Genomic DNA, 72,089 nt, shown 5'->3' on the forward strand with positions numbered 1-72,089 from the left:
AGAGCCGCTGAATGTTTTCATACGTTTTCCTCCCAGTAGTTGTGACCTTCTCCTTTGCCCCAATTCACTCTGAGGAGGTACCAAGGACGGCTCGTCACAATAGAGGCCTTTCAGTTTAAAATGAATACGTTCGAATTTACGGATTTCAAAGAGACACCGACTGTTAACATCAGCGTATCAGAGTCTGGCAAGAGCTTAAAATGCCAAGAGACAGTCTTGAGAAAAAAGGGGAACACTGAATAACACTGAATAAGGTCATTGCCTCTCCTGTGACTTTCCCAAGCTGCCAAAAACTGAAATACTCAGAGGTTTATTCAACAATATGTATGTTTCTTTTCTTCTCTATCACAAGGTTCCACTGCTGTTTTAATTTTTTTTCCACTTTAAAAGGTCAAGAGGTGTTTAAGAGGTGATTTAAGAGGCTGTATTGGCATATATTGGCATATATTTCTTGTGCGTTCATTACCTCAGAATGAATATCCTCAGAGGAAATGAGTCACTTCCATTGAGCCCGACTTCTACAATAGCCCAGAGCAGACAAACCAGATGGTTAGCTTTGTTTCCTGTTTCTAGCAGCCTCAGTAAAAGGGGTAAGAAGAGAGGTATTCAGTTGGTCACTCCTTGATACCATGAAATCCTACACACTGCACCTTTAAAGCTACAGCAGACAATATTTAAAACAGCAGGTCATTAAATGAAAAGTGCGAGATAATCACCCCTGACTACGCAGTTCTAATCATTTCTACAAAGGTGTTGTTAGCTTGTTTCGGTTTAGTGCTCTGGTTTTACGGACCTGTAATCCATGGAGGCGTGAGATGAGATACTGGCTCGAAGCTGCTCAGTGGATCTTCTGCATTGCAGGACCAATAAATCACAGACGCTAAAGAACTTCTGGTCCAGCACACGGATAACTTGACACGATGACACCTGCAGCTGTTCCACATTTTTCAAAATGTAATTGGAACAACATTTTTATCGAGAAACAAGTGATTTAATGTGGGTTGTTATGTTTTCAAAGAATTCATGAACCATTTTACAGCCGCGTCTTTCGTAAAGTTAGCTAGAAAAGAGGACCGACTGACTAATTTATTTTCTCTCAGTCTGACCGCTTCATCTGTTGGTACACCAGACAGCAGCGACCTGCTCTGCACCAACCAGCAGACAAAGTTAGCAACGAGTTAGTGATCACAGTGGAACATTTAGCAAATAGGAGGCACAAGTTCAAACAAAGCCTCAGGATGAGTCAATATTGGACGTTTATTTTCTCACGCCCTGACAAATTTAAGTCCAACAGATAAGTCTACACGAATGCTAACATCTGCAGGGTATGTAAACAGGTAGTGTTAAAAGATGTATAAGAATGTTTGTGTTGTATTTAGTGTCAGATTATCATATATCATCCTTTTCTAAACCCTTACAATGTCATACTCAAAGCTCCAGGGTAAACGCTTTGCTAACAAGGAACCTCTGTGGTCTCATTGATCCCGTTCGTGACCCCGCTGCTCCAGGGGTTTGAGCCTGTAACCATGAGGTCACAAGCTAGCTGCTAATAGATCTGAAGTCATCACCGGCAAAGGCCCCCGACAGGAAAAATTAACAGCCAGATGAACACATCTCACACTGTTAGTGAAGCTCAGAGGGAGAAAAGCCTGTTTCCTTTCACATTTCTCACAAACTCACGTCAACAGAGAGATAAGAGAACAGCGTGCAGTCCACCTCAGATCCGTCATCACCGCTCTCCGTCTACAGCTGTGCTCTTATTTTCCCTCACTCTCTCCATTTCCCCTTTCTTTGAATCAAATATATACTCCAGACAGCCAGGGATCCTCGCTCCGACTCAAACCTACAAATCTATTATGAAAAGGGTTATTTTTCTCTCTCAGGAAACAGGAATGATGCCTGGCTTGTTTTGCTTGTGCTTGCATGTGTGTCCTACGAAACCAGCTCGTATCGGGTGAATCGTTTATGCACATTTCTATCACAGTGCTACTGTATGACATTCCATCCAGATTTATAAAATGGGCCATAGTTTTTTTTTTATTTTAACAGTCACCAGGTCTTCTCTTCTCACCATCGTGTCCTGATAATCTTGTGCTACAGCAACACGATGGACTGAGTTCCACTGCTCACACTGCTAAAAAATAGAGGCACAAGCCGAGGAAAGAAGGTGGTATAGGATGAGCGAGGAGGGAGGGAGGGAGAGAAGAGGAGAGGAGAGGAGAGGAGAGGAGGGTGAGCGCTGTCGTGTTTTTCAAGCCAGCGAATGTCGCTTTCCTTCGGCAGTGACACATACACGGTCTCTTCCTCTTCTCCTCGCCGCGGTGTCCTCATTACGGTTAATACGAGGCTGGTGGCAGGGGGCCGTGGCGCTGCCTGCGGATCTCGAGGGAGTAATGATGGGGGCCAGTGGCCAAGGGCCCCAGGAGGGAGGTTTGTTGGTGGTGATTCCCTGCTACTTATGTAGAGGCCACCGAGGTCAACTTCACCCACACACACACACACACACACACACACACTCTCTCTCACACTCAGACAGCTGCAGCTCGCTCAATTCTCTGTTTGCCCTTGGGAGAAAAATGGGAAGAGAGAAGCAAACAGCGGGGAGTGTTTGCCCAGGCGCACACCACACCCCATCCATCTCCAAGCTCCCTCGCTCTCTCTCTCTCCCCCCACTCGCTGAGAAGACACAATCATTTCTCCCTCTCCTCTCCCTCTCCTCTCCCTCTCCTCTCCCTCCTTCAGTCCCTCCTCTCCATCCCCTCGGGTGTATTGGTCCGGTCTCGGTTCAGCGCAGATATAATCCTTTAACGCCTCTAAATGATCCAGAGGTTGAGTGCTCCTCCTGGATGCCGATGGGACCTGCTGGGCTCACACCTGCTGGAGCAGGTTAAGATAAATGCCAACGGCCAGTCGGGCATCTGGCCCCGCATTAATATTTAACAGGCCGACTCTCATCTCCTCCTCGCTGAAGGTGTGAAGGTGCCAAACCCCAAAGACATATCACAGCTTAATATGGATTTGTGCAAACCGGGGAAATGGAAGAGCGGTGATAGCATAGCGAGATTCAGACTGCATGTTAAGTTTGTGTCTGCCTGCCCATACGTACTCAGGTGAACTTTATTTCAGGAGGACTGGGAGAGAGTAAACCCTCACTCATGACTCAGTGATTAGTCAAGCATTAGGTGGTTTTAACGCCGCATTGCCTCTGAATCTAAGATCGATTCTACTCATCGTCGGCGTCTGTGTTTCTGAAAAGACACTCGGGTTTCGTATCATCAACTCGACAACACAAGCAGGAGAGAATGCTCAACTCCTTCATCTGCGTCATCTGGGCTTCAAAACCACAGTCTCGGGTATAATCCTTTGTGTTGAGGTTAAGTGAATGACAGTCGGTCTCTCGAGAAGTACAAAACAGTTGCTAAGTGAGTATGAGCTGAATGTGGAGCTCGTTAAAAATCCAATCTGACAGTTTCAACTTAACTCGGGTCAGCTTGTCTCTCTGAATCACCTCATAGCTGGATGTACGTAATTGCCAAGGAAGAGTTCGACCTTTCTAATGAGGTTAAATGATTCACATATTTGCTGTAGCAGATGCCTGAGAAACAGCTGTAACGAGGATCAGGTGCTGTTGACCTGTAAACCTCACGCTTGTTAAGTTATGAAGGAGGCTTAACCACAGGAAGGAACTTGCTCCTTCTCATCTGTGACTTTGCAGACACATTATTGTACGACCAAAGAGAGAGAAAATGGTTTGATTCACTGAAATTTGTCAGACCACGCTGACATTTCTACAATATGTGTTACATCACGTTCACATTATACGTTTATGACCCATGACTACGAGCAGAAGCCGGAGGGGAGCCACAGGAGAGAAAGCTGCCAAGCCAATGACCACTGTTCAAGACTGTGTTTCAACATCTGTAAGTATGGATGATTTTAAGGAGAACTTGAGATTTTTTCCTGCCATGTTTGTGGCGACCAAAACAGGCACATTGAGTCCAAACATGATCTTTAACTGGACCTTAAGAGCAGCGCTGTCACAATATAAAACTGAACATAAACCAACAACATTGGGACATAAACACTTCATGATGGAATCACCAGTCGATCAGATAGAAACTGCTTAAAAAGTTTATTGATTTCACCCCGAAATAAAGTTTAAACCAACTTTTTACTACTACAACTTACTACCATGTGAGCGTAGTTTCATGACACCAGTTTCTTTTCCCGGCTCGACCCAGAGAGCGGTGATGTGATGCTGTCAGCTCATCCGACCAGAGCGCTTCCTTCCACACGTCCCTCCTCAACGTTATATCATCCTCACCCGACAGTCGGCACCTGCTCCTTTTCCTGTCACCGGATCAGATGTGGAGAAGCTTGTCATAAATCTCAAGTGTGAGCAAGTGTCAAGTGCAACAACAACATTTGCATTTTAGGGTAAAAGGGTGGATGTGAGTCCTACAACCACCATCACAGGTTTTTACAGTTTTCTGTATCATGACGTATCTTTCTTTGTGTACAGCATTAACATCGTTATAGATAAAACCTGAGAAATAATCAACCTGGCCGTACAATAATCTCAATTAAAGTGAAACTCTTGCCAAAAAGCAACATTGGCTTTATTTTGTGAATCTATATGAGTCAAACCTTCGTGTGAAAGCATCATTATGACAAAAGAGGCACTTTTAAGATTTACTGTAGTTTTGTTTTCAGGCAAGCTCATTTTCAATCGGAGTGTTACGGGCCCTCTTACGCTAGCATCAAAATCTCTATTTTTAAAACAGTAAGAAGTCTCGACACAATATGAAACTTTGCTGGTAGCATCACCAGGGTCTCTACACATGAACACCAGCACTGAGAACATGGCTTGTGTACACAGAGTATACTAAGAAGACAGTTTTTGGATGATTCATATTAGCCGTAGCATCTCCGGCACGCCGCCGTCATGGCAAACAAAAAGTGTCGATCCCCGAGTGCGACAGGAAGTAGAGTTATGGTGGACCTCCTACCTGTTTGGTCGCACTCGGCGAGAGTTTCACTTTAAGTGTCATTTTCTTTTTACGAAGAAGTCTGAACTTTTGAAGTAGCTATAGTCCTGTATCTTTACTCCTCGGGGTAGCTTTGCTGTAGTTCAACTTCTTCCAGTGTGGAGTAATTGGTAGCTTGCAAGCTACGTTTTCAAAGTAGCTTCCACAACACTGATTATGACTCATGGTAACACAACCTCCTTTGTACAGATTTGGGGGAACACAGACACCAGCAATAACAACATTGATCAGAGGCAGCTGAGCCTCCCACGGCTTCCTAAACTTCAGGTCAATGGAGATCTTTCAAACGCGTCTCTTTGATAACATGCACAAGTAAACAGTGAAGGTGGTCACCTTAAAATCCCCGCAGACTCATCATCAAACTGTAAGGACGAGCTGACAGGTCTCAGACTTCAGAGTTGTTCTGGTGGTTTTGATCCGACCTGGCTGAGTTGGAAAATGTTGGCTGCATATTCAACTTTCTGCGAGTCAAAACTTCCCTGATTGTATTTGGGTCAGTTTGAGTAGCAATTAGCCACAGCTGGAGCATTTGTTTATTGTCGACTGGCAGTTGATGGAAACTGCCTGGTCTGTCTGAACTTCCTTTTATTTTTGCAAAACAGAAACTTCCAGACATTCCTGCGACCACTTCACTCTCTTGCACACAAGCTAAAGAGAAAGCAAGCGACAATAATCCAACGATCTGCCTGCACGGGTTATATACAAAGAGGTGAGGTGAGTCGGCAAGCTCCAGTTCACCGTAGAGCCGCACTGCTCCAGGGATCTGACCGACTTTAAACTTCGTCAGCGCCACGATCAAGCTGACATTTGTGGTTTTGAGATAATTGTCTTGACAAATGTTGGCTGTATCGCCATCATACAGTAGACAGTGTGTCTGCCTCCGGATGAACTGTAATCACTGTGTAGTTCCTCTGACTTTTCATCTAGTGGGTCAGATTTTAAATTTGTTCCATTACTTGGACTTGCGATTAAATACCTGCTAAACTTATGACGATGCTTCCTGCGTCAGCTGCTCGTATATCAAAACACACCAAACTAAGATGGCGGTCACAGTTAAAGCTGCTACAAGAGCTTTTATTTGTTGGTGTTTCTGGCGCCACCTGTGGACAAACGCAGAACAACAACCACCGACTCGTGTCTAAAAATCTTAATATCTTGTTTTGAGAGTGAATTAAAGTATTTTTTATACTATTTTTAAATGCAATGAGGTAACACATCTATCCGAGGCAATGTTAGATTAATAACTGCATATAAGATGATGATGGTGAAACAAAGCAAACCAGCAGACTACAGAGCAGCTTCTTTCCTCAGGCTGTGAGAATCCTTAATTCATCCTCAGCACTCGTCCATGAAAATAGCTTCATTTTATGGCTTATCAGACCAAAAAAATAAGTTGGAATCCAACCCAGTGACAGACACCAAGAATAATTATAATAATAAATGTGTAGAAAACAGCCTGTCCCTCTCGCTGACGGTCTTGTTTGATTATTTAGCTCATATAGAGCAGGGATGCCTCTAACTTTTATTTTGAAAGGCCAAAACTGAATGTTGGATGACGGGGCCAAAAGCGAGCACCTGTGCTGCGTTTGTATTGTTGAGGTGTAACAAAGGTTCACTAGCCAGAAGCCCAGAGAGGAAAGTGAGGACATGGTGATGCATTTTCTGAGTCTGATCTAAAGTATTTTCTCTGACAGGTAAACCTTTGGCGGGTCAACTCAACCCACGTTGGGCAGCCCTGATACGAAACCCTGAACATCGTATGTTAGCATCGTGACTGTGTTGAGCTAGCAGAGCTGTAGACCCATATTCTTGTGTTTACACTGGTGTCACACTGAGAAACAACACATACAGTAAATAAAAGGTTAATTGGATGAGGAGCTGTTCGACGTCAGGTCAGAGCCTATTTATAGACTCAGCTGACAGGTCAGTTTACTCAAGCTATAAATCTGTTGCTCCATTTACAGGTGCCGGTGTAGATTTTTATATTTTGAGGTTTACACTGAGCTACTTAAAATTCTGCAGGTCAGACTGATTTCAACATAAGCCGGGGCCCCGGGATGTTAAACAGATAACAGGAGTGTTTTCATTTTATTCTTTGGTGAGGTGTGTTGTCAAGTTTATAGATCCTTAAATAAATGAAATCAGAAGTGCATCAGCAAGGCTTTTCTGTTTGTTACGAGAGGATTTCCAGGGGACGACTCTGTGGGTTTACTTCCAGACTCAAAGACAAATGTTGTGATTTGTCTCACATCCAGGTTGTTCGGGTCGGACTCTCCTCAGCGGAGGTGCTGAGTGAAACGTTGTGTCATAAAACTGACAGAAGTCTGATAACGACATGCAGCTTTAAAGTATTTACACATGTGCCTCCTCACCAGTCACAGACAATCAGCTGTCGATGTGATAACAGCTAATCTTCTGATGCGTCTCGCTTCAGTGAGTCGCGAGCAGCGTGCTAGCTGCTATCATGTGACATCACCGGGATAGATTAAGGTAGTTCACGTGGCAGCAGGGTAAAGCAGTGTGAGTCAGATTAGACATCATCCCGTCTCGCTACAGGGATCAGAAACATGAAAAACGTAGCGACACAACATCAGATCAACCCCAAAACGCTTTACCCTCCATTTCCTGTTGTTCTCACACAGAGCGTCATCTAAACCTGGAGCTCAGAAAATGAGGTGTATTAAGAGAAACAGGGTTTTTTTTTTTCTAAGCTGCACAGCGGCCATCAAAACAGATTTGTATCATTTTCAGAGCTGCTCAGAGTTTAAGATCAGTCTTCTGTGTACACATTTCACTTTCTAATACAGACAGCTTTCCTTATGCACATCTAGGCCGGGACCAAGGAGGAACTACTGGTTTTTTTTGTCTGTCTTCTCAAAGCAATCGTTTCTTTCACCCCAGTTGAGCTGATAGCAGAAACCCCGGGGGTGCCTTTTAGCAGCGCATCACAGTTTTCCTCCTCTGCCTTTTTTGCCTGTCGGTGGCCTTTCATGCAACAGCAATATCAGCTCATCCCGGGGTAATGGGGAACGGCCTCAGAGGCAGCCCCAGATTGAGATCACTTTGAATTATTAATGTTCATTCTCGGCGAAGGGGGCAGGCGGGGCGGGACTCCCACTCGTCAACACAGCCGAGTGTTCAGACTGTCACCGAGCCAGTGTCAACAGTCGGAGTCAAGCTGCGCTCTCCCACACAGAAACACACACATGCACACAAATTAGGCACATGCATGGATGACCTTCCGTACCTAAATACAGACTGTGACGAATGCAAGAGCGTCGAGAGGCCTGCACACACACACACACACACACACACACACACACACACACACACACACACACACACACGTACCATTTTGCTGTCGTTCTCAGCCGGAGGTGGGGCTGTGTGGGCTCCCATCTGTGCACACAGCTCCATTTCCTCAGAGCTGCTACCGATCCACTGACACTTTGGAGGACAATTTGAACCGCGGGAGGAGGAAATGGTCTCCGTAGTGGGTTTATGTGCTTCCATGTAAAGGCTTCCTGTCGTATTAATCAGAAAGTGGAGGAACGGTGATTTAGAGCGAACGCTCGTCTGGTTTTACAGCCTCTGTTGTTCTAAACGATGAGAAAGTTACAGCGTTTATCTCCTTCAAGTTTAAATCTGTCAGTGTGCAGCTGACACTTTATATATATGTGTGTGTATATCTATATATAAATATATATAGGAGCACTTTTTCTCCACTCTCAGTGTCGCTCTGCTTATGTCACCTTGTTTCTCATCACCTTCAACTTTTTTATTCATTTCAATCCTTTAAATTAAGTGACAGCAGTGGTTGAAGGTAAATCTACTCAAGTGCTGTACTGAAGTTTTCAGGTCGTTGTGCTATTTTTTCAATTCAATGCTGCTTTACATCACTACATTTACTATTTCTGAAGCAAATATTATAGAGTTCTAAGGCATTTTCAAAGGGCAATGATTTCCTTGTAAATTTAAAAAAAAAAAAAAAAATTCAACATATTACACCTTTAAAATTTAAATCTGTGAGTGCAGAGCAGACTTTCCCTCCGCTCTCAGTGTCTCTCTTTATGTAACCTTCACCTTCAAGCTCTTTTAAACATATTTCTTCTCCCCTCCTATTGTGGACATATGGCCTATTCCAGGTACGTAACTATTAGTAACTGCTCTGGCGTGGCTTCAAATCCCAGAGCATGAATATATTGGACTAAATAGCATGTGTGCAGTCACTGAAATAAAAAATTGTTGGAGATTCATGACTAATTCAGGCCCTAAACAGGAGAATTTACTCGAGCTGGAACACCATGTGGCTCCATATTTCTGCACATGATTTGTTTTGAATTATGCTGCACGTCCACGGGAAAATATTGGACAACACACTGGGAGCTGTGGATATTTGATAGCGGCAGAGGTGCACAGGCAGCTGACATTGTGTGTGTGTGTGTGTGTGTGTGTGTGTGTGTGTGTGTGTGTGTGTGTGTGTGTGTGTCATTGTATGCACGGGGGGGCAGGGGGGGGAGGAGTGGACCGACTCCAACGGGAGGATGAAGGTGCGGTCAGTGAGAGTTGAGCAGTTGCCCAGTCAGGATGTGTCCCGGTGGAGGAGGTCAATTCTCTTTTCTTTTCCTTTTTGTCTGTCTTTCAGTGTGATTGCACAAACAGATGGGAGCTGACATCCTAATATCAACAGGAAAACACTCTCGGTTTAGTCTCTGCAGGGATATGACATCAACAGGCAACAGGAAAAGTCCCGCTTCATCTCTGTGGGGACACTCGGCAGTCGGTGTGCCGCAGGCCAGAGGAATGTAAATGAGGCTTGTCGCTTACCTGCACGGATGTGGAAACACAATAGACCTGAGCCCTGAATTATTCTTGTGTACACGCTGGACCTACATCGTGTGTGTAAATGTGTTCGAGGTTTGTTTTTCTCTTTTATGATCAGTTGTTGGGAAGCTGATTGCGTGTAATGAATGACTTTTTGGCTCATTTCCTGCATTCTTTAGCTCACGTCACTCCACATTGTTTCCCTCTGCGTGTGTCATGTAAGTACATATTTTCCGTCCTCCTATGTGTGTGTTGTTTTTTTTTTCTTTTTAAATCTGTACTGAACATCAAAATATTTCCAAATAAAGTCAGCAACTCCACGATACCATTCTGTGAAAAATCTATTTTTCATTTCCGTTCTGACTTGATGTACCACAGCCGGCTGCGGCGGCTCTGCTTTGGTGTGTCTGTCGGTTTGGACAGGCTGTAAAAAAAAAAAAAAAAGATGGCGGGTCGTAATGCAGCCACAGAGAGAGGCATGGAACCGCTTTCAAAATGAAATGTGAGCCTGAGAAATGTCTGAAAACTGAGCTCTGTGCAGCATGCACGCTAAAACAAACATTAAAGGATAAGTCTGGTTATATTATATATTATCTTGAGACTAAAAACAACATTAAATGTATCTCACTGATCACTGTTGTCTGTTTGCAGACTGATACATCTCAGACGTCATCAGTGAGCCTCCATGTTTTACTGGGAAACACGTTCCTTCATTAACACGAACACACACAGAGGAGTTTATTTTGAAATACTCGTTAGCACACAAATGTGCCACTGAACGTAGCCCCCATCAAACGCACGATTCATCCTCGTTGTAGTGACACGAGGTGCCCAGCTGTTTCAGGAGCTTATTTTCAAAACAGGAACAAATGGCCGTTTTTGGCTGACTTACACAAACATGGTGGGAAGGTTTCTGATTTCAGCTTTCAGAGGCAAATGTTGTACTTTTTCACACGACTATATTTAAAGATACCGATGTCCCTAAACTAAGATTTTCCACACAAAACATGCCATCTGCTTTTCAAATATACCTCTGATGCATTAGCGTAGATTTCAAACAAACGTGGTTCAAACTGGACGATCAACACATCAGTAAAATATCACATTCACAAAGATTTTGCCGATTTTGTAGAAGGAATCCAAAACTCAGATTTGTTTTTCCCCATAAGTGAATGAACCAGCTGTTCTCAGTGGACGATGAAATATTGTGTTACTTGTGTTTGTGTTGTTTGTCCGAACCTTGGTTACCATGGTAACAGCATGTCTCTTTACCGTAATAACTGACATTTAGTGTAGCTGACCGTGAAAAGGCACATCGGCACATTGAAATAAAATGTGAAAAAATTGGGTATTCGTGCTCTAACATGAACTACCAAAACATCTTTCTTGTCACGTCCTTTAAAGCATCCAGTGTGTCAGATTTAGTGGCATCTAGTGGTGAGGTTGCAGATCAGCAACCAACTGAATACCCCTCGCCTTGACTTCCCCTATGTTGGCTGCTCAAAACCAGAAAGGTTTTCTCTCGAGCCAGTATCTGGATTGTCCATTCAGGGCTACTGTTGAAACACGACAGCACAACATCCACTGGAGAGCAAACCCATCCACTGCACTTCGTTTAAACAAAAAACAAATATCTGTCACAACCCTGTGTATAAAAGTTGTATTCCAACACAACAGAAATGCTAAATTTCTGGTTTTCAAGCGATAGTACACTTTCATACATTTTCACCAATAGTTGCCTCATAATCCTGCACACTCAACCTTTAATATACCTGCTTCTAACATCACATCCCAGCTGATGGAGGTCCTGTGGGGACTAAAACACAAAAACAAAAGAAAAAGCTTTTGAGTTCTACTAAAGTGACACATACATATGACATAAGACATCATCAGTCCAGTAATTTCCCAAGCGGGTCAATCTAGCAGGCTGTTCTGCGGCGCCGGCTTGTTCTCTCCACAGTACCACCCGGTGCAAGCCTGGACCCTGCTCCTTAATGATGGCTGCACACAGACGTCATAACTCCCTGTCCTCCCTGTTTGAGCCCTGCTATTGTCTCCGAGCAGCATGCTGCATGTGTATCATGTATGACAGTATGTTCTCCCACAGCAGCTCTCTTGTCACTGCGTACAGATGACGACGTGCGAACCTGCTCCAGAAGTGATGCATGCTTCGACTGGCGCGTCCTGAGGATGTCAGCCGAGGCGGAGGGAGAGCGCTGCAGCTACTGCTGACTCTCCCGGGACGGCTTTAATGTATCCACCTGCCAGGCGGCAATATGCCATACACTCAGCAGTCACTCAATCACTCGCCCCGACTCGCCAGATGGCATCACCTGTGATAAGGCTGATGCACTGCCGGGCACTGAGGAAAGTTTGGAGCTTTGGGCTGATCTGTAAACAAACCTAAAGCACCGATTTCATGTAGAAATGAAGATCTCGCCGCGCCTTTTGTTCATATTTTATCGGCACCGTTTGCAAGCCAGCAGCCTGTGTCGGTTTCGAGTCAAGCCAAAGCCACGACACCACTGTAAGAATCGCCGTCGGTCTGCGGCTCCTGAACGCAGCCTCGCAGAACAGACATCCATTGTCGTGCTGTGGGCGGTAATGAATTAAAACGCTGCGTTCTCTCCTGCAGGTTAATTGTGCTGATTTGAGTGAATGGGGGCGAGCGGGTTTTTGGCGGCAGCACGCGAGCTCGCAACACTTTTTTTTATTACGACTATATTTTCCGGCACATTAATTCTGTGGATTTTTTCTTTTTTACAGTATGAAGTGAGAGCAGAGAGAGGATACAGTATACAGGCCTGTGTGAAAGTCATTTGCTAATGAGAGCTCGTAAATAACCTGGATGGCAAGGGCCAAAGTGATTTTGGCTGCGGATACATTTACACAGCTCGGTGGCTGGAAATTTTTTCTTTTTTTTTTCCCCGCATGGATTCATTTAGATCCTATGACTTCCACTGCTGCCTGTGTGTTTAGATTATTAGTTTTTAGAGGGTAAATTTCATCGTGTCCGGTGGCAGTAACTCAGAAGCTGAATGAGTAAGTGGTCCCAGAGCAGTTGGGTTCTACCTGAGCGAGCGGAGCAGCTTTACAGTATAAATGTGTGATTTATTTCAGCAGGAGAAAAACACGTGTTACATTGTGGAAACATTAAAGTGCAGTCGGAGCGAGCATGAAGGAGCTCCGTCTCCCTCCGTGTAGCTTACAAACACTTATTTCCAAGGGACATCTCTGAAGGGCACACTGCACTGATGTTCTCCCCGCTATCTGTCATGTCGTAGCATACTCATCGGCTATGAAAAGAAGCTGTGAAAACAAACAGCAGCTTACACGGTGTCACATCTGACAGTGATCTAGCAGCCCCCGCGGAGTATCCGCAAATCCATTTCTTTCCCAGAGAGAAAAGGGTGATTTTTTTTTTCAGACACCCGGAATCAAAACAAATCCCGGCAATGCTAAAGACACCTCGCAAATCCAACGTCAGGACCATTACAGCTGTTCAGTTTTCTAATCTCATGCAGGAGACTTCTTTTCTGCTGGGCCGGGGCCAAGCACATATTTGTAGATGTACCAATGTGAGCCCTGGGTCATTTAGTATTCATGCTTGAGATGATTTTCCTTTAGCACCCCTGCTGGAAGCGCTCAAACACTTTCCGCTCAGCGAGACCGTTCCCTGTGAACGCTGAGGGCCACACCTGCACGGGCCGTGTTGTGTTTGGCATCGAGGACGCTTTGAAAGTGGCAATCACCGCAAAGGTAATCCCCCCGAGAGGTAATTAAATTCACACATACGCAGCAGTCGTGGTGAGACGCTGCCCGAGCCACTGAAAACTATCCAAGACAGAACAGAACAGAACAGAACAGAACAAATGGTTTGGACAACGACTCTCAGCTCACACTCGTGAGCGTCCTTCATGTCTGACTCTTGTAAACATGCACATTTAATCCAGTTCTGTTTTACTCGTTCCAAGGCTACTGACAGTGTGCCGCAGCTGGTTACGTCTGGACACTTCATGTAGTTTAGAGGGAGCGTGCAAAACACACGGTGAGTTCAACATCACAGCGAACTGTTCCTGTCCTCTGGATGCAAAAGTGACAAATCCAGCAGCATGAAATCTTTAGAAGGTATTACTTAACTTCAGTGGTCTTTTGAGGGGAAGTCAGACAGAAACCAGTTGGAAGTTTCCTGTAAATGTACAAAATAAATCACCAGCTACTCATCAATTGTTGGAAAGTAGCAGAATATTATCATTTCATAATAATGGGGGTGTTACTGTGGTACTTTGGAGGTCATTTCAAAGAAATACCAAGAAAAGTCCAGACCTGTAATATGAAGAGTTTCCCTTTGTGACTGTATCCCTGAAGTTTTAGTTTAAATCCAGACTGCAGTGAAGGTTGTAAAGAGTTTTATTAGATTGAACTTTGTGAATCCAGTGAAAACCACCGTGTCTGTATTTGGACGCAGAGAGCTTTGACACACGGTGCAACAGCATCACCTGATATCAGCAACACTAATAAGCTCACATACTGAGAGAAACGAGAGTTGGATTCCTTGTATGTGTTCAGATGTTTGGCCATAAAAGTTGATTCTGATGGAAACACAAAGAGGCTACGAATGCATCGATTCAGGATCCAACTGAATCTGAATGATGGTCACATCTCCTCTTCTGTTCCTGAGGTCTGGAGTCGAGAAATAACCAGAAAAGTGTTTTTTTGTTTGTTTTTTCTGCAAAACATCACGAGGTCAGAGTGAAGCTGAACTTTGACTTGTTTGGATATCAAATGTCAGCTCTTCATTATTTCATACTTTTTAAATTTGTATGTTGAATTTCATAATTAGCCTGATAATTAGCATGAGAGTTCTTGAGTAATGGGCAAAAACGTGTTTGGTTGAAGTCACAGTGACCTTCGACCGGCAAATTCTAATCACATCATCGCTGAGTCAAAGTGGAAATTTGTGCCAAATATTAAGAATTAAGAATGAGACAGATGTGAGCTCACAGTGACCCTGACCTCTTCAACTTTGACCACCGAAAGCTAATCAATTTCTGTGAGTCCAAAGCAGATTGATGGTCGAAAGGAGACATTCAGGGACTGACAGCTTGAAAACACAACGCCTCCGGCTGAAACCATGGCTGGTGTGGAGGCATGAAGTTACAAACTATTTTTACAGAGAACATTAAAAGTTAATGAACGTGCTGTTGCGTGGATGGATTGTGTGTAATTGCGGCACATTTCTGTATACGGCTGTGTTTTCGTCTCATTTTGTCACATTTGGATCGTCGAGGTAACGATAACGTCTCAATCATCCGCAGGTCGACTTCTTAGCAGTATTCTTTTTTAAGCGCCGCTAATTTGTGCGAATGTTTTCTTCTGTTCAGCTGTGATGTGTCTGCTGGCAGGTGTTTGCTTAATTTGCAGCGTGTGGAGCTGTCAGAGCCACCAGGAAGCGGAGATACACGCAGAAACACTGAAAATGATTAATGTCAATACAGCAAACGTGTGCAAGCGACAAAACCACCGAGACCGAACCTTGTTCATCCTGTTATGTTTCAAGGTCACGATTTTGAGATCGAGCAACTTAAGCGAAGCCTGAAGAAATACATCATGTCTCGCTCACAGATAACGTACGCGGTGAACTGGGCGTATGACCTTGTGAAGGGGACGTACATGTAAGCGTGGGATAATTCATACGAGCACCCGGGGACGTCGCACGCACGGAAAGACATTTACCTGCAACTGCGTGGCATGCGCGCTCACCACGAGGCTCTCGAGGAGACGTTTCTGTAATCAGGAAGGAGTCGTAAAATTCCCAAATTAATAGGACACACCTGGTTGAGTCACGCGTCACCGCTGACGGGCTGTTGGCGCCTTCAAGTGACAGAGAATCGAGGTCTCTGTGGGATACGCCTCTGCACGTGCTGCAATAACCCGGCAAAGCGGCAGCTTATTATCTGCGCCCAGATAGTGTTTCTCCCCACTGGTTGGCCCCAGTGACCACGGCTGTTTGTCTGTCACCCTCACTGCCTGCCTCATATCTCGCCTGTTCAGCCGCCTCCATGATACGACTCCCTCTCTCTCTCCCTCCTCGCTGTCGGTCTATGCTGTTGCGCATCTTTGAAGAGAGGAAACGCTCTCTGTCCCAGCGAGCTATATCACACTTTAAGTGGCATTTTAGCACGATACTTGATCAGCCAAATATCAGTATGAGCTTTTCATCTCATCCATAATTCACCTGCGGGGGAGTCAGCTAAGAATAGCCAGCTTTCTGTGCTTATGGCAGGATGAGCGAGAGACGCAGAGAGACAGCGAGGAGAGAGGTGACATGACGTGGATGTGAAACCGGTGCAGCAGTGTATTTTGGTGCTTTATGGTCGTCTGCGTATCCCATTATTCCGATTCATCATACAAAAGGCAGCCAGCAGGTCATGTTCCCCTTACTAAATAGAAAAAAAAAGAGTGTGTTCTAAATGGAGTCCATCTCCACCCTCTTTCCTGTCTCATTGTGTCATTTCTTGGCTTCATCGCACAGGAAACAAACAATTAGACAGATATAGATGAGTCAAATTCAGTTTTTCGGCTCATGACATTGTTCTGTCCTTCCCCTCTTGCGGCACAGTCAGCCAAAATTCATATCTCGTACACACACTCTTATGCAGGATGTGACTTTTTTTTTTTTTTTACTCCGAAGTATACACAGGCATTGTTTGTGCACCTAAAACAGTCCACTTCATCAGCAGCCAAGTCTGCATACATGAGGGCACATGCCGGCTGTAACGATGAGACGGGCAGAGACAGCTCCGTCCCCGAGGGCTGATCTGCTTTTGTCCACTCAGACGGTTCCTTTCCAGGGTGACGATACAGACGTATCTCACCATTAATCTGTTTGGACGAGATGTCAGTCAGAGCATGACACACCACGGCTTGACAAAAGCTCTTAGACTCGCCAGTGGGAGCGAAATCAACTCCCAAATGCCTCTTGCCTTTTTTCTTTTTTTTTTCCGTTCCAACCACGGGGCGCAGCGACCTTTTCTGGAGCCACACACACTATTCTTAGAGCCGGCGAGGAGGCTGACATTTGACCTGAATAAAAATGCATATCTGGTCGCACTGCTGCAGTGTTGGCTGAGGAGTCACTCCGACTATAGAACGCTCCTCTCATCATCTTGCGATGTCTGAATCAGCACAGAAAGGCCATCGACTGACCACACTCCTCTCCCAGTGCAATTCTCACATTCCACCAGCTGAGCAGTGAAAGTGTCAGATTGTTCCCGATGCAAATAGGATGGAAAGAGGAAGAAAAGCCTGTGAATGGGCCTGCCTCTCTTCACCGATGGAAAACAAATGATAAAAACGCAGAGGAAGTTAGTCAGGGAGGGCTGAGAGTTACCCAGTCAGTGTTTAATTCATGCATACCAGGGACATAATGTGACAGTAATGCAATTTGTTCTGGGCCAACAGCCCAGTCGCACTTATCTAACAGTTACAGGCTTGATTTGTCTTTTTACCCCTCCTCTCAGGCCAGCGTGCATTAAAGAGGCCTTTTTACGCTCCTCGCCAGGTTGGAGGACGGTGCCCTTATTAGATGTGACTGCATGATAATGAAACGGCGTAATGCAATGTCAGAGTAGTTGACACGACACAAAAGGCTAAGGCTGGCGAAATTCCTAATCAGCTCAAAATGTCACAGGGCTCACCTTGGGTCTGAATCACAGCCCGCAGGCAGATTAGTTCTCCACGTCGATGTCAACCTCAAGGATGCCTCCCCTCTTTGGTCTGTCTCACAGAGTCGCTCTGACTCTCGACTTACTCCTCTCTTTTCTCCTTGACATTCATGTGAGCTGAGAAGACAGAGTACGAGACATTTAAGAGGTGGAACAGGTGCCAAGCAGCCTAAATTCTCTCTCATTGGTCTTAGCTGAAAAGAACCCTTGAATTTTAAATCCCACTGGTATCCTTCACTCTCGAGCGACGTGACCATTCGCTAAGTTAGCTTGCGGTTTCTGTGCCTGTTCAAAATGTTAGATTTAACTCTTGAAATTCTTCTCTTGATTTTACATTGTAGAAAAAGGCATGGTTCTTCTTTCTAGCCATCGATCTGCTGTCTGAAATGACATATATAATTAGCCTATTATATTAGTAAGTTAAACGTTAGCGCCAAGGATAACAAGCATCCTGCTAGCACTGAACATTTGGGTTCTGGTTTACTGACAGGACCGGTCAGAAGTCGCCCCCGTTGCGAAAGCCATCGTGGGGGCTGGGAGTAATATGGCACTGCTAGCTGAAACTACGGCTAACTCCCTGAGCAAAGAGTTAGCATCCTCACTAGCTAATGAGCCTTTATGACCAATGTTCTCATATTGCACAGCCAGTTTTAATGTTACACCTATAATAAAGAATGGCCAACATATGGTCAGACTTACTTTTAAACCTGTTTAGCTGCCAATCTTGTACTATTTTCTGTATTTTCACTACAGAATACTAACCGTATGTATTTGTATGCTTAACTTAATCCAGTAAAAAGCAGTGAGCTGTTAGCATTAGCTACTCTTACCTTTGGAAATAAACTGTGGTCATGCTACAGTCTGAACAAATCATTTTTTTTTTCATGTAACCCTACAAATGTACATGTTGATGTGCTACAACATATAAACAAACTAATAAATCTGCATGTTATATTGTTGATCTTGTGTTTGTTTTTTGTTTTGGAAAGGCTAAAAAGAGGAGATGATTCTCCAGTCTTACTAAAGGCCCGTGGTGCACTCTGTTACAGCAATAAAAATGCTGCACGCTAGTCACCCTAAGATGGACAATCACTGTGTGAGTGAGGGGTTGTGCAAGTTTTCAAATATTTACATTTACATTTAGTTTATTCATGATTTAAATCTGTGCACATGTATATAGTAGCATGAACAGTTTACACATCAATATCAATTTGGGCATTATGAGTTTTCAACCAAGCTAACGCTAACAAATAGAAACCAGATACAGTAGCTTATTACTGAATCCTTGTAAAAAAAAAAAACTTCTCTCTGTTGAATAGTGGAAAATGCTCCCAGAGGAAATATACAGCAGTAAAAAAAAAAAAATGCAAGCAATTTGCAATAGTTCAACATGGCTTCTGCTCCAGATGTGTATCTTCTCGCCAAATCGTCTCCCCCAGGGGATGAACTGAGCGTAGAAACACTCCGTCCCCCACTTCTGCTATGAAAACTCCTGTGGAGAAAAATACTTTTATCAAGTGCTATTATGAGATCTTTGGGATGATCATGCTAAAGTAATAACCAGACAATTCACCACAAACACTGTAGAAACCAATTCACCTCAGGCGGCTCTAATGTAATAGAAGATCAAGTTATCACAGCGCTCGAGCGTGATCTGTTTATGTTATTTCACCCTCAGACCCAATTCATGTCCACAGTCTTGATGCTGCGCTACGCCGCACCTCATTAAGTACCAAATCTGGACTTGGCCATTCGCAGGGCTGCATGTCTGTGCCCAGTCTGCTTAGACTGAAGCAGAACAAAAGCCAGCAGCTTACTTTTTTGCAAGGCTACAGCAGCGTCTTCACCGGCCCACTGGTCGCCGCAGAGGTAATTTCAGGGTAAAAGTTAGGACGACATATTTTCTGATAGAGAAAACAGCACAAGGCACTCTTTTGAGAAAGCTGGAAGGTTATATTTGTCACAGGAGCAGTAGTCATGTAGAGAGAAGAAATATGAAATGTAAAAAAAATATTCCTAATAAAACAGGAGCTACGGTCCAAGCTAACTTCTTCTCTGTTCCTTTAATCACCGCAGAAAACATCGCCTGTTTAAAGATTGCTCTATTAATCCTGTCATTAATTTAAAAAAGCACGCTACACAGTAATGTGAGCACACAAAGATTTTCAAAAGCTGTGTAGTAACTCTTTCAGAAATGAGGCCAGATTAATTAGACCACCCAGGAAGTTTAATTGTGTCTTGTTCTCTTGATTAATGTGTAAAATGTCTAACGTTCTATCTCCTGCGCTCAAAGGAAACACTGACCACTCAAGTATTTCTAGAAACTCAAGGAACACTAACTCCTACACACAAGTCATCAACCAACACACGGCTTATGACGATTATGGACTTACGGCAGTAGGTGGAAATACTGAAACCATCATTGAGGCAGTTTTCATACTTTCCCCCCTCACATCCCCTCCTCCTGGTCAGAAACTGACTCGCCTCAACTACCCAGGAAACCACAGTTTACTCAGACATGGTCATTAATATCAACATCAAATAAACACTGATCATTCCCTATTCTAACAACTTAGATATGAAAAGAAAGAAAGAAAGAAAGAAAGAAAGAAAGAAAGAAAGAAAGAAAGAAAGAAAGACAGAAAGAAAGAAAGACAGAAAGAAAGACAGAAAGAAAGACAGAAAGAAAAAGCAATTATTCCCTGAACAACAACAACTCAGATAAAATACAATGATTCAGGGTTTATAAAGCAGATTATATTCCTCCGATCATTAACCCACTCAATCAGAAACAGAAGCTTTTCTAAACAACTGAGAGATTTCTTCAGTTTCCACCGAGCACAGTAATACTTTGGATGCATCACGCACTAAAAACTCAATAAAGACTTGAATCAGATGCCAACTAGCAAAAATCACCTGGACGGACGGATCACCAGCCGAATTATATTCACACACACGTTCTAAAAGCTGATTTAGACTCTGTTGAAAAGTTCACCTGTCGTCTCTTTTCTTTAACATAGAGACAATGCTTCTTTTCACATTAATCTATAATTTAAAAAAACCTTCTCTCTTGTGATGCAGAGTATAAGTGTTTTTTTTTTTTTTTCTTTTTAACTTTTTATAAATAATATGGCTTCTTCTTTCACACCAACTGCATGAATGAAATGCACAAATGGATTATCAAACAGGGCCGAATGGGTCTGTTTTTACATTCCTTGTTGGAAAGTCAATGAAACGAATACAAAGAGATGCATAATGACAACAATGAGACACAAATGACTTCAAAGAGATGTATAACGACAACAACTACACACAAAACAATAACCGAGAGACACAAAACAACAACAAAGAGACATAAAATGACTTCAAAGAGACACGAAATGACTTCAAAGAGATTCATAATGACAACAAGGAGATTCATAATGACAACAAAAAGACAAAAAATGACAACAAAGAGATGCAAAATGTCTTCAAAGAGATTCATAACGACAACAAAGACGCAAAACAACAACAAAGAGACATAAAATGACATCAAAGAGATTAATAATGACTTCAAAGAGATTCATAACAACAACAAAGAGACACAAAATGACATCTAAACGGATACAAAGAGTGTAAATGTAAATAGAAACAAAGAAATGTAAAACAACTACAAAGACAATTTGCTACTTATAAATATTTAAATCGATGAGAACATTTATGGGGAGATTCACTAGAAGAGAAGAGGGAGAGAGCATAAGTTTTGCTTATGATATGACGTCTTTCATTTAGGCTTTAATGGCAAAAAGATGTAAATAATGTCCGATGTAACATCAGAGAAACAGGATACGCTTGTTGTCCTGCATATTATTACATGCTGGCTCCACATAACGATGGAGTATGAGCCTCTTTCTGTAAATGTCCTGTGCTGACTGAACGGAGCCGTATGTAAAAGCGGAACAGTCACCTCTGTGTGCATTTGCAAAAGCCCTCACTTAAACAGCTCGATGAAGCCAGCAATGTTCAGCATTTTATGTTACATTAACGCAGCAATCTCTGCCCACCTGAGCAGAATAATTCAATTATATTAAATTGAATTAAATACTACCCATACAGGCAACATTCATCCATCAGAAAGCCTGTGTTTACAGCAGACATATACAGAGAAAATTGAATTAATAGTGGAAAAAAAAAATAGTCAGATTGTATTGGCATGTTTCCTCTGGTACTGAGACAGAATTTTAAAAATGCTAATTTTTTGAGGCCGGTGCTGAGAGAGTCAGTCCCAAAAGCGTGGCGGAGGCAGAGCTGACAGAGAGGCTGGGATGTAATTGCAGCTCGACACTCGGGAGCCGTGCAGTCAGGAGCAGAGTCTTAATTCCAGAAGCACTGGCCTTGCAGCAGCTTCCTCCCTGATTGATACCGTTATTGGACCGGTCTGGTTAGCCGGTGGAAACGACCATAAATTCCAGGCCCATTTTATCGTTAAGCTTAGTAGCCCGGGAAATAAAATTAGCTGTGTCCAATTTTGGAAAAGGCTGCGTAACACTATAAATAACAATTTACAGTAGGTGATAAACGAACAAAAATGGAATTAAAAAAAGAAATACAACGTTGCCGGTTTTCTTTATGTGTGCTTTTTGTGTATTTATTGAGTGGGTTTTACTTACAACGTCCAGCCTTTGTTACATAATAATTAAACTGTTATTGCTTGGCATTATTCAGGCAATTTGCTTTTGTTGTCAGCGCATAAAGTCGGCATGTACGCGGAGTTTTAACTCTGTTACACATGCCAAAGGGCCCATCTCAGGGAAATGACTGATGACCGGGCCTTTTTTTTTTTTTTTTTGTAGTGCCTCTCCTGCCTGTATATATAGCACGGGCCTCGCGGTTTGTCGAGGGCGAGGATGGCTGTAGCTGCGGCGGCAGCGAGGGAGAAACAGCTACTATTCTTAATGTCAAATGAACATGTATCCGCACTTTATCATTTCTGACTGCTCCTTATTGCTAAATCCCAAGCAGGCCGGCTGTGTTCCCCTTTTTCCTCCCCGCGCTGTGTTGGGTTTGAGCTGGAATCCTGCAGTGGAGGGAGCAGGACTCAGGCAGAATAAATGACATGTCCTACATCTCCGTCTTTAGGTATGTTTTCACAAAGCCCTTTGTGTGTGCATGAGTCAGTGTGTGCGTCCGAGTGCAGCGCTATGTTTGTCTCTTGGTATCCTCCCTCAGCAGTCAGGGCCCTCTCACTCACCGGCATGTGTTTCTGATTACCATCCCACATTCCTCTCCCTCGCTCCCCGATAGGCTTCCACAGCGTCACGTCTCTCTGCAGCTGCTGGCGATGGTGCAGTATCCCGTGAAGCCGCAACGCGCGGCGCTTACGATGATGCTTTCCATGCCCGTGTCTATTTGTCTGTCGGAGGAAGCTTCATTGTTAAAAGATGGTAATGTAATAAGTTGACCTCTTGACCCCGAAGTAGCTGCCATGCAAACCTCCACTTCATGCTGGATGATATGTTAAGTGTGTCCCAGACAGCTTGTCAACAAACACGTAGGGCAAGCCAATAAATGGCGCGCGCTGCGGTTGTTTTAACCCCAGCAGGGCAAAGCACATTAATCACAGTTAAGGCAGCGACGATGATGAGGTGTTTGGTGGTCGGCTCCAAATAGCTGGTAATGGAGCTGCAGCGCGGGGAGGTGTCTCGCTGTTGGTTCCATCTTGAGGGCAAATAGTTGTCTGTCAGATGAAGCAAAAAGGGCTAAATGGCAACCAGACTTAGACTCTGCTGCCGTGCTAGCGGCTCCGCGAGGCCGCACTAAGGCATCTGTGAATTCTATGGCAGACGCTAACAACATCATGACGACATGCTGATGGTGAAAATGCTAATGCGCTGATGTTAAAGTTAAATTAAGCTGAGTTCACTTGTAATTAGAAGATAAACTCAGCCTGTGAAGACCGCATGATGACGATGGAGAAAAAACAACCTGATGATGTCGTGGAGTTTGTAAGAAGTGACATTTAGGAGAAATCTACACCCTGAACCCAACACAGTGACTTACAACAATCAAGGAAACCAATTACTACAAAATGTCCAGATAAAGTTTAAGTTGTTAAAACCTTCCAGCTCGTACAACTTCAATCTAATTGTCTACTTGATATGAAGCAGTGGATCAGCAGCCCGACAGTGAGCCGCGCTGCTAGCACAGCTAAGAAAACAACATGACAGCAGGCTACATGTTCACGCAGTAACTTCACGTGTACACAGAAGTGAAGCAGCGCTGCATTAACTGGCCTTTGAAACGTCCTCGTCCTCCGAGTGTTTTTGACCTGACACATCACTCAGCCCACCGTGTGACTCCGCCGCGGCCGTAGAATTTAATATCCGATTATTTATATTGAACGGAGAACTAGGTTACCTAGTTCATTCAATTCTGATACTACAACTGCGCTGACATTTGGGAGAGCAATTATTTTCAGATCTGCAGCTTCTGACTGCGACTGAGATGCAAATAAGCCGATCGCAATCCCAGCACTGCCCAACATTTAATATTTAAGTCGTGCCAAAATGATGAACCTTGGCACGCAGTTCAGTGGCAGAGGCACATGGGGGGGTGAGCGTACACACACACATGCAGATAATAGTTTGCTCTTTTCTAAAAAAACGACACCTCCCAGGGTCACACGCTGCCTGCAGCGTTTGGCATTCCAGGCAAGGCTGGGCTGCCTTACCAGGCAGAGCAGGTCTGATGCAAGGTCGGCACACGTGGGCGATCGGTTTCACGGTGAATACCAAATGTAAAAGCGCATCCGAAACCCTGAGAGATGAGACAGGACATTAAAGCTAGAGTCCCCGGAGGAAGGACGAGGATGAGGATGACGGGGAGGGGAAAAGCACCAGGGGAGAGAAAACAGGTGGGAGTACTTCAAAGCAGGAGAGTTTTATGAATTATGGGAGATAATGTGACTGCAGACTTCTGCAGGGGGTCCCAGTGGTGCTGGGTATCATTCTTTATGGACAGTATAACACACTTTTCTTCTTCTTCTTCTTTTTTTTCATACAGCAATAAATAATATACTTTTTCCATGCTATCTGAAGAGTAAAAATAACAGCCCTGTCTTCCTGGAATTACTCTCCTGCAATGATCTCGGTTAATGTGCCATCATTTTTTAGATAATGAAATCATTTCCTCTTTCCGCAGACTGAATTAAGTGACCAGCAGCCAAAGAGAATTAAGTGACTCATCTCTCACAGAAAGAAATATAATGGCGTCCTTATCCATGTAATTCAATTGCAATATCTATCCATTAATGCCACTGTTGGAGACTCGGACAGGCTAAAAGTATTATTATTGTTATTATTATAGGCTACTTCAGAAGATCATATTTGAAAGGTTTGAAATAGAAGATGTGTGTGTTAAAACACTGCTGACAAGTGTTTCTACACTATTATGTATTCAACATTATGACGTGTGGAGAGGACGTTCTGCCCTCTGAGAGCAAATCACATGTCGCTGATGGTGTGCGTGATATCATGTGACTCCAGTTTCTTCATATTTACACCGCATAGAGCCAACATGGCCTCTGGGCTGATGATTACTCACTGTTAGCACCTCAAGGGCCTCAAGAGATAAAGTGTATGGATTCTGTTCACCACAGAGACTCGGGACAACAGATTACAGTCTATAGGTTTTTGAAGACTGGCTTCATCCTTCATGTACTGTCATTTTATTGTGTGTTTTTATTTTCTCTTGTTACATTTTCTCTTATTAATACAACAGAAAGCTAATATCTGACATCTGTGCATTTACATTTACAGGACCAGTAGAGTTGTCGGGCAGAACGATGATGCTAACGTCAAAGATCACCGCTGTGAAGACTTCTGATTTATGTATTTATGACATATATATTATAGTATAATAATACGCACTTTCCCACGCAACCAAGTCCAGAATTCACAACATGTCAACACCGGCTGTGTTCATCAGCAAGCTTTGTTTTGAAAGTCTAACCAGATGAAGCGTATGAAATATTGATGCTAACTTGACTGCAGAGCCCTTCATCTCCATGCCTGACGCAACAGAGCTAGGTAGAGCGTCACAGTTTGAAGCTTAAAGATGATGTTTCTCAGAAAAGATGATTTCGTCAAAAACTGACACCTTGGGATGGCGGCCGACTCGACCCAGAGTCGTGATGGAAATTCTATTTGAGGTAGATTCACAGGAGACCCGAAGCAGCCTTTATTTACAAGCTCGATCAACCAGCAGCTTTCTGAAGTCTCTCCAGCGTGTCGCCGGATGTCTGGATAAAGTCGTCTAGGTAGAACCAATGGCACCGAGCAAACTGACGAATTTGACAAGTTGAGACTGAGAACACGTTATTTTTTCGTATATGAATAATTCAATCATATTCATTTAAATCCCTGACATATAATTAGGTTGTTCAGAAAGAAATGTAATCACTAGAACTGACTGTTTGTTGGTCATTAACAAATGTTCTGCTTTCAAACACTCATAATCCAGCTTTCATTAGCGGGTGTGTGTGCTTGTGTTTCATCCAGTTGTTTATGATCTCACAACTTTCACTCCTCTAAAGTGGAAACTCTTCATCTTGTTCAAACATCCTTTATGTGTTTTGGTTTTTTTCTCAACCGGCTTTGAACTTTAACTTTAAAGGAATATTTCTAATCCTCTGCGAATGCGCTTTAAACGTATTCGCAAAAAGCCTGCTCGTTTTTGAGTCCCGGCTCGAAGACTACAACACATCGCAGCCGTTAAATATTTATCGAGGTTAGTAAGCCATTTGTTGCAATTAGTTTTTGAAGAGAAGATATACATGGTGAGCACATTTGGCTTCATCTTATTGGATGGTCTAATTTGTATTCCTCCTCTGCTCGTCTCCTGATGATACTTGAGGAGAACGAGATAATGGATGATTAATGAAAATAAGGGGTATTAGCTGATGCAGTATTGGGTTTATATTTGTCTCCGTTGGTCAGGTGAGTTTGTTTCTGTTTCTAATTGAACAGCTTTGAATATTCCAGCTTTATATGGGTTAACCACATTAATCATGCAAAACTAAATGTGGCCACTATTCCATGAAACAGCTGTCAGTGTTTCCTCCGATCTAATGGCTGCAGAAGGAATGAAACATGGTGATTTTATGCATGTGCCTGTGCACTGATACGTACCGTAGATGCTGAATTTGAATGCATACATGTGAGCGTATGTATCTACACATTAATGACTGCATGTGCGCTGAACAGGACGCTGACATCTTCCCCCACAGTCTGGTTTGATCTTAGCTCAGATGGAAGACACTCAGCTCATCACTGTCACTTTGCTTCTGTGTCTCTGGGTAACATGTCAAGTGCCCGATAATAACCCCGGACTCAAAACGCAACCGGTGGGGGTTACCGGACAGTGGAGCAAAACCGGATCAGAGCCATAACGCAGCAGACGCGTATCTGGTGGAAATTAGGTGTAACAGAGCTCGAGTGTCAGTGTTCAACATACTGGATCACTGCTGCATTTTGTGGTACTGGAGTCTTAATTCGGAAAGGAATAAACCATGCTAGTGTAGCTGTGTATATTATGAAGCGACTCAAACTCTTACAAATATCAAACAAAGTCTCTGACAAATCAAATGAGGTGCCACCATATAAATAGCAGCTTGGTCAGTGGCCTTAAGATTCAAACTATGGCGCTCTACCGAACCTCCTAGCATCTGTTTTGGACCTGAATTAGCAATAATATGTAAGTGCAACACCAGTTAATCTTTCAGAATAAAGCTATCACATTTGACAACATATTATGGCTTTTAGACTGCTGTTGATGTGAAAACAGTTGTGGTTTGGTTAGGTTTAGGATAAGAGTCATGCTTTGGGTTAAAATTACTACGTTCAGGTAAGTGATAATGTAACCTAAGTGAGACGAGTGTCATGTAACATACATGGTGTCGGTCATGTAAGTTTTGAAGCTAACAATGGAATCAGGAGGGGAAATCCAGTGATGACCCATCCAACTTCCCCAACTGGGCGATTCTACCTCTTTATACGTCTGCACCAGAGGGCCGCATCAAGAGTTGACGCTGGAGGAGAAACTAGCACCAAACTAGAAGTGTAAAGCCGCTGACGAGGGCGGCCATAACTGAAGTATAAAGCTAAACACCAGATTTCATAGAGACCACAAATGTTTCCACCGAATTTCACTCTGAACCACCGAACAACTTGTTGGTGGTCTCAGGGGACCACGAATGACTGAACAATATTTAGTCGAGTGAAAACTGATATTTTGCTGGATGAACAAACATTTTGATGTGCTGGCTGAGTTTCAGGAACAAGAAGTGGATCACAAAAGTCAGTGGGAGTCATCGTCTGAGGTACCTCTTCCTTCTTCCAAGACAATCCATCCAATAGTTGTTGAGCTATTACACGAATAAACCAAAAATGACAAGTCCAGTCGCAAAGAATTTCACACCAATCCATCCGATGTTTGTAAGTGGTGGGCCGACCACCCAACCGCCAGACCGACTGGAATAAAGGCATGTGATTTACGGCACCGAGATGCAACTAAATACTCCGTACAAGAACCATCAAGGTTTTGGAATTCGTTCAGTCTCCCGGTGGGAAGCCAGAGCTCAGTCACATTGTCAAGTCATCATGCTGAATTTTCAACGGATTTCAATTCCGTCCACTATTGGGTTTCTTACAGGACCTTGGCAGCCCTGTTTATGAAGCAACTCCAGTGCCGAATTGGCTGTCAGAACACAAGCGGTCGCAGCTCATCTATGGTTTTGGCACTCTTTGGGGACAAGTTCTCGGAGAAAATTAGTTTCATTCATTGTTCCCACCATCGTTACAAGACTCCCGGTCCCTTCTGCTGAAAAGGGCCCTCCACAGCATGACGCTGCCACCACCACGCTTCACGGCAGGAGTGCTATTAGACGGGTAATGAGCTGTGCTCGGTTTCCGCCTGACGGAGAGCTTTGTTTTACGGCTGACAGTTCAGTTTCCATCTCATCAGAACAGACTCTGCCTCTTGCTCCCTTCAAGAGTCTCTTGAGTGCCTTTTTTTTTGCCATGTCCAGGCTGCTGCCTTAACCTCTTCACCTGGAAGTGGCTCCCTCCTGGCCACTCTGCTGCACAGCTCAGCTTCAGAGAGTGTCGCGTCGACTGTGGCTCTTCCAGCAACACCTCCTGTGACATCAAGCAGCTCTGTAGTTCTGTCAGACAGCTGCTTGGGTTCTTGGTTTACCTCCCTGACTGAGGTCTTTCTTGGCTGGCTGTTCAGGTTGGACGGACTACCAGGAGGAGTCTGGGTATTTCCCTGTTTTATTTTTTTTTCTTTTTCCTTTTTCCAACTGTCTAATGCTGCTGAAATCATGACACAGAAACTACTCGAGGCCTCTCCTTAGGTGGTCTGTACCTCTTCACAGTTCTGTATCTGAACTCTCTCAGGGCTCTGTGATAGTATTCCTCTCTTGATATCCATTTCTCTGACCTTATACCAGCGCTTAAGTAGTTTTTATCCAGTCATGACCGTTGCCACACAGCACTGGTGCGTCTCTCACTGGTAATAAAAAATAAATCCACTTTAATTTCCGGAGTAAAGCCTCAAAATGTGTCAAAAAGAAAAATCAAGGTGCTTGAATACTGAGGTGCTGTATTACCGTCAGGTGTTGGACTTTTCCTGGCAACGATTAGATCCACCACACCTCACAGCAGCAGATCGTTCAAACCTGCTCTGAGGCCGGAGACTTCCTCCAACGCCTCCTTTCACAGGGCAGGAGCCGGTACCGACGGGTTTTGTGGGCCCAGAGAACAGAAACCGCAGCATGAACCAGTCGGGAAATTGCACACTGAGGAGGCCGTGGTACCAAACGGTGACCCAGCACCCAATTAACACACTCCATGATGGTGTTTCATTTACATTGAGCGGCTCAGTCACAACACGGTCGAGCTCCTATTGAACCCTCGAACGCAGGTAAAACTGAACCGTTCACATTTGGCAGCGTGGAAGCTAATTAGCTCGATGATGTAGGTAAATTGCGTTTGAGCCTCACGCTGAGATTCACTGTAGAGCAGCTTCACAGTAATCATAAAGAGCTGCTGCCTTGTTTGATTTCTGCCAGCCGTGACTTGTAAAGTATCAGTGTGACAGCATGTAGCTGCTCTGTGTTAGCAGATGTTATTGATCGAAAATGGCTCAAGACTTCAGAAGTGTCAGCTGCTGTGTGCTGCTGTGTACACTGGAATTTATAGACTTTGGCAACAAAAAAAACCTGATATCCTTCAGGCTCTAATAAATTAATTACTAAACGTACTTTTCAGGCTGACGCAGCAGCAACCTGCATATATTTTTAACCTTTTTTTATTCAGAGAAGACGTTCACATTCACACCTGGAAGCTGCTCAGTACAATGACAGTCTGATCTGTGGGCCACCGAGCAGCTCCACTGGACCCAGTCAGGGTTGAGGGGCCTTGCTGAAGGTCGTCTCTGATTTAACATGCAGATCAGAGGATTTGAAACCGGCGTTACGAGCTCGCTTCTCTAACCTTTTAGCCCACCGCTAAAGTGTTAGCGATCCGAGTAGCCTCAGTTAGCATTCCTCCTCCTCCTCTCTACGTCACCACATTAACGTGCTGCCCTGATCGCCAGAAACAGCAGCAGATATAAAGATCCTGCTCTCGACTGACTGGATACATTTGGCTACAAGATGTTGTGACAGCAAAAAATGGCAGGAAATGGAAATACAGCGTGATGCGCAGTCGCCTTAAATGTTAAGAAGTAAGCACAGTCCCTGAGTAAATGTACTTAGCTGCATCCCATTGCTGAATTTGGGTCAGGGATGAGATTTACGAGACGTGTGTGTGCGTCCACGTTAACGTGTTGGAGAGCAGTCGAGGTTGTGTGTGAGGGCCTCTCACGCTCGTTTCTCTCCTCCTGTTTTATCTTTCCTCCGAGACCTCAAACATGCACCTCCCTCTCTCCCTCAGGAGCGATGAGAATTTCAATTAATTACTAAAAGAACCAGAGGACCATGAAGCCCGAGACCACCGGTGGACATGTGCAGATGGTGTCTGACGGCGTGTACATGCGAATGTGCGAGACGTACGTTCGGCAAGTGTGGTCAAAGCCTGCTTTGACTAGTCGAGTGTGCTTTTTGATTGTGTAAAAAAAAAAAAAGCATCTGTATGTGTGTGTGTGTGTGTGTGTGTGTGTGTGTCGGGGCCGGACCAGTTGGTGGCCTGTGCCAGGTGTGATTTCATTCTCGCAGCAGTCACGGGTCTGTGAGATCGCTTTAGACACAGCTCCTACCACCCACTGGCAGACGATGCTGCGCTCCTCCCTCTCAGACTGTGTGTGTGTGTGTGTGTGTGTACGATGGGGGTCAGTGTACTGTATATCTGTCATCTGCGCGTGTGTGTCATTGTCACCTTGTAACTGTGTTATGTAGGTTTGTATTTCATCCTGTGTTCGATCTGCCTCCAGGCGGTCGAGTGTGTGTATGTGTGTGTGTGTGCATGTGTGTGTTTTCTCTGACGTGGACAAAGATGTTTGTGGCCGTCTGTGTCGGCGAAGCTGTACAAGGACGAAAGTGTTGTAACGCCGAGTGTGTGTGGGTGTGTGTGTCCATTAGTGGTGGGGGGAAGCAGAAGGAGGCCCGGGGGCTTTTTACGAGGTCAGCTTCCTGCAGAGTGGAACGCTTAGAGGGAGATAATAATAGCCAGGTCAAGATTCAATTATTTGCCTGGGGATTAACCTTATGGGGTCTTTCAGGAAGGTCAGCGGGTGGTGAGGGGTTTCAGGCTCCTGAAACAGAAGCCACTTACAAAGCGCTTTTATTATTGTTAAGTCCCCCCGATCGTAAAGATTACAGAAGCCGCCGCTGCAGGACTGAGCTGCAGGTCAGACTGAAGATCTGTGGTCGGGTTAAATTCAAGATTTTCTTTTTTAAAAAAATTCTGTTGCAGCACTCGAAGATTTTCAGCCTGCAGAAGAAGCTAACATCTTTAAAATGAAGTCAAAATAAAATAAAAGTTGTCGTCTAATGAGAGGTTCCAAGGGCACGCAGATATGATATCAGGTAGTGTCGGGACAGCAGGCCTGTGAGTCATTTCTGTTGATGGATCATTATTAAAATGGCACCTTCAAACATGAGCTGTCGACAGAAGACAAATTTAACCTTACGCTGACATTTAGATAAGCAGAGCAAATGAGAATATGGGAAATGCTACATGTTTAGTTGCCTTAGGTAATAATAACAACGTTCCAAGGATAATTTTACCTTCTGTGAGGTTGTTCTGATGGTTGTTATTGCCGGCAGAGTTGTGAGTGACTGTAACAGACTGAAGGACGTGTCAGTTAAGCTACACAGCTCAGGATAACGCTCAGATTTCCCAGGCGTGAGTAAACATGTCGTCAGCCTCGAGGCTGTCAGTCATGTTGCATGTTATGACAGTGATTTGTGTGTGGTAGCAGCGCTGTGATTGGCTGAGAGGGGATGGACCTCATGAAACCTCCATCATATGGCGGAGGTGCAAACACAAAGGGGTTCGTCTCCGGCTGACAAACACGAGGTCGCTCAGCAAAACAAGATGAGCCTGGTTCAACTGCAGCACCATCTGTCAGGGCGCTGCTCTGTAAATATATGCAACACCATCTTTTCTGTGTACTAATTCTAATGTGTACAATCAAACATTCACTCCTGCGTCAGATGACTCTTCATGTCAGCTGCTCGATTGCTGCAAACGCACCTCAACAACAGAGATCCAACAGAGATAGGAAAAAAGTGAGATGTGTCACTCCTGAGCAACTTTCCACTATCAGCTATGATAAAAAAAAACACGTGTCCATCGTTCCCCGTTTGCAACGTGAAACACGTGTCTTGTTTCCCACCAGCGTTTATAATATCCAGTTTACCTTGACAAGATATTTTTCACATGACTGGATAATTACAGCTTCATCACGTATATCAGTCATGCAGTTATTCTCTGACTAATGTGTGAGGGAGTCAGATGAGAATCAGCTCACAGTCGTCATCTCAGGTTTGCATTAAAGGGCCATTGTTGGAAGATTTGATGAGTAACTGAATGTGTGACTGACTGACTGACTGAGCCTGGACGTGAGGTCTGTAACTGTTGGCTGAATCTCTGTTCTGCTTTGTTTGGAGGTTTGTCTGAAACTGAGAGTGAGCACATCTAACTTTAGCTAACCCCTAAACAATCCTTCATTGCACAGAGGAAAAGTGTGTGTGTGTGTGTGTGTGTGTGTGTGTGTGTGTGTGTGTGTGTGTGCGCAGCGGGTCAAAGTTGAACCAGGAAGTCGGCCTGTAAACTGTGATTGATGTTAACAACGGACGACCTTCTGTGATAAATGTGACCGCTCTCCTTTGTTTTCTCTTCCAAATAAGTTCAGATAACCTCGAGGTTGTGATCGTCTGACCACTTGTGTTTTCTTCACATTCCTTTAAACAACGTTTCCCTCTTCCTCGATCTGAAACGCTGCTTAGCTCGGTGTTATTATTACACCGAGAGGCCGAGCTGAGACGGGCGGGCCTCTGACAGGAAGTGTGTTTGATCCCTGGACCCGCTGAGTAAATCTGTGCGAGGAAAGCGAGAGATCAAAACCATCACTTATGTTTTTACACACATATTTTTGATCAAATAACCCCCAAAACTGCCCCGTGAAGCTGTTCTGTGCCCGACAAATCAGACTGTGGTTGACCTGGGCGGCTTCCAGGTGTGAATGTGTGAAAAGGGCCGTCTATAAGAAACAGTTGGGAAGCTTCCCTGCGTGGACGAGGTTAAAGAAACGCTGAGCTACTGCAAAAATAACACCCGTGCTGTAATTAAGCAGAATTGGCTTCAAAGATGAATTGGCGGCACTTTCTTAGCTCGAGGCCGAGAGTCGACTGTGGTTTAACTCCTTTTCACACTCACAGATTGTTAATCCAGAGTTAACCTTAAACCAGGATTCAACAACTCACACTGCGCGTTTCCCAGCCCCCGGGTTGAATAGTCTGTTGAAACACACAGCTAATGTTAACGTCTGAGGAATGTTGTGTGATTAGCCTGTTTGTTTTAGCCCTTTTTCACACTTCCAGCTTTTAGCTCCATGTCTGGTTGGTATTTCAGGGGATCACAGACTCGGGGACGAACGTGCTCCAGAGCAGAACCAAAAGTTGTTTTTAACCCCCTTGGGAACGTGCCAGTGTGAGATACAAAATATAAGAATTAAACATTTGTCACAGGTCATTCCAAAAAAAATAGGGGGCAGCATACTGTAGCAGTAACCGCAAACTGCTGCTGACTGTAGCTGTCATTAGCTCATTTAGCTGTGCAGCTAGCGGTCCACAACAGGAGCTTGGACTAGAGACAGGAGGGTTTGAGCCTAGCATGCTAATTTCTGCACATATCTCCGCGAGACGACACACAGACGTCTTAGACCGGATTTCTTTAAATTTTGTGAACATTTTCTAGTTAATTCCTTACAAACTGGACCTTTTAACAGCAATTTAAGCCTTTTTTTCCTGCCAGTCGTCGAGGAGGCCATGAGCAGGAACATTGCTGTTACACACATTAATATCCGAGCCAGCAGGAGCGCCACAAACACACACACACGTACGCACACATTTGCACACTATCACTTACACCCTGTATCCATCACTGTACAGTGTTGCGAGATGAAAGATGAGCCTGTGAACTTCACAAGAGAGGAACACTCATACCGTCAGAGGCGGCCAATTGATGCGAGTGAATTAATCATCCGCTGCTCGCCGTCCAAAATACTTCTGTGTGAGCTAATGGAAGAACTCCTCCAGCATGAGGAGAGAAATTAATGCGTTGATGAGCAATGTCCCAGATATTTACAGGCCAAATCCGGGCCTGCAGACTGTTCCACTACCTGCCTGTCAGCCGCCCCGTCATCTGCTCTGTTTTTCTGTCTATTTCTGTCCACCTCCGTCCATCTCTCTCTCTCCCCTCTCTCTCTCTCTCTTCCTCTCTTGCTCTCCCGCATTCTCGCTCGCTCAGTGAAGTCTTGGCTACAAGAAAAGAGAGATGAAAAGAAAACAAAATGCCTTTTGATCCAGCGGCTGTGTGTTACAGCTCTGTCAGAGAGCATTACCCTGATAACCCCGACTGGGGAAAAAAAAAAAAAAAAAGGGAAATCAGCCGCAGGGTATCAAAGCCAAATATCCAGAACTTTTAATGTGCAGACTGTTAATGCATAGGCACAGAGTATGGACAGGGTGACCGGATGGGAAAGCAGCAGAGGAGACACGACGTTCCTGCCAAGAACATTCTTCATTTTATTTTCTCTCCTGGTCATTTTTCTTTCATGGTGTTTCCTGCAGCCGGCGGGACAAAGTCATCTGAATTCAGCCAGCAGCGTTTTCAGTTAAGATCGCTCTGATCAAATAACTGTGACCTGCACGCAGTGTTGCATCGTTGGCAGTTATACTGTTTCATGTTTGACATACTCACCGAGAGAGGAGAGCGATATTACCCTCCTGTTATGCCGAGAATGGAGGAAAATAACGCCGGGACCTTTGAAACTGCCAGGAAGATGAATCTACTTCACCGCTGTGAGACGAACACCTTCTCCGTAACCTTGTTTCAAACTCCGAGACATTTGAATTTTCCCTTCTGATCTTTTCCCGACCGTCTTTGGGTCGGACAGAGTAGGTCACCTTACATTTAAGCTACTAACAAAAGCAGACTGTGTATGCAGTCGTACCGATGTTTGGTATTTTTTTTTTTTTTGTTTTCTGAAGAGTGCGTTCAGTATGTTTGCATGAACAGCCCTTCAGCAGCGCAGCTTCACCGCCTGCCCTCCTCAGGAACCACTGCTATTCTGTCACGTGCAACAAAAGCTTGACCGCGGAGCGTTACAGATGAATAAATAAATAAATAAATGAATAAATAAAACGTCCATCCAATTATTCTCGAATACACTTTATCCCAGTCCACACTTTAGCCGCACTTGAATGAATGAACTGCTGAGGAGTTGTGCAGAGCAGGCGAAAAACAAGAGAGGGACGAGTCAAGCAGCCTGCTGGGAAAGAATAATGCCGGCGTGGAACGAGGAGTTGGAGAGGCACAGACGAGTGCTGCAGGAGCACAAAGTTTGAGTGTGTAGCAAATAACACAGCGTACTGCTTCTCTTTTTCTTTTTTTCTTTTCTTTTTGTTCAAACCACTGCTCACAGTTGTGTACAGGCAACCAGGCAGCGCTTTGCTTCGGTGGCCCTGAAGGTACAACTGCACACATGATGCTTCACAGCTGTTAAATCCTAAAAGATAAAACTATTTAGAGCTTTTCTGCTCGGCTTTTTCCTTTCACACCTGTAGTCTGGGTCACTTGGTCCAGAACAAGGCAAAAACTATGATGCATTATTGTCTTTCAGCCTGTTGTCTCAGCCTCCGATGAGGGATGAAACTAGTAAAACTGTAGTCGTGTTTTCACATCAGAGAGGCAAAAAAAAAAAAAAGCTACATGAAGCAACAACAACAGTTTCCAAACTAGACATGAAACTGACGAGACGCAAAAATGAAACAAAAGCTAGCAGCTGTCACCTTGTCTTATGCAGGTATTTAGCTCAAGCTCATCTCCTCATGTGCAAACTGATGCAAGTTTGCAGGAGCTCCATCGCTGCACTCTCGGTTCCCGCCACCCAAGACAGTAATTGGTTTAAAAGACACGCAAACATGCCAGAGCAGATTTTTTTTTAATCCCAGAATGTCAACTGGTGCCTTCAGACTTTTCTCCAGCATCAACACAGAACTGTGGAGAGAAGAACTGTTTCTATCATCTAGATGGCAAGACGATCCGTCTGCATATTACATATTTTATGACAGAGAACAAAACTTGAAGATCTCTTAAGCGTGTATTAACCACAGACATCCAATGGAAAAACCCACTCAAAGGAAACCCAGCGACTTCGAGACGAGGGAGCCGGAAGTGCCAAGATGCTAACTTTGTGTTTCCTGCAGCATCAAATTCTGTTCAACACCGCAGTTATTTAGGCTGCAGCTCGACCACATTTCATAAATACAGACAAAAAGTTGAGTCTCCTCTTTAACCGGCTCGGCCGACGTATCTGGCTCTGCTCTGCAAACGCAGGCCTGTGATAATGGGATTTATGCTGAGCAGTGATCATATATTATTGTAAAGCTGCTGTGGGTTATTTAGTGACTGTCCGGTTATTCCTCCCAGCTCCCTGTACACTCCAGGGGCCTGGTTTTCCTGCCTGTTACTGGACCTGACAGCACCATGTAATAGTTCTTTACTGGCCCACAGGAACCCTGCACGACTCCTACACTCCCCCCCTCCTGCCTGGGAAAGTGAACCAGTGTCCAGGGACTGTGGGTTTAAACTTGTGAGCACAAATTAATTTAAATGACAGCAGCCGTTATTAGTTCAGGGAAATAAATAAATAAACAAGTCACCCCTCACATCGTCATGTCGGACGGATCAATGATGTATGTCAAACACAGCTAATTAAAGATTTAATCAAAACGTCGCCTACATGAATGATGCCGTGGCTTCGTGTTAGCACGGCAGCCGCCGCGGGGGATGATTTGCATTTTCACTAATAGTTCATTGTCCACGCTAACGTCCAGAGGAGGACGCTGGGTGACATCGCTGCCAGGCTCCAGGCAGGTTTTCTATCAAAACGTCCTGTAAGCTTTGACTCTGTTACTCTCAGTGAGCAGAGACGGAGCGAGTTAAAACAGCAGAACATAAGAAAAGTTAACTGTGTGAAGGCGTTACATCACCGGGCCCGATCCATCTCTGTGTGGGTAGCTGCGCTGCTTCTGTTGGAGCAGCAGGCCATTAGAAGTGTATTTCTTTTTTATTACACCAATTCTACAGCAACGACTCAGTAATGAGCGTTTTTTTTTATTTATTTTTTTCTTTTACATGATTTTTTTTTGTGAACGCTCCCCCGTATCTTCCCAAACTGCAAATGGAAATGTGTGTTTGATTGTAAAAAAAAAAAAAAAAAAAAAAAGGAACAACAACAACACGATGATGTCGTCCCCGTGGAGGGAAAAAACAAAAACCAAACAAACATAAAATAAATATATAAAAAGTGTTGTTAACTCATGGAAAATATTATAGATTATAACATGGATTTAAAATGAGGTGATTAGTTTAAGAATAAGAGAAAAACAATAAATATCAATGATGCAACACGGAGTAAAGACGACGACGAGGCCTGGAAACTTCATGTGTCTTTTGAAAAATGAATGTTATCTGCTGAGGGATCGGAGGTGTGCAACATTACAGCTGGATTTTTATTTGGTAGAGAAAACAGACATGACATCGTCGGTCCAACAGCACAAAAAAGTACATTTAATTAAGAATTAATTTCAGAATTAAGAATATTCTGAACTGTTGTGGGTCTAACGGAACAAAATGCATCTGAAAACATAAATCTAAAGACCAGATCAGTTGAGTTTGGAAACTGTTTTCTCCAACATTTTTATTTTTTTATGTCTCTGAAGCTTCATCTCTGTACAGTTACTGTGGCTAACAGTATTATTCAGTAATACAACAGACTCACTGTCCTTGGAGAACACAATGCCGGTCATTGTTGTTTTTGCTCATTTGGTATTATTGCAGCTAGTGTTCACTGTATGGAGTCTGTCGTCCCTCACCTGCTCGCTGGTTTGAGATGAAAATATGTTTTACGTCTGCAGCGAACATGTTGAGTCCATTTAACGAAGAGCGACAAACACGCTGAAGATTTTCCTCGATGGAAAAGACGTCAGCGCTCTTCTCTCCGGTCAGTTCGGAGTGTGATTTAGCAGCTGGAACCTGCTGGTGGTGATAATCTCCTCCTGTCGATCTGATTGGCTGAAGTTCGTCCACCTCCCGCCTCCCCTCGTCCAAAGTTTCTTGTGACTTCTCTCCAGGTGGTTCTGTGTAACAAACCGTCTGGATTTACCAATCGAGAGCTCACAATTTGTGATTTATTATCTTTTTTTTTCTCTCTCTGACAAGATTGTAATCCATTTTGTCGTATTTTGACAACATGGGATTGTTTTTTCCTGCCCATATTAAATGTGCAGAACGAGCAGCAGCCCATCATTTTCCCACTGAGTCGTATCCTCCTGCGCCGACGCAGCCGCAGCAACCCGTGAACGCGTTCCGGTCCTCTGGATCCTCCGTCATACAACATCTACAGCTGGCAAATTGTCCCATTCAATAAATGTCAATCAGACCTCAATTGAATCTCCTAGCGCGTCCGTTATTGGCGGTGTATAATCCAGTCTTTAAAAAGGTTTTCCACCGTCTGCCAGACTTGAAGTTTTCTCATCGACTCTGGGGTCATGCTATGGGAAGTGTTGGAATAGCGCTGTGAGCTGAGATGTCATTACTGACTCTTTGCTGCTGTTCCCATTATAAAAGATCAAGTGAAACAGCAGCTGCGTCGCTGCCTCTGGAAAGCTGTGATAATAATTGTGTGTGGTTTGAGTGTGTGTGCATGCATACGTTTGTGTGTGTGTGTGTGTGTGTGTGTGTTTGGGAGAGCGCCGCATGAGTCTGAGAAAGAGAAGACAGAATCATAAAAACAGAGTTTTACTGCTCGCGTCAGTCGTACAGTATCATTTCACCTAAATGCTCGACTCCATAAAAAAGGGAAGAAATGTTTTCCAATATAAGCAGAAGCGGTAAAAGTTTGGACACGCTATACTGTCCGCTGACAGACGCATCAACCTATACCGGATCATCTCAAGGTCAAAGGTAATTTTCAGTGTAAGGTAATACACTCCTCCGAGCTGTTTAATATGGCGGTCGTATCATGCTGAGTTAGCCTTTAAAGCCGACCGCCATTACTTTCTCAGAGTGAGTGATGAGAGACCACAGTCAGGAGCACATGTAACGCCAGAGTCGGCCCAAGTCGGGTCTTTCCTGTTATTGCTTCATATACTATATAATATAAATTTCACATAAACAATTATTATCTCCACCCAGATAGATTTTCCCACCGCTTTTAGAAACACATGTGATCCCGAACGGATCAGATCCAACCACAAGCTTTTCTCTCCGTCCCAGAGCTCAGACGGTTCTTCAGCGGCGTCTAAATAAATTATAAGAATGTAATGAAATGCTTATTGGAACCTCATAAAGAATATTTTCAGAGTGAACGCGCAGCTGTACACTCAAACTCCTCGAACTGCACTAAAAGCAACATGTCATTGTGTTAATTTGCAGTTTTGTACGACAAAAAAAAAAAAAACTCTAAATACTAATAAATGAGATCTCCATGAGTCATCATCCAATCAGTGCAGAATGCAGAAACAGCTGTTTTATTTTAAGACACAAGTTGGGCGCCGTCCACACGTACGAGGATCATTCTTAAAACAAACGCTTTCAATATGCAAAGGATGTTTCAGGTCACTGAAAACGGGCCGTTTAGAAAACTGCTTCCAGGGTGAAAATATTCAGAACCTCTGGGTCATCATCATCATCATCATCATCATCATCATCATCATCATCATCGTTATCGTTAGTGTAACATCTGACTTCAGACACTTTTCCTAAAATGTCTTAATATGTCTTCAGATTTATTTGTGTGATTGGGTTAGATTGCATTTTTGTGAAGGTAAAATAAAGCTGTACACATTGTTTTTAAGACACACATTTCTAAATACAAACGCACCAAAGTCTGGAAAAGAAGACATTCAGAGAGCAGTTGTTGTAAACTTTCCTGCTTAATTGCTTTCTGCTGAGGGACCAGAGACACCGCGGGACTGAACTGACGGCACCAGGGAGCAGCAGCTGGAGGCGTCACAGGTTCATGCAGACAGTTTAACCTCAATAAGACCGGAGCTTGGCACGTATCCAATAACCAGGTTACCACATGTGCATGTGAACCCTGGTATTGACTTTGTCTTAACAGGCGGTGAAGAGGTGGGCCGGCAGTAATACTCAGCCAGTGCTCCGCTTCAGAGTCCCTGACATGGTTTTGGCGCTGCGCACCAGAAAAACTGGATTTGAAATGAAACACTGACTCTGAGATTAATGTGCCAACTTTCAGCTTTAATTCGAGGGTGTGCCTCCTTTGAGGTCATCACCCAGTTTAAAGACATACTCAGTTGGATTGAAGCGAAGTGACTGACTTGGCGAATGAAGAACATTCAGCTGTCTGACCCTCCAGAGCCTTTGGTTGATTTTTTCTGTAGGTTCAGATGAACTTTTTACCATTATTGGCTGAAACGCTCTGAAAATTCAAACATGCCCGGAAAGCAACTAAACTCTTGAACCTCACAGTCATTCAGTTTGAATCCAAGGTGTGAGAGAGGAGCAAAAAACAACCAGCGGACTTCTTTCTCTGTGTCCGACCAGGTTCCATTAACATGAACGTTTATTCAGATGCCCCATTTCAACCAGAACACACAGGCAGATCAGTGAGAGGCGCTCTCTATATAAAGCTCTGACTCTGGCACAACGTCGGGCGCAAAAGCCTTTTTATCTCTCTGACGGGAGGAGGACATCTGTTCCACGTCCCGTCCTCGCTGGAATGTACTCGTCATCAGCCGACCCAGAGGGACCGCTGGAGTCCTGATCCTCTGTGACGCTCCCTGATAATAATCTGTTTGTGATACAGTACAACCTGAACGTCACCGCCAGGTGAGAGGCTCTTTCCTTATTATTTTATGTAATTTGGAGCCTGACAGTAGAAAAAAACAAACTTTCAGAGCTCATCCTTCTCCGCCCTCACCTGGTGTTTAATATTGGCTGTTTGTAGCCCCAGAAAGCTTCTGCTAGACCCACTGGGAGAGCGGTTCTTATAACCTGCAGTCATTAGACTTTGGAAGTCAGCACGATCTTTAGCAAACCAATGTTAAAAACAGGTACGGGAATAATGCAGCAAACAGCTCCTGTCGGGGAATTACTTCACTAGCAGCGTGTCTACTGCTGTCAGGTTAACCATGGACATGCAGATAGACTGAGGGTTGTTCTGTTGGGGAAGATGGAGCCTGTGATACTCTCTCGTCAAAAGGAAACTATAAGTTCTGCTTAAAAATTAAATAAGAAATGACGACACTCTCTTAGCCCCAAACGATTATTAACAGGGAGGACCTTGTTCAGCAAAGCTTGAGCCTGGCCTGGTTTTTGGAGTAGAACTAAGGGTTTTAAGACACCGAGCATCAGCAGCTAATCCGTTTGCCTACAGGTGCTCCTCGCTTGTTAATTAATCTACACAAAACCTGTTTGTTGGTGTTGTGTTTCAGGGCCGTTAACAAGGTTAAGCAACCTGTTACTTCTCTCCTCAGTGGTAAGCACCAACCAGAACGCTTTCCCGATTTATTTATTTGCCCGAGTTGCCCAGAAGGTGATTAATCTTGTTAATTCTCCAGAACTTGAAGTGTTCAGAGTTTGCAAATGTTTTTTTTTTTTTTTTTTTTTTCCGAGTTTGGATCAGAGCCGAGTGGAGGGAAGGAGGAGGAGGAGGAGGAGGAGGAGGAGGGAGCCGGTGGGACGAGTAGACGGAGTTGTGTCGTTAACCTTTAGATGTAATGTTACAGAGTGAGGAATATTTCTGCAGTTTCTGAAAATTTGAAAGGTCACGCTGTCAGCAGCGCAGGCTTTATGTCTTTGTTTAACAGACAGGCTTCTTCATAAAGGGATGGAAAGGTGCAAGTGGAAGAAACGCAGCTGTTGACCTGCAGAAATAGGAATCAAACAGTATGGAGAACAGTCGACCCTTTAAAAGTCGTGCATGCTAATATTCCCTCCGCCTGCTCCACCTCTATGTTCCTGTAACTCTCAGCAACCAGCAGGAAGGAGGTGTTACTTTGTTGTACTCAGTTACTCCATTCTGAAGGCGAACAGAGCATCTTAGCATAATAAAAAGTGATAGAAGTCTTTCCAATGAGATGGAGTGTTTTCACTGTTTACTCAAAATGCAAAGTAGGAAATGCAAATGGATGTGTCACAGAAAGTGAGTTGTGAAGCAGCAGAGACGGAAACCGCAGAAGCTGTTACACCGAGTTGTTTTCACGTGTTACTGACAAGACCGCCTGTGAATTTTAGAAAGGTGGCTGAACTGCAGGATGGGTCTGAAGAAGTTCATGGTGCAATACAACAACGACCGACAGAGCTGAGCTGGATCTCTGGGCAGAGCTCACACCTGGAGGATTGTGGGAGACTGAGTCCATGTGTTGAGCTTAAATCTCACAAAGAACAAATTCACATGTGGATCCAAACAGTTCCCGATACAAACAGGGACTTCCCTTCTCAGATTGTTAACTTTAAAAGTGAGTTTGAGAGAAATCCCCAAAAATTAATCATTTGTGCAGGAGGAATGTAATTTTGTTTTTCCTATTTCCTGTTTTGTAAATTATCCGAGCCCTTTAGATCCATCATGCAGCCCCTCGAGGGGCCGTCGGCTCCCACGTTGGAAACCACCAGTACAGAACACTGTAAGCCCTGTGGAGTTAATTTGGTTCAGTGAGAAACACTGAAATACAAAAAAAAAAAAAACATCACATCCGCTGCATCTGAAAACCAGGCTCCTGGTATTCATGAAGGAGTCAAAATGTAAAATTCAGGAGCGGTCCCCTCCTAATTGAAGTCATAAATAAAGAATATAGGTGTGATCTCTGCATGAGAATCAGCAGAACCTCCACTGATAAATATGCAAAGGTGCTCTATTCGTAATATGCATAATATCTTCTTTTTTTCACATACTGTCCTCTGTGTGTGTGTGTGTGTGTGTGTGTGTGCGTGTGTGTGTGTGTGTGTGTGTGTGTGTCACTGAGGCCAGATCTGACTTTGTGTGCTGATGACGGGCCTCACACAGAGTGATGCAGAAATAAATAGGCGAGACGAATGTTAGGACCGTCTGCCGATTGATTTTCAGAGGCGATCCTTGTATCATCCTTGGCTCTGATATCCTATCTGTCTCCATGTCGGCCCCCAGATACCCATCTGAGATGAAAAACCCAGACACGGTGCCATGTAATAGTGCTCTGAACCCGGGGCACTGGGGCTTTTCAATCACACCCCTGATGGAATGAATGCCCTTGCACATATAGCAAAAGAAGCGTCAGCATTATTTATCCTCTTCCCTCAATGTTTTTTCGTGCCGTTTGGAATTGAAAAATAAATGGACACATTTTTGTCATATTTCTTTAATATGAAATCACATCACCGCCGCGTGTCGAGATGGAAGCTTTTGAAGTGCCGAGGTGAACTTGATTTTTTTTATTTATTTATTTTTTTATGAAATCCTCTGAAGTTCACCTTCACGGCTCTCTTTGTAGTTTCACAGGAGACTTTCACTCATTGTTCGGCGTTATTATGGTATCCAGCCCCGGCTCTGAAAACAGATCAGTCACCGCCGAGGTGTTCGTGACAACTGCGAATGAGGCCGGCGTTCCCTAAATGTCACTAAAGAGCTAGTTCTGAGAGGGTTAACCTTATTTCATTTTTCTCGCACAAAATGCACCCGAGACGCAACGTAACCGCTCATGTTAAATTGGATAACGGCTTAAATCAAAAGTTTGAGTGAGCGCCAGCAAATTAAATGAACTTGCATTAGGTGAGCATTCATAGCCAAGAGGATTACGCCTCGGTTTTCAGCAGAGACCACTATAGAAGTATTGAATCATGGAAAGAGCAAATCATTAAAGGCCTTCCTTTCACTGAATCTGTGTATGAGTCTTTTTATTGGCCTAGATTGCAGTGCAGTCAGGGCGTGACGGTTAAGCCTTGCCGCGCTCCCCACTGCAACTTTGAAGTCGGGTCAGGAATACTTGCCCCTGTGTTTGGCTGGAAAGCAGCAAAACATTGCCTCGCCTCCCAGTGTCTTAACTTTCAGAGACATTTGGAAGCGGAGAGCGCCGTGTACACCCCCCGCGCCACCAGCCTAATGCGGAGGCCATGTGGGCTGATTTTGTGGGGAAATCTTTGAAATGGTAATAAGGTTGAGGGAAGCATCATCTTTCTCTGCGAGAGAGCGGAGGAAGGAGGAAGAGAGAGAAGGGGAGGGGGAGATTCGGAAGCAGCGCTCGAGGTCACTGAGATGTAATGATGGGCTGGGATGAGCTGGGGTTTGCCGGAGGATTACCGTCTGTCTTGGTAGCGAGCGCGGCTCTCCAAGGCCAATGTTTCAATCCCCAAAGAGCAGATTTGCTCCCACTGTCAATATGAAAATAGAAGGGCACAATGTGTACAATAAAGAACAGAAGCGCTCGCAGTGACGGGCTGTGTGTGCACGGCGAAATCCCCTCGGCCAACAGAAAGGCAAACAATGCAGCGTCTTTATCTCTGTGGCGGTACTTCAGTCTCGGTACCAGCTGTGAGCCTCGTCCATTATCAGAGATAAATGATCTGTGTGCCTGTGATGTCACCAGAGCTGGATCCCACTCGTGTGCTTCTTCTGTCTGACTGAAAATAAAGATAATGAAATAAGTGAAATTATCCTCCGGTAATTAAAAAAAGGGTCAGTTCAATCCAATCACGAACACGCAGATTGTTTTTAATTGTTTGATTGTTCAGATTATCAGATGCACAGTAATGAGATTTATTTCGTCGACCCGTAATAACTCAGTAACCAAAATGTCTTTTTACAGGAACAGTCTGTACAAACATCTCCCACAATGATTATATCAAATTACAGAGAATGCAGAGATCTACTGATTATTATCTGCTGATTATTTCTGCTTATTTATTTAATGACTGATGAGAAACCCAAAGCAAATTTAGTTTTTTGTAGTTAAGCTCTTCTATTCCCCATTTTAAGATTTAAGTTTTAGTTTCCCTCGTCATATTTCATCTTTACAATTGGAGCATTTAACCTTTTCATTTTCAAATGATCATTTTACTTTTTAAATGTACTTCCGTTCGACCCGATTATCCCATATAGTCTAATAAAGTAATAACGGTATTATAGTGTCGCTTTTAATTTTCTATTCTATATGTGCACTGAATTGTAAGTATGAGTGAAAATATCTCCCGTACAGAAAACGCTCCGAGCGCTCTGAGGCTGAAAAACCATCTCTGACTGAATTTATGACACAATTAATAAACAATCAGCGAGCTAATGGCTACATTAAATCATTAACCTGACGTGTCTGAGATTATCTGTACGTTCGTCAGTCTGTGCATTTCTCCGCCTGTGTCTTCGTGACTCACTCTCACTCGATGTTTGGAGAGATTGCTGGTGTTTCTGCACCTGTGTCAGCATCCACTCCAGTGAAGTTGATCCACTTCAGAGCGCCATGACACCACAGCCGGTTCTGTTCCTGCATGCAGGCTGAGAGAGCTGCCCGGCCCCTCGCACATCACAGGGATGTCGGCCACGTCGAGAGAGAAAAATATGAACATTTCTCGTATAAAAAAGGACAGCAGCACCCAATAAAAACAAGAAGAGCTTCTAAATCTGAGGAAAAAACAGGATAAAATGTAGACAAACAACTGATGCATCCACATCTGTACCTTCTGTAGGTGGAATATCACCTTCACACCATGTTTATGACCTGACTTTCACATCGGGAGGTGGAGGTGATGGCTGTGGACTTACAGGCGAGAAGGCTGCCAAGCCAGTGACCACTGTTCAGGACTGCATTCCCCAAACAGAAACAAACAGGAACATCTCCAGCCGTGTTCGAAGCAACCGAAGAGAATTTTTAAGCCAAAACATCACATTTTCATAACTCTAAGTGGTATTTGTGCCTGACCCTAACCAGACCATAATCACAGCGTTGTCACAACATGAAATGGAAAACTGACCCCGGAGAATCGTAAAGTTTCAACACGTCTGTGGTTTTTCCAGAAACGTACTTTGCCAAAATGTATTCCTGTGACTTGGTTGGGACAAGAACCGCTGGAAGTAAGTGGTACCTCAGTGATATAAAAGGAACTGACATGTTCACCAACGCTCCTGAATTCACTTTTTTTTTTTTTATCTTCGATACAAATTGAGTTTCACAAGTGGACAGGACATGAGTCATGTGCTGCCTTCCTGGACATGGAGAAAGCCCAGGGGGGACTGAAGGGTCTCTGCGGGTCTCCGTCCATGGTCATCCTCTGTTGCACCAGCCAGTGTAACATCTCCTTCTGCATAATATTGTCTCGTCCGTCTCTGTAGCTGTCATGTCTCCTTGTCCACATCCAATCTAAGACCAGGAACGCTTTTCTAAGACATTTCTTAGCATCGCACTTCATGTCAAACCCTTCACTGCTCTGATGATGACTGACGGTTCCCCTAATGCGACTGAAAAATACTTTATTTAACTCGTCTGTGAATAAAACTCGCCCATGAACGAAGTGGAGCAGGTAGCGACATTTATTCTACCGATAAAATCAGATTGGAGCGAGAGATTTACAACGAGTTTGCGCGCTTGTTTCGGGTTAAATCTGCCTTGAAAAAACACTCGTACAAGCAAATGTCATGGGAAGAAAATAAAAAGATTCGGGAAAGGAGCATGAAAATGTGAATGTCAGTCTGTTAAAGGCTGTTTTTTTCACAACCACAAATGAACTTCCATTCACCTCCATTGTTGAAGTAAGAAGCCCCAGAGCCAGATATTTTAAAACCTTGGCAAATAAAATCCAAACTATCTGCGCGACCAGACACACAACTGGGAACGTAATGTGGGTGAACTGACCCTTTATGATAAGCTGAACAAGGCCTGAGCAGAAACCTGACATCAACAGCTCTGCCCTGCAGCAACAGGCTCCCTATTTATTACTGCGCGTGGACAATCTCCGAGGTAGCTGAACCTTTGACCAGCTCACGGCCTCAGCAGGATGACAAAGACAAGATGAAGAGGTTGTCGGCAAACGGCAATCTTCTTCACCTTTTCCCCTTACGCGCCTCCTTTTAGAAATCTGGAAGCCATCACTGCTCCTTCGTATCTCCCCTCCGGCGAGATATGAAGTGAGCTCACATTATAAATATCTACATTCTGTTTGATTGCCCTCCAAATAAGTCACACTGTTCAAACAAGCACAAAGCGCCGCTCCACTGCCTCCCATTGTCTGGCTTTGAGCTCTTTGACGCTGCAGTCGGGCGATTTATTATAGGCACCTTTCCCAAGTGACCGATAAGCACTGTGATGGATGCATGATTTGACTGTGCCAAAATGGCTTTATCTCTCCGCTCCGAGCTACTATCGCGAGCCAGCTGATGAGCTGTGCTTATTCTCTCTCTCCCCTCCAACTTTTCTTTTCCCCTCCCTCTGCCTTTTTTTTTCCTCTCATCCCTCAGATGGCAACCGCTGCGAGTCTTATCCTCCAAAGAGCCCATTTCACCAGGAACAAACCTATTCTATTATTTACTGATTTAGTTATCTATGCACTTTGTGGCTTCTCCCACTCTTTCCAGCTCGCGTTGCTCGTGTTTGTGTTTTGTTTTTTTTTTCTTTACGTGTAGACGTCTTTTTACGAGCGTATGCATCGACGCGTCTTTCTCTCTGTGCAGCACTCTCGGGGCGTCGGAGCGTGGCGGAATACCGATTGCGTTTTTCCTGCCTGATGCCGTTTCACATTGTTATTCTGCGCTCTAGATGCAATATCCTGCTATTTAGAAAAGCCAACTATCAATCATCTCAATTGTTGCTGGCAAACTTCAAAGCGCTCTCGACTTGCTGCTCATTTTCTTTCTATTAGTAACACTCAAGTGGATAGAAATACAAAGGAGCAGAAATTACAGACTGACGTGTGTGTGTGTGTGTGTGTGTGTGTGTGTATAGATGGTTTTGCAGCGTGGTTTTTGAGATAAAAAAATAATAATAATTAGCAGGAGAGAAACGAAATGTCTTCACGTCGAGCTGAAAAGGTACAACGTGACGTCTTTTTCCACTCTGCTTCACGTCTGATTAATTCTGCTCTTCTTTTCTCGTCTGTGAGTGTTTGATGTGAATGCTGCTCCTCTGGGCCTGAACGTGCTGCTTTGAGTTTGTGCGATGTGTGTTTGTGCTCACATACAGTAAATACATACAACAGCATCGTCGTGTTCGTTGATGGATTAGAAGTCGCTGCTGTGGGTTGAGAACGACTCGAAGTTGGTTGATCAGCTGGTTTCAGATATTTTCGACTTGTTAAACAAAGCGATGTGTACATGACAAGCACTGTCACAGTTTGTTCTTCTTTTGTTTGGATACTCATAGAATTAAAACAGTTTTTTATGCTGGAGTGCTGAGGATGAATTGAGTCTTCCAGCCTGAGGAAAGAAGATGTTCTGTAGTGTGGCGGTACGGTGGCAGCGGGACAGCCGGTGGCTTAAAGCGTCGCTCTCCAAGGAGAAAACAAGTATCTCGACCCAAACGTCATGCCAATCCTACAGCTGCTGAGGTATTTGGGACCAAAATGGTGGACCGGCTGGACATCAGAGAAACGCTGCGACTGGTAGAGATTGAAATGTTGGTGTTTTAACCCGTAACTGATGTTGTACCGGGACAACTTCACTTTTATCTAGTGTTGGAAAGGAAAAACTTCTCCCATGTGCATGTTTGTTCTTTGTCTGTGGGTCACAGAGGATATGACGTTACAAAATTCGACTGGTCGGTTGCAGTGATGGTCCTGGACCAGCTATGATCACGATGTGTTGGGAACAACATCAACGCAGCATCGTCAGGTCGAGTGGACAGATGCAGAGGAAAACTGTTCCCTGCATGCTGTCAGAGCATCACCAGTAACAAAGATCTGTATCATGAAACTCAAACATCTGATTGAGCTTTTAGACTTCCCAAGAAGACACGCAAACATCCATCACTTCAAACAGAGCCTCTGGTTTGGGGCCCCTTCAGGACATGACAGATTTGGGGCCCATGCAGTAATCAATCCATCCCTGTGTATACAGTATACAGCAGCAGCACTGTGTATGATGTGCACAATGCATGCCGCTTTGTGTTTACTTGTAATTGGCAGCGATGCCTCCCAGCATGGAAGCACAAACAGTCCAGATCCGCAGCATCACTCACCTCGTCTTCTGTCCTCTCCTTCCTCTCTCCGCGGTATTAAGTATCGCTCACTGCTACTCCGACACTGTCAAACTCAATTTCAAAGTTTTTCATCTGCCAAATCCAGCTGCATTTTCCGGCTCAGATTCATGATCACGCTGCGGTCGGGAAACAGAGCCAGGAAGAAGTCAGCGTGATTGGCGAATCTCGACGAGCCAGTGTAGCATTTCAAAGTCTGCTATCATTCCCGAAAACGCCAGCGCCGGCCCACTTTTGGCTGCCGCTGTGCATAGAGAAGTCAATAAATTTCTTAATTAAAGGGGCTGCATCTGCAACACAGGGAGCGCTCTCAGTTACTGACGTATTTACCGAGATTAGAGTTGTGGATTTGAATTTGTTTTCATACATTCTAATTTTCTGTCATCATGCATTACTCACCAAAGGGAAGTCTCGCTTAAACAAAGTGCTCTCCTAACACACTGGGAGTGAGGCTGTGTCGCTCGCTCTAACTGGTCTCCTAATTTTTGCCACTGGTGGAAAATGGGTTCTATTTGCCAAGAGCCGCTAATCAAAGCAAGCTGAGCGAAGAATATGTGTGTAATTTATGACATGTTAAATTTGGCTGGAGCACTTCCCCTCGCTGCCTTTTCTCTCCACATCTCTACCCAGAAATAAATTTCATTGGAGCAGAACAACACAGCTCGGGCCCCAGATTTCTGAACCATGGGAAACGCTGTTGTTGAAATGATAAGAATGCTTAAGGCAAGTTTGTCCATATATCATCCATGTTTTTTTCCACTGGGTGGTTGTTTACCTTGGAGATGAATGCAGCGAGTCTCCTTCTGGCCCACGACTGAGCTCTGCTTCCTCTGAGGTTGCGGAGGAGATGTGCACGACAGAGTCAGTCTACCTTTATTAAATCCCTTGTATTGTGGTTGCCCACTCTTCTGCTGCAGAGCTTTCCTCCCTTATTCGGTGATCTTTTGGCTTCTGCGTTCATACTTTTGAGTCTTTCTTTGCCAATGATAATTACAGTAATATGCGCTCAAATGGATGCGCATGCCTCATTGAAACTGTTGAAATCAATATTTTAAATATGCTGTTTTTCCAACTGATGAAACATCTCATTACATTATAAAGCACAGCAATTACACTTCGCTAAATGGCACTTAAACAGTGACTCTTACATTTCACTTTGCTAAACTAAATAAGAAGAATGCCAGGGTAATGCATACTTGCATATGTTTTCATTATCTGCCAATTTTCAATGTTTCCACATATCTCTCTGTCAAAAGCGGTGATTATTCCAGGGGGGGAAAAAAAGTATTTCCACTGTAAAAAAAAAAAAGGGGGGGGTTCAGTGCGGTCCGCAGACTATTTTGAGTTACAATCGTGTGATTGTGCAACCTGCTGTGTGTGTGTGTGCAAATCCAAAACCTCCACAGCGCCACTAGTGGTCACAAACACCAACGGGGCACCTTTAAGTAAAAGTAGGCACATAATTACAATACTGAATGTATGTGACATATTATCAGATCACTGTTACAGATGTAGAAGGATTTTTAATGTGTAGTTGCTTTCAATGTAGCTACTTTTATACTTCTTTGTTTTTGAAGCAACATTATGTCCAAACAGGCATTTTGTGCAATTTTGGCAAGTTTCTGAGCGCATCACCACTGTCACAGACACAGATCCCAGGTCTGTAACAATTTGTATCTCGTGTTCAACGTGAATGTAACGCTGCGATCTGTCGCTCTCACTGAAGTTATGAGTGATAAGAAGGTAAAATTGTTACATAATGATGCTTTCAATACCGCTGACTAGCTCACAGAAGAGCTTTAAAGGCATTCTGGCTGGAAACATCACAAACTGGCAGGGCTCGTGCACGCCGCGGGACAGGAAGTCTCCACAGCGGGTGATAAATAAAATCACCCGGAACATCTTTTGGACCCATCAGTACCGAGCAGCAGTGGTATCTGTGAATTGAGGCGTCTGCACAGCCCAGAGGACAGTAAAAACACAACACCCACCCCAGCCACAGTCCTTCACCCTGCTGCCATCTGGCAAAAGATGCACACACATCTGCTGCAAGAAAAGTTCTTCTTGTGTAGCATAAAGGGAAAACCATTTATATTTCTCTGTACAGCCCTGTCTCATAAAATGATAAATACATGGACCTGGAATCTGGCAGTCGATCTAAGCTGAGCTAATTATAACCAGGCTACTTGGTGCATCATACGAGCGGATCTTTTCCATGTAAGATGATCATCTGCTTAGTAATTGGTAACTTTAGCTAGAGTAGCAGATGTACTGAATATTATAAAGGAAAGGGAAAATACTCGAGTAAAGTACAGTCTTTGAGAGAATAGTCTTAGTCACTCTCCAACACTGATTCATGTAGCAACAACTGGGTGGAAAGAAAAGTAACTGAGGCGAGAGACCATCAGAGGTCAATAAGACTTTGTGACCGACACTTTGAGATGACTCAGATTTTAAGACCCGGAGCCTGAATAGAGACCGGTGAAGGTTTACAAAGATTTTCTCTTTGTGAGTCTCTTCGGGGAGCAGAAATAGAATCCTGAGCTTTGTGTAACAGCAGCGGTCATAGTGCAGGTCCAGCAATTATATCGAGCAAGTAAAAAGACTGATGTCTTGTTCAATAGGCGTTTGTCAGGAACGGTTACTTTCTTTCAAGTGGAATAAACCCGCAGCCAGCGAGGTGAGTGTTATTGTTTGTTTGCTGAATGGCTGCGCACGGATATAAATAGCAGATATTCAAAGACGAGAAACTGCATCTCTTAGACGTACCCGGGACAGTGTGTGTGTGACTTCATTTGAAGTGTGTGTCCGTTATAGTGTGTCGGCACACATACAGTATTCATGTGCATCTTGTGTGTTAACTTGCGGGTGTGATTGCCGCTCGGACTGTGTGAGATAAACAGGACATGCTCCGAGGAGTGGGCTGATGGCCAGTGGACACAGCTGAGGAGGCAGCTGTGAGGAGGAGGAGGAGGAGGAGAGGTGGAAGGAGGAGGGAGGGGAGGAAGAAGGGGAGAGGAGGGAGGGATGGGAGGAGAGCAACACACTGTGGAGGGCAAAGTGCCCTGACAGCCACAGGAGTCGCAGAGTGGGACCTCTCCAGGCCTGACAGATGGACAGACAGGGCTACGCCCCGCCGGCAGACTCTGGCTCTTGATGCCAGCATGAGCGCACACACACATCAACGTGCACTTGCAAACAACACACACTCACAAACACACACACCGATATAAGCATAGAAATGCGGATGCATACTGATGCACAAAAAACACCAGGAATGCAAAAATGGCCGACCAACACAGAGACAGAAGCTGAGCTCGGGACAAAGACAAATGTTCACCGTCTCTGAAAACAAACCCACAGATACACCTTTCTGCTTTGTTTTACTTCAGAGCAGAGTTGTGCCAGAGGCTGTCTGAGGCCATTTGTTCTGAGGGAGTAAAGGTGAATCAAGTCCAAAGATTTTTATTTCTTCGATTCAGGACGGTGCCCAAAAACCGCAGGGAGCATGCCGGGCATTGACTCGTGTGTAGATCGGCTTGCCTCTGCTGTTCCACCCACGTGGGACACAAAAGGACAGTTTTGGCTGAGATGTGAGACGTGCAATGAAGCTTGTGGAGGCAGGAAAGAGATGGGGGGAGAATTCAATCAGAGTTGACCATCTGCCAGATCACTTGTAACGCCAAAGGTGTTATTCCCCTGTGCAATTTCTCCAGACCGGGGGAGTGTGGCACGCATGGCAAACCTCCTACAAAGTCTCATCTCTTGTACCGTGACATGCACTTTTTAGGATTTAATGTGGCTCGGTGCCAGTGCTAGGATTCATTATCAACAGCATTTCTTTAGTTCTGTAAAGTTCTGTGTCAGTGCTGCTTTACCCCCCTGAAATCATGTCTTAGGGAGGATGCACTGATATTCGGACTGAACATATATACTCTAAAATGTTGTTCTCTGGGGGATATAATTGGACAGGTGCAATTTATACTTCTCAACTTTTTGTTCCCATAGCAGAAATGTCAGAGGATCTCCAAAGTCATGATTCATCACCAGGGTATCAGGAATACGCCCGGCTCAGTCAGGAGCACAACAAAGCAGGGAGGTCGACACAGTAACCGCTGAAGTAAACCAAATCATTTATTAACAGAAGAAAACCATGAGGTGTAAAGTCAGCAGTGAAAGACGTTGGGTGCAATGAAACTGTGGGTGCTAATCTGAACTATCCAACATGAGCCGAGGCTGATTAACATGATCACAACCCAAACATAATCCAGGAGGGAGAGGGGGAGCCATCTTGGAAACACCTGGTTTATAAAGGCTCTTCACAGGTGACACCAATCACTCAACGAGGTGGGCGGAGCCAGACCATCAGGAAGAGGAGCACAGGAGGCAGGAAAGAGACAACACAGACTCTGGCCTCAGGCACAAGACCGTCACAACACCAACATGTTTACTGAAACAAAAGCATTAGACGGATCGGCCCACATCAGCCTAACAGAGCCATGCTGCTCACTCATTACAGTACATTACCACTGCTATAGATCACCAATCCACAGTTTAAGTCGACAACTATTTCTGCCTCTTACCCTTCAGTACAGGAGCCCTGTGGGTAACACTCAGTTAAAACGGATGGGACTGCAGCCGTAACGCTTCATCGGACGTGACGATGAAACTGAAAAACTCAGTGCAGGATGTAATGATGTCTCCCTCTTCCCCCCGTAAACACTGACTTAATTTGTAAAAACCAGGTGATGCAAAGAAGAGATTCATCCCACTGCTCTGAAGAGAAACTTCACTTTGCTGTCGACGAACACAATTGCCTGAACTATTTACCTCAAAATGTTCCGCCGCCTCGCACAAACAGGGCAGAAAATCTGAGGAGTCAAGAGAGGGAGAAACGCCAGCGGCCTACTTTAGCAGTGAGAGTTGCTACCCCTGATGTCTTTTTAAAATATAATTGATGCAGAAAAAGAGCACTCGGATGTGTAAAAGACCAGTGAAGTCACCGATTAAAGCAAATCTGTGCTCCTCGCTACCGTGGAGTAGTTGCTCCCTCGTCTGCAGTGCTTGACAAACCGGTGGAATAAGCCAAGGAGAGAGAGAGAGAGAGAGGTGGGGAGGAAGAGACAGGCTGCGAGGCTGAAAGAGCGTAAGATGAAAAAAAGGAGGTGGAGTAGGAGGAGAAGTAGAAAAAGGAGGAGCGGGGTGATACCATTTAAATTGATTCCACGACCTGCGGGCCTGCATCCTGTCACGCTTTCTTGCAGCTCCGGTCGTTGTGCCATTCCCCATCCAGCGAACACATCGGAGGAGATCTGCTTTATTTTTCTTTCCTCCCATTTTCTCTCCGAGGGGTAAGGTATTTTCATCCCGGGGTATTTCACAGCTCTTCCATGGCCATCCTCCCCCCCCCCCCGTCCTCCTTCTCATTCTCTTATCTTCCACACTGTCACAACCATTCAGCTACTGTAGGCTTCAGCAACCAGCCACAGTTTACTGTTTTTTCAAAGAGAAACTGGGATTCTTTCCTTCTCTCCCTCCGTCTTTTTTCTTCTATGCATCCATCTCTTGCCCTTTCTCAGCCTGCCATCTCGGCATGCGTCCCCTTCACATCTCCTATTCCCACTTCTACTTTCCCTCTCACCCCTTCACTTTCTGTTAATGACTTCTCTTTCCCATCTCACATCTCCTCCTACTCCTCCTCCTCCTCTTCAGCATTTTTTCACCATTCCTCGCTATCTTTGTTCTTCGTCCTCGCCATATGTTCTCTTTCTCCCCCTCTGCCTCCGACTTGAGTGCCATTTGATGAGACCTGGATTGAGAGCGGTGGAGTATCGGTGCCGTGCAGCAGTGTACCCAGGAGAGGATGTCAGGGAAAGAGACAGGCCCTCTTCACATTAAATATCATCTGACACCTAATCTGCTGCACCTTCTGCCGCTGTGATGAGAGGAGGAGGACGTAACTGCTCCCCATGCTGCGAGAAACAGCCCCCATCTTTCCCCCTTTGGTTCACGTTGGTGGAGGAAGAGGAGCCACGTAATTAATACATCAAGACAAAAGCTGTCCCGAGCCTCTCTGTGTTTGAGGAGGAAGAAATGGGGACAGACTTTTAAACAGCAAAGGAATGAAATCACCAAAATCACGTCAGAAGCAACAATCCAGGACCCCCCGGCCCGCTATCTGACGCTACATTGTCACAATCCTGCATCGTATCAATACATCACATGGTTGATTTGGTGGGCAGATCATAGGTTTGCAGTTGGCATGCGGGGCAGCGGCTAGGAAAACAGCCTTTTTATGATTCAACAAAGGCGGCGGGCCTTGCACTGATGCAGTTGCAAATTGAAAAATGAATGAGAACTGACAAGTCTCCCGGGAAAATCAATCCGATAGAATAGGTTTCCAATATGGAAATGCTGGAGAGATGATCACCTGGAAATGGCTGCGGCGCGTCTCTGATTTTTCAATTTTTTGGGATAATGAATTGGTTTGTCCTGTGGGGTTGGCAAACAGACATGGTTTGAGAAGGGAAACTCAACTAAAAAAAAAAAGGCAGATTGCAATTTCAATTCCATTGATATTTATTAGTAGAGCTGTTAAAAGTGCTGAAAACCTGTTTTTTCTCAACCAGGTTTTTACTTCCACCTGAAGATGAACACACACATATTTCTGAGGGATTGCTGTGTATTTAGATTCCTCTTTGTTTTTCTCACAGGTTTTGAAAATGGATTGGACTCATCTGGAGAAAAATACTTCTGTCTGTTTTTATCTGTCCTGATGAAGCAAAGCAGAGTTACAAAGAGTTTCCGCTCGTTAGAAAATGTGTTTCATTTATAGTAACTGTAAAACTTTTCTCCATTGCATGTTTTAGATCTTTAAAAGTTTTGACTTGTATTATATTAAACCAATGGCTTGTACTTGTTATTGCTGGCATTTACACGAATATAGCCATTACATCCATTATTTACCTCTTCATATACTGCCATTCCCACGCTGGGAAGGTGATTCAAAATGCCACAGAAGCAGGAGCTTCCACACTGCCGGATGAGCTGAACATGTCCTCCGCTCTCTTTGACCTCCTCGACAAAGATTCAGCTGTGAATCCTCCTCAGCCTCCAGAGGACCGGCCGCCGTCGGTATCCACAGCGGGTGTGAGGAAAGTCCTGCTGAGAGTGAATATTAATAAGGCAGCTGGTCCAGATAATAAGGTATATTATACTGAAAACATGTGCCGATCAGCCAGCCGATGTTATCACAGACATTTTTTTACACCCAGCCCTCAGGAGATCATTCCCCCCCTGCCTCGACACAGCATCATCTTCCCTGTACCTAAAAAGTCTGCCGTGTCCAGTCTTAATGACTACCACCCGGTGGCTCTCGCCCCCATCCTGATGAAACTGGCTCTCCAGCACATCAAAGACCACATCCCTGCCAGTCTGGACCCTCGACAGTATTCTTTCAGAGCCAACAGATCCGCGGAGGATGCCATATCTGCTGCCCTCCACTCAGTCTTCACACACCTGGAGAATAAGAGCAGCTACATCGGGATGCTGTTTGTTGACTTCAGCTCGGCATTCAGCACAATCTCATCCTCGGAGCTAATTGGAAAACTAATCACTCTGGGCTTGAGTACAACACTCAGCAACTGGATATTGGACTTCCTCACAAGCAGACCCAAGAGAGTTCGGATTGGCAGTCGCACCTCCTCTACAGGAGGCCCCCAGGGCTGCGTGCTCGGCCCCCCTCCTGTTCACACCATCATCGGCTGATGAGAGCTCATATCCCGAGGAAATCAACAATCTTGCAGAGCGGTGCACAGACAACGATGTACTGCTCGACATCAACAAAACCAAGGAGCTGAGTGTTAATTTTAGTAAAATAAAAGAGACACAGACACACACTCATCTACATCAGTGGAGCTGAGGTGGAGCAGGTGACCAGTTTTAGTTTCCTTGGACATCGAATATCACAACCCTGGTTAAAAATAGCACAGACAGCTTCACCTCCTACGGAAACTTAGGTAGGCTTAATTCCAGAGCAAGATCCAGGTCAACATTTACAGCAGAGCAATAGAAAGCATACTGAGTAGAAGGTGATTAAAATCTCCCAGAACCTCTCTGGTCTTATCTATAGAGCATCAGTGAAGTAAGATGTCTGCCCAGAGCCCAGAGGACGGTTTTAAATATGTGATAACATCATTTGACTTTATGTTTTCACAGCAAGACTCGCTAGCCAAGTTGTTGTCCTGAAATCAATATCAGTGGCAGAACCAACAGTAACCACAGGTGTCGCCAAATCATCCAGGACAGAAAGCTGTGGCTCGATAACCTGACTGAGCTGCTGGTGATCTTGAAGTGAAAAACAAACCATGTAACTAGCACATAGAGTTGTATTCATGTTAATGTGACTCTCCTCTGGAAGTCACAGCAACAAGCGGCTCATTTTTCTGGGTTTAAACATTGTTGGAAACATTTGTGTGACTTCAAGTATACACAACACATGTCGGTTCAAGTTTTAGACATTTTGAATGCAAAAACATGTCATATTTATCTGTAAGTCAAGCAAAGAAGATTAAATAAGTCCTGGGTCGAAACGAACGAGAATTTCAACTGGCAGTTAGATAATTAAAAGTTTACTTTTAGAGGTAATTTTAGCTCCAACACCCGACTGACTTTGTTTCTACTCTAACTGTCAAGAACTCAAGACGGATCTCATATCCAACCGGCACTCACCCGTGGGGGCCGTCACAGTGGCCACAAATTCTCTCTCACTTAATTTCCAGTGAAGTGCAGTCATTTGATGCTTTCCCTCTCTAGTTTCAGGGGAGGGAGGGAACTCGCTCTTGTGTTAAAAATTGGCTCGACTTCCTGAGATAGAACAAACACATGTGAACATTGTTTTAATACAGATTTCACTTTTCTTTAAGAATGAAATGAAAAAACATTCCCCCCACACAGCCGCTGCCAGGAAAGTGGTCTTGATTATGAAGACATCCATTGTGCTTCATATTGGCCGAGTCTGGGCTTCTTCTTCTCCGGGAGGATTTGATGTGGCCCGACAGGCGAGCGGTAAGCCTCGACCGGCGCTCTGTGAGGTTGCCAGCCAGCCATCTAACCCAGTCAGCCAGGTCTCTGAGAACCCCCGGGGAGGCTACACGTCCTGCGAGGCATCAGTGTCTGGGAGTTCATAACAATGCGACCCAACCTCTATCTCAGCCATTTGTTTCTGCCACTTTGGCACTGAGAGAATTGCTTTCAATCTCTTGGAGGGAGTCTGGCATTCCAGCACCCCATCCATCACAAGTCCTCTCTCCAGCGGATGGACCACTTCCACGCCTGTTCCCCCGCCTGCCTGTTCACTTGTCTGCTGCTTTCATCGGCTGGATGCTGCCTCCATGCACCACAGTCGTCTCCCAGTGCCTGTTGCAATTACCCTCTGCACAGGCATACATCACCCCGGACACCGGTGGACAATTTTTTCCCCTTTTTGTTCTGGCACATCAGGAATTGACTGTGATGGCCGGTGGCCAGTAAACGCTGCCTCCGTGCACTTAAAGCACCATGTTTGACCTCCTGGGAGTGAAGTGAAAAGCGAACTAAGATTTGTGACCAAACTGCAAGAACTCAGTAGACTCGGCTGCTAGCGGGAACATTTTCTGACTCAAACAGCTGGATTTACCAGCAATTTCTAAAGCTCCATATGCAAAGCTTGTGAATAATGAAAAATGAATGTGCCTCCATCTGCCTAGGTTTCCTATTTTAGCCTCATTTATCAAGGAGAGAGTCCCAGGCATGCTAAAATGTAAATAACCGCAATTGCAAATGTAGTGTGTGACAAATGACAGAGTATAACATCCCAAATGGCACATGAATTCATCTGAATGGGAATATCACACCGCTTGGAGCCTTAATGGCGAAACAAGCTGTTTGTAAAGGTGTCACACACGTATGGTTGTGTGGGATATTGATTTATCACATGACGGAGCAGTGGTGGCCTCAACACAAGCTAAGCAGGAAGACGGTGCTTTTATTAGAAACCTCAAGAGTGACAATAATCCACAACAACGATGGTCACCTCCACAGCCACACCTGACCTCCGACCAGCGTGAGGAGGAAGCAGAGAGAGAGCTGCCATTACAGAGGAGGATGGAAAATAACTCCAAAAGGCCACTCTTCCATTCTCTCATGTAAAGGTTAAACTCCTGCCTACAGTCACTTGTTATAGAGGTCCATGTGTGTATGTGGGTGTGAGGCGGAGTGTAGGGGGAGAGGGGGTTCTTGGCCGGTGTCGAAAGCGGTTAAATCATCGCACATAGGACCGAAGTGGCACTTATAGCACATAAATGTCAGTTGGAATGAGTTGGTCCAGGGTAGCCGGTATAATATGCATACGGATATATGAGTGAGAGTGTGTGTGTGTGTGTGTGTGTGTGTGTGTGTGCTCTTGTGGGAGTGTAAAGTGTAACAAAAAAGAAAGATGGTTCAGTCAAGCATCTGCTCACATCAACTCCAATTATCAAGTCGTGAAAATATCCGAAGGAGGACTTTTGCTCGGAGTGTGTTGTCTCCTGCTCACAAAGCGAGCGTCTCTCAAGCCGCAGAAATGACAGAACTTATAATCATTCATCACAGCACCAGGAAAAATATGCTTTCCCTTTTTACTTTCTTTTTTTTCCCCTCCCTCCCTCCCTCTCCACCCGACGGGCCTCATCTTGCAGCAGATTGGAGCTTTTCAGCAATGGCGTCGGATCAGCAAAGGGCAGTCGCTCACGCTGCACAAGCAGGTGATGATTAAAGGCTGACCTTACGCTTAATTAGTGGCAACGGGGAGATTTCACCGCTCGGCTATGAATCATGGGAGGAAAAAGGAAAAAAAAAAAAAAGCAGCCGCCAGGGAAATGTTACCTAAGTGATTAGGTGAGGGGTGTAAATCAATAGTGCTGTTGACCTGCGAATGGAGTGGCAGAGGGAAGTGAGGTGCGAAATGAAGATGGAGAAAAAAAAAAAAAAAAAGGAATGAAAGGACGTGATTAACACGACTGACCTGCTCCTGTCTCACGCACATAAACAGCAATGTACTCTCACTCAGGCTGAGTTAAGAAACTAGAGGACGTTCATTTGCCTTGGGTTCTTTTTTTTTTTTTTTTAATCTAATATGAGAAGAGATTTGGTTCATAAATTTTCTTTTTATGAGTATGTGTGCTGCCAGGTAATTTCATATAAGAGAAATCCCAAGTAAGCTGGAATACAACAGAAGCAAAGATGTCCATGATGATGATGATAATAATAATAATAATAATAATAATAATAATAATAATAATAATAATAATAATAATAATAATAACACATGGCAGGAGACTCACAGATCTGTATGTTGGTACATGAGATGGAAATTTCCCCGCTGCTGTTGCTGCTGCAGCATCAGAGGAAACTTGGAGTCATCTCTGGCATTCCGAGATAAAACAATTAATCTTTGGTTGAGCACTCCACCCTGAAAAAGCTACGAAAGGAGCTAAATGCCTCATTGAAATCTGGAGCTTTAATCGCTTCTGTGAGGCATTTTGTGCCAAATCAGTTGTTGATGCTTCGCTCCCCTTCTCCACTCTAAGTGGGCCAAACTCCTCTTAATATGTAGCCAAGGTTAGGAGACGCATTAGTTATTGAAGAGTGGAAATCAATAGCCAAAACAGTCCTTGACAACGCACGGGCTGAGAATGGCTAACTACAACTTATCTGTCTGCCTGTGTGTGTGTGTGTGTGTGTGTGTGTGTGTGTGTGTGTGTGTGTGTGTGTGGGACGAAGCAGCATGCTGGAATCATTAATAGCTACAGTATGTCTGCTACGGTGCTGGAGAAAAGTAATTTCTGGAAGACAGTACTGAAGGATTCTGAGAGCAAACAGTGCCGCCAACACTGGAAGCAAAAAATCTATACGAGGGAATTATGTTTAATTACAGCGAAATTGCATCTGCTGATACGTTTCCTTACAATATCTACTCCTGTTGTTACAGTTATAGTAGGTAGAAAGAAAATATATGTGTGTATATATAATGTGAGAGGAGGTTGCTCATGGTGTGAGCTGATGCAGTGCTTTAGCATCTTTCAGCTCATTGTTTAGGTTGTAGGGCAGCCAACTTACCGTTAGCTTAACTGTTAAATGTTAAAGATTCCAACAATAATCACTGTTATAGATGGATCTCACCTCCAGCTCATGCAGTGAACGAGAAGAGAAATGTTCTTGTATCCCTGTCTTCTCCGGCCAATCAGGATGGAGAACTCCATGAAGAGGCGGTGACAGATTACGCTACAAAAAACAAAACGAAGATAACTTAAGGAAAAGAACGAGAGGAAGGGAAAGGACTGATAACTGCAAAACAGACAGGAAGTTAGTTAAAACGCAAAGCTCTGACGACTCCATGCTGTGCTAGCTTCAGGAGTTTGTGGTGACCAAACTAAAAGGTGAGTGAATTAAGAACCAAAGACTTCAAACGACTTCTCATGTTGTTCGGTGTCTACTGGATGTGTAAATATTCAAGATAAAGATAAATTGTATGAAAGTCCTTGTATGCAGATCACTCGGCAGCCATGTTGGCAATGACCCCTGGCAGTTATTTCAGACTGCTAAGACCTGGACCCCCTAAATTAATGGGAAAGAGATATAACCTCCCTTTCCAATGATCAGTGAGCCGTGAAAACTGCCCAATAATAAGCTTGAAAACACAGTACGGACCGTCAGTGTGTGACGTCATTAACTCAGCACAGGATTACCAAGGAAGGTGAAGCTAATCAAATGTTAGACATTATATTCGCCAACAACCAAGAACTACACAAAGAAGGTTTTAAATAACAGAACTTATCCTGAGAGGTCAAAGTCTGCATAATAGTGAAACCAAAGCGCTGGCCCGCTCAGCATAAAAGAAATATATTAGGGGGGTAAAATGAATTACAGGTGAGCACTAAAGAGAATGCAGGTTTAAAAAGCTCAAAAAGCTCTTTTATGCTCTTCTCTTGTACTAAATGCCACATTTGCAGGTCAATTTAGATCCAAATCAATTTACCGAATCTGCTTGCAATTAAATACCAGTTCCTTAATGCCCCATGAAAATATGGCCGGGGCGCTGGCAGCGTGATTCTGTCAGTTCAGGTGGAGATGAGTCCCACGTGGCTCATTTCACTTTCACACACACACCTACACGGCCAGTTATAATTGACTCTATTGAGCAGGAACAGCATGCTTTCTCATTGCTCCGGCGCTAATTGGGTTCTGCGCCCTTACTTTTTTTTTTTTTTTTTTTTTTTTTTTACATGAAACAGGTTTTATGGAGCAATTTAAAATACGTAGAGCCGCATAATTAGAACGAGATGAGGGAATGAGTGGGATCTGTGCCACGACAGCAGCAGGATGAAACGTCTTTTTATATACACACTTCAGCCGCTGCACAAAAATCATTTGTCTTGAGGAGAGGGGACAGCGAGGGATCGGACAAATAAAAATTATAAGAAAAAAGAAAAAAGAAAACTCCGTCAGATCACCTTCCATTACCATGTAAATATCAGGCGACTGCGACGAGCGAGGCTGCACAATCTGTTTGGTGAGCGGATACAAATGGGGTCATCGGTAAGTGATTCTGGGAGGAGGGGGGGAAAGACGGAGGACGGGAGAACATGGAGGATAAATAATGACGAGCTCTCCAGAACATATGCCGTTACTTTCATAAACTCACTCCTAATGACTTATTTGGCAGTTGTTGGTTTGACCTGTGTGTACTGTGTAAATGTTCAAACACTGAGGTGAGGCCAGATGTTTGGCAGACACGTGTGCACATTAATAAACAGCGTGCACGCCCAACGCTCGAGTGTGTGCACGTACAGATGCTCGCACAAACCAGCACACCCACTATAACATCTACACACACAGAGACACACACACAGACACACAGACACACACACACGGCCTCTCTCACTTGACATCCTGTGGGAGTCGCGGAGGGAAGAGTCATCTTTTCCTCTCGCTGCTTGTTGATATTTGTCCTGTCAGCTCTCTAAACCGACTGCTGGCTGCTGAACAGACCCGAGCGCCGCGCTTCCAACGCCATCGAAAATATTTAACATCTTGAAATGGGATTGAGTTGGAAATTTACTTTATGATAATGGAAGGCGTAAAACTGGTGTGACGAAACGCACCGCTCGGAGATAAACAGCTGTAATTCTTTGTTGTTAGGCGGAGTATTAAGCTAACATGATCAATTTCCTTCTTTCTTTTGACCTGCTGGAAGAAGCACTGGAACAAAAAATCCCTCCCAATCATACTCCTGTCACAGTCCAGGGCCGGATTTTTCCAGAATGATTATTCAGAGCTCTCGCTGAAGGATTTTTGCTTTTTGCTCGATGAGCTCATCAGCTGTTGACATACTTAGGAGTTTTATTCAGCTCACTAAAGTCTTGCTCATACTTTAAGAGGCGATTAGCCAAGAACGGCCCATGTATAACCTGAATTAGACACACTGAAAGTTGTTTGGAACACCTTGAAAGCTACACATGTTTGTTAGCATGTTCGTTAGCATGGAGACGCATTTCATTCTTCGTTGGATGGCAGCAGGTTAAAATCTTCTTCATTTGTGTGACTTTGGGTAGTGAACATGCTAGCTTGGTTAGATTAATCGACTATTCAGTTGTATAATTCACAGTTTGGGATGACTGTGATGGATTTTCCCTCAAAGAGTAATTCATGCTTTTACTTTAGGGACTTTAATCAGACTACAAGATGTCTAAAACAGCTTAATTTAATACCAATTCTGACTTTTCCCGGGTTGGATAATTGAAGTAAAACAATTTTTATGCTAGAATGCTAATGACTTTGTGTCACTGTTACCATATTATAGTTATTAGCAACATTTAAAGAGGAAAAAAACAGTACTGAAATATTGTACATCTTACTTTTCACTTGCTTTCATAGCAAATGCACAAACTAGTGTAACGCAGCTGTGGTCATACCACTTTCATCCACAGGGGGCGCCAGAAAAATAAAAATAAAGTTCCTTGCTGCTGCTTTAAGAATATTTTGATGCTTATACTTAAATAAAAAGTTTGAGTATTTCTTCCACCGACTGTCGAGGCATCTCAAAACCTGCTGGAACGGTGAAAACAAGGATACCTAATACCAAAAACCATATGAATTTAATATATATGCTTCTCAAATATTTATAGAGCAGTGTCTGTACTGTATGTCCACGCTTCTCTACATTGTATAAACTATTTCGGTAACCCAAACCAGAATATTATGATCTATAAATAACACATCATTGTTCGATAACCTTGTGCGACCCTCATGAAGCGCTTTCATATTAAGGGTTCTGGTGATTATGGCTGTTATTGAAGCCGTATGGCAAGAAAATCTGGGCCCTGCTAATACTCTCAGTTATTCATAACTGCTGTGGTTGCATCTGGTTTCTTTCAGTTTTAAATCAATCCGTGTCATGATTCACCCTGAGAAACTGCACGGCAGCTCTGGGGTCCTAAAGGAGCTCGAACTCGGAGCCAGAGGATCACACGGACGCTGTCGGGGTCAAGACGATCTTTCTGGATACAATTAGATAGAAAACTTTCCGAGCTCGCGGGATTTCACGTCAGACATTTCAGTTTTAGTGCGAAGGCAAAGCGGAGGGTTTCTGTTTTATGGTCGCATGAGTATCTGATGACAAACTCAGAAAAGAAAAACAGGACTCCTTGTAAGAGCCGGCTGTATTTCTTCCCTTTGATTTTCTTGTTTTACGACACATTTGTCCTCTACTGAAAACATCACTATTAAAAGTTTTATACTAAACCACATGATGCTCATTTCATCTCTCAGTCATTCACTACGATGATATGAGTTATGGTGTTGGACGCAACTCTACATTTAAAACATTGTCCTTAAAAAAAAAAAAACCCCTGCACATGCTCGGCTGTTTATTGCTGTTACAGCACAAATTGCTGCACAGATACTAATTATTAACACGCCGAAGACAATCAGGAATCAGTTATCGACAGTTTTACTGCGACGTACAAATGAATTATTGATTTAATCGCATGTTTCAGCAGTTCACGTGCCGCCGGTTAATAAGTAGTAGTTTCTACAGTGTATCAAGTCGTGTAATAATCAATCTGTTAATTTATTGTTTGCGGTGCAGTGATGTGAATGAACAGTAATGGAGGGAGGTGGTGATTTATTTCTATTGTCAACAAATCCTATGACAGACGGAGGCCTGATATACAGACGCTGCAGTTTATTTTCCACATAAACTGCTGCTGTAAAAAAATAAAAAGTCAACTGTAAAAAAAATACTCACCAGTGCAGAGTTTTGGAGTTTTGGTTTTTGTATTTAAAATAAATAAAAAATGAGAACAGCAGTTATCTGCTATCTGCTTTTGTGGTTGTTATCAGAGTTCTGCTAAATGAGCAAATTAGTCAGCTTCTTTTTTTTTTTTTTTAAATCAGGAGAACGACTGTGGTGCTGACAGCCCGGTGCTGTTGTAGAACCGGGTTGGGCTCAGGACACACAGTCCTGCTGTACATAAACAATGCAGTCCCACTCTGCAAGCTGTGATCATGAATACAATATTAGCCTTGAATTCTGTTTTTTTTTTTTTTTTTGTCTGGCACTCGGAGTGAGAGAAAGAACATGCACGGCTCCGAGAGGCAATAACAGGTCAGATTTCCCCAAAGGTTCTGACACCGGCACTAAAATTAATTGCAGTGTTCTGAAGATGAATAAAGGCATTTGTGCTGTGATTAAGGAAGCCTGAGTGCTCCCTCCCTGCAGGCCTGAACCAACATTCAATAAGCCCACAGCAGTGCCTGCCTGCCCGCCCGCCTGATGGACTTCACTTCCACAGAGCCGCAGAGCCTGACAGGAAACAGAGAGCCGCACACACACACACACACTCACACACACACACACACACTGTTCCTGTTCGTCTGCTGCAGAGAAAACTCTCCCACATGCATATTTGCAGGCAGAAACCAACCCCCCCCCAACCACACACAGCCCTCTGTAGGCATGCCAATGTATATATACATAGATTATAGTGAACGCGAGACACAGATGCAGACCTGTCGTCTGTCAAACAATGGCAGCAATAACAGAAAAAAAAAAAAAAAAAACTTGCGTGTGAAGTGGAGATCTCTCTCTGGACGAGGCTGTCAATGACACGTCCTGATAAGAGAATGTTGATGAGACCCGCGAGCGAGATCCGACTGCCTGTCACGGCGAACGGAGCCGTCGTGTGATTTTAATCGTCACCTTGGGTGGCAACAGGGCCGCGAGAGTTTTCACAGCGTCTGGGAGTAATAAAGTGCAGAAAACAGATAGCGGCGCTGCGGTGGAAGTTGCGGGGAGCCGTCGGAAGATACAGGGGTCATCAGGCTTTTTTTATGAACACGGGCCTCGCAGTTTATGATGGAAATATGTTGGGAAATAACATTTACGATGGATTTTTATTTATTCTCACTGTCAGGAACAAAGAGTACTGCGGGAGAGGCGTCCCGTGGCTGTTAGAAAACAGAAAAATAAAAAGCGTGTGATTAAAGAAAGAATCTGATAAACGGCCGTCTGCAGTGAGTCATCTCTTTCCATGAGCTGTTGGGAAGTCGGAGTTTTAACAGCGGTTTTTCCTCTCATGTTTAAAAAGCTGTTTGGATCGCTGTGTTTTGATAGTTTGGCATCCTCTTACCTGGATCACTGTCAAATCCTATGAGCCTGAGAGATTTACTTTCTCTGGCCAGACTCCTCAGCTCCGCTCAACGCCACGCATTCGATCGCTCTGGTCAACTTTACTTTTTTTCTTTTGCGAGCCGGCAGCCAAATCGCTGGTGAGCAGCCTCTCACTCCCACAGTTCTCCTTGTTTATGTTGAGCTAATCTCTCTGACAAACATTGTTCCACTTTTCCACTTCTCTCGCGGTACGTTACTAAACTCTTTGCGCCGCTTTGAAAGTCTTAAACGACTGTGCGAGGAAGCAGGGAGGACTTTGCGCAACTGCGACACAGAAAAAAAAAAAGGGTTTTAAAAGCTTTTCTAATATTCCATCATTTCCAGCCTAATGTTCGGTAAGAGGAGGGTTGTGTAATAATAAGGAATGCAAAAAGGACGTAATGTCTGTCTCATCTTTAGCTTGGCTGAAGTAAAGTCTAAAAGCGTACAGCCTTGGGCCGAAGTGCACTCAAAGGACTGACATTCTCTGACATCCGGTGTAATATCATCTATATTCTGCTTTAAAGAGCGCACACATTTTCCAACTCTTGAAAAAAAAGAAGAACGCAGAGATATTCAGCCGGGTTTGCCCTTGAATTATCCAATTGATCTCCACCCTCGGGTCCCTTCTGCACATTTGGCTTTAATAGATGCGCTGTGATCATCTAATACAGTGTTTTTCTTTCAGAGGCTGGTTTGGGACACAGCGATCGTTCCAGGGACAGAATAGATAGATAGATAGATCCCAAATTATTCTTGGGAGACGGCTGGTGTCTTAACCTATTAAAATTCAAAAGCTGCGCTGCAATTAAAAGCAGGCAGATTCGTTACCGCCGCATATATCATCAAACACAATCCTATATTTGCTAGCACAATGCAATTTGTGAAATAACACAAGCTTAGTGACAAAACATTTGCAGCCTGGGGGGGAGAAAAAAAAAAAAAACAAAGGTTGCAGAATGATTTGTTTACTCGTGGAGATCCTCGAGTCAGCTCGACTGGCTGCGCTGTTGCATATTCAGCCGTGTTAGTCGGCTCTGGGGACGTCGGGCCGTCTGTCCGTGGGTCCACTCTGCTCCTGCTCCAAGACAGTTGGATGGATTGTTATGACATGTGGTGAAGACATTCATGGTCCCCAGAGGAGAAAAACTGTTGAGTTTTAGGTGATATATCTGATATAGTTAGGTGGGTCTGTCTGTCGATTCTTCTGGTGTGTCCCAAATAAAATATTACGTACTCGTTCTATAAACTACGTACTTCATACTAGTCATCATTAGATATACCCTCATACTTGAAATGGAACCGGAAATTATACAAAACTCAAAGAGAAACAGGATTTTCTGAAGCTTGATACTATTTTTTTTTTTTTAATTACTAGATTTCTTTCTGCAGCTTTTAATTTATTTTACATTAATTTATTAATAGTTTGTGCAGCTCTTCCATTTCTCTTCTGTATTACATTTTTGAAAGCACACCTAATTTCCGGCTGTATTTCTTAAGATTAAGGTGTTTTTCTTGGGAGAAATGTGCAGGTAGCACAGCAGTACAGAGGGAAGTAAGTAGACAAAGGATTAGAGACAATATTAAAGAGATACTGGGAAGAGTAATATGACAATTTAAATTAAAACTAGAATAAAAACACTATTAGAATAACGATTTTTGTGTACATTTTTTACTTTAACACCTCCAGATATTCAGAAACCTGCACAGGACTAATACGTACAGTAGTGTGGAATTGGGATCATTTACGGCACACGTTTTTACTTATCCGTTGTTGTGAAAAGTGAAAAGTATCACACCATCGTTGGATTTGTAAATACAACATTGCACACATACCAGAGCAGAGACAGACCGTCTATCTGTCCGTCCATCTCTCAGCAGCATCTCTCTGGTTCAGTATCTATAACTTGGTAAAAAAATAAATAAATAAAAAATAAAGTGTGGAACGTCACATTCTGGTGTCTTCTCTTCCTCCTGGCTCTCAGTCTGCATTTCAGGAGGCGCTGCACTTCACTCAGCCATGACCGCAGCCTCCGAGGAAGCTGCCAGGCATTTCTCCTCCGCTCCTGATGTCATTCTTTGAAAGAAAGAGAGGAGAAGAAAAAAAAAAAGGAAAGAAAAAATAAATACTTCAGTGCCATTTCTGTGTAACCAGACACTCGAGTGGTGTTGAGAAAACAGAGGAGGAGGAGAAGGAGGACGAGGGGGGAAAGAGGAGTGATAACATGAATCCAGTCCATGGATTCTAAACTAGGCCATTTGAAATCATATGATCTGCCCGAGGACGGCGACCCCACACCACCTGAAGGTAAACCTCCTGCACAGTGACGCACGGTGACATTTCACAGGCCCGCGGCTGTAAGTTATGACGTGTAGCGAGACTTCCCTGCGACGGGACGCAGCGTGCTAACCACAGACATGATTCCAGCGCTGATTGCATTATGATTGGAAACATAAAGGTGGTCTTCACAAGCTGCCGGGGCATCTGAGAACATGAAGGCAGAGGCGAGGCAGGAGTGGAGGCACTTCATCCGTCAGCAACCTGTCGGTCTGCCCGGGTGATTCATGGCAGCCATTTTGTGTCAAAATCTCACCACAAATCAAGTTTGCCATGAAAAGGAGGCTGACACTCGCTCTGTCTAGAGAGGGAATTTCTCAGATGTGTGTCGGAGATAAGGGAAAGAGAGACCGAGGTGGAGCGAGATCACACGCTGCCTCACACTGAATGCTTTTTCCCTTTGCTGGACTCACCAGCTGCTGTTTCCCTGCAGTCCGTTAATAATTCAGAGCTGGAAGACAGGAGGCGGCCATGTTCGCTGTATTTATCTCGCTGTTTGTTACCTTAGCACCTTGCGGTATAATTGCCGTACACCCGGCCGGCAGTGTCGTCACCTCAAAACAGGATTTATTAGATTTCTATCATCAGAACGGAAAAGAAACGAGTCCCTCTGCTCCCGAGTCACAATGCTTCTCCTGTGCAGTGACCAAACTAGTGGATGAATTATTTCCATTGGAAGTTTCCCCCCTGTTTCCCATTTCTTTTTATCACTTTGCAAGTTTTTAAGTCCCCGGTTTTCCCCCCGTCCTCTCCGCTTCTCACTCCAAATGTAATGTTGGCAGAATAATGGAGAATTACCCTGTCTATAAAAAGCTCCTGAAGTCAGGAGGTGCACCGCTGCCAAACGACACTGAAAGCAATTACCGTATGTTTCAACACCCTTTTCATAGGAAGGGATCTGTCTCGAGGGCCACTCGCCATGCGTATGAGACTCATTTGGTTCGCATTACCATATCCTGCCGCAGCACAGTCGAGCCCCGGCTGTCACTGCCTCGTCTATTCAATGTCTTCAGTGTGTGATGGCCATGTCCTTGTATCAACAGAGGATAAAGAAACAGAGCGAGAGAGGAAAAAAAAAAGACAACACTCGCATGCAAACATGTCTTTGTTTTCATTTCCAGAGGCACAGAGCGAGGAGTGATTCCCTGCCACCCCCGGTGACCCTGCCTGAGTGAAAAGTGAGATTAAATAAAAGAAGGGGGGGCGGGGGATTCTCTTTCTCGCCATTTTGGGATCGTCGGGGAATTGAGCTGATAAAGGTGAGCCTCGCCGCCTTCAGCAGAGAACAAAGCCATTGTTGAATGTCACAAAAGGGGGCAAGAAAATTCACAATAAAGCGAAAGGAAAGATGGCGTGATTCGTTTCTCTCCTGCTGTTTCATCTCATCTCACACACACACACACACACACTTCTTCCTCCTCCTCTGTCCCCTCCTGGCGCTTGAACTTTGTGTGGGTTTGCTGTTAATTGGATTCAGATTGCAGAGATAATACACTCTTACGAGGAGTGCTGCTTGGCTCGGCCGCCTCGGGTTTTTCCCGAGACGGGCCTCAAGTCAGTGCCGTCTGTAAAGTAAGTACAGTAGTCACACAGAGGAGGCTGCGTGAGGAGGCTGTCTGCTATGCATCTGCTCTGCAGGCGGGCGAAGCCAAGCGGCAGGAGGTCACCCAATCATCAGCGCCCTGGGGATGATGTCATCCCGCTGCGAGCTAACCCAGTCAGCTCCCAGCACACATGTGCCCCCGCCTCGGAGAACGCGTCATCGCCGCCGTCCTGCTGAGTCAGCTGTGTGTGTGTGTGTGTGTGTGTGTGTGTTAACAACGCTGACACGGATGCGCAGACGGAGGGAAGAATTTGAGCTCCGTTTGTCAATCACTTTAAATGAAATTCAATCTACCTGCCAAGACTCGTAACCTGGCGTGACGGCTCCGGAACGTCAGCAATAAAATGAGAGTAATTTCACCACTCACGCACTTCCTGTTCGAATCCGGAGGAGGAGGAGGAGGACGTCTCTGTTGCCATGGTTATTCTGTTTGTTTGCCCAGTCAGCCTGACTTTGGCTGAGATGAGAGAAAGTCTTTGTGTACTTGTTTTTTGGGGGGAAGCTGTGTGTTTTGGAGCGGCCTTGTTGCTTCTGGTGGGACGAGGAATGTAGCTTTCCACTTTCTGAGAGCAGCCGGGAAAATTTTAAGCAAAAAAAAGAAGATGGGGGGGAGCTGAAAAAAGGGCTAAAAAGAGAGATCCACGAGGGGTGGCGCATCAAACGCTGCACATTTGTTTTCACTTTCCTGCAACGATCCCTGAAACCAAATCAGAGCAATCGCATTGAAGGACAAAATTGGCACGTAGCTCGCGCTCCACCTCCTACATCACCCTGTTCTGCCGTTCTCTACAATAATATTTTCTTTCACAGGCGGAGAACATGTTTGATCGCCCTTTTTATTAGAGACGAGGCTCGCCTCAGAAGTACAGCCCTCCC

At 44.3% G+C, this 72,089-nt stretch overlaps 1 long non-coding RNA gene across 2 annotated transcripts; it reads right to left on the bottom strand.

Moving 5' to 3' along the window:
- Window positions 1-11,650: 11,650 nt before the first annotated feature.
- Window positions 11,651-23,595, bottom strand: LOC119012635. Of its 2 annotated transcripts, none has more exons than XR_005072543.1 (3): window positions 22,830-23,595; window positions 17,573-17,716; window positions 11,651-11,688 (listed from the first exon to the last, which is right to left on the bottom strand). It is a non-coding gene; the product is annotated as an uncharacterized LOC119012635 (long non-coding RNA). The 2 variants fall into 2 exon arrangements; XR_005072544.1 differs by lacking the exon at window positions 22,830-23,595 and adding an exon at window positions 18,430-18,686.
- Window positions 23,596-72,089: the final 48,494 nt, after the last annotated feature.

The sequence above is a fragment of the Acanthopagrus latus genome, chromosome 22, assembly GCF_904848185.1.
Source record: "Acanthopagrus latus isolate v.2019 chromosome 22, fAcaLat1.1, whole genome shotgun sequence".
Classification (NCBI taxonomy): domain Eukaryota; kingdom Metazoa; phylum Chordata; class Actinopteri; order Spariformes; family Sparidae; genus Acanthopagrus; species Acanthopagrus latus.